The following is a 72,089-nucleotide window of genomic DNA, read 5'->3' on the forward strand; positions in this document are numbered from 1 at the left end:
TGAGCACTACCAAATGCCAGGGTGCTGAGCCACCAGTGCTTTTTGATGTGCATGCACTTTTTGTAAACTGAGTTTTCCTTGGTGCAGAGATTGGTCTCCTGAAATGGAAATGTTTCATTTCATCTGATATCCCACCAGTTAGGCAGCCCAGATCTCTCAATACCAAATCCTCAGTGATGATTTAAATTCTCATTTTTCCCTTTCATAAGAGGCAGCAACCAAGACTGATTTGTCTGGTATTCCTTTCCCACTGATATGGATCTTGCATTTTACCTACCACAATTAAATACATTTACTTCACAAGTTTTCTATTTTCTTCTGCAATCCAAAGAAAAAGACCAAACCCATGTAAAAGATGAGGCGCAAAGTCATGTTTTATTGTTTCAGTAATACATTAACAGTTAGGATGGAAAGCAATTTAAACTCTTGCCTCAGATTATCAGAGATCACTGTTGGAATTTAAGTTAAGTGTCTTAGATACTAGAATGTGACACTGAAAAACATGTTGAATTTAACATGCATTCTGGAATAGTGCAGTGTTTGCAGAGTTTACAGCAAATACCAAAGTATTGTGTTTGATCCTGAACTGAGATACCTAAGAATTTTCCTTCCCATTACACAGAAATTTGCACTTGGATTCTATTATGACTCATTAAGGTATCTTGAAATAACAGTTTTCAGAGAACTAACCTAACCTTTTATATGAAAGATCAGAAGCTCTCCCAGTTCTGAAGTGGTAGGACTTGTATCAACCAGGGACTTCCAGGAGCTTGTATTTTCTTTCATGGAGTCCCTAGGAGATTATTGAAAGTAAAATGAGTTTACAGGAATGCATGCTGAAAAAAGCATCTCATAAGATGAAATCAAGAAACCATCCTTGAAAGGCTGTATAAATTGGATACGAAATACACTTTTCAGGTACTTAGTGCTTCTTATATTCTGAGATGTAAAATAAGAGGTGTAACTTTTATTCATGGTTACTTATTTTGTGTTGACTTTTGTAGCTCTGAGCATTGTTAGATTTGATATATAATATGCTGTATTTTGGTATTATGTTCAAAGTTGCAAATCTGCTGAGAAAAATCACATAAACCTAGCAATAATGCTCCCACCTACTGAAGTAAATAGTAGAAGAGAATAAGGCACATTCAGAAATCAATTTAGAGTGTAGTTTATGTACTATCAGAAAGAGGATATTCTCTTCCCTAGTGGAGATATGATAATTTGGCTCATTTGTCACTCACATTCCATAAAGAATTCCTTGAGCTTTAGAGTTTAAAGGAAGAGCTGACCTACATTGTCGTGGGGTTTGGGGTTTTTTTTGGTGCTTTTTGTTTAGATTAGATTTTTGTTTGTTTGTTTGTTTTCCTCATTCTGAATTCTCAAAGACTTTTTTGGCAGGGAAGAAGTGCAGTAACGGTTAAGTCAACTGCTGTTGTAAAACCTCATTAATGTACTTCAATTGCTTTGTCTGTTGGCTGAAGTCAGGAACGTTGCTGTCTATAAAAGAGAATAAATTACTCTTCTGTATGATAGCCAAACCATACAGGGATTCTCAAGTGTTCCTTTCACTGCAATACTGGTACCAGAAATACTGTGTTACGGAACAACACTCAAACAATCTTTTGGTTATACAATGCCTCTGGTATATACTCTTTTAATAACTTGCCCTACAGATTTTCTTAAAATTACCACAGGAATGGATTAGTTCTAGAAATACTGACTAATGAGCCGCCTTTATTAACTACTTCCTAAATCAAAGTAGGACATTAACTAAATTAATTAAATTAATTATTTTTTCCTTAAACTATGGGGAAAATTCTCTTGCTAGCAAGAACGATCATGCTTGTAATTGTGGGATCTGTCTGTAGCTCCCCATTTTTTCATAGAAGAAGTGAATTTTGGGACTCTGGTGTTTTAGTTGTGCTGTGTTCACTTCATACCATACCCTACAAAGTGTCATTCCTCTGGAACCAAGGCTCCATGATCATTAGTACCAGCTCTGGCCTCTGGGATGCAGAAGGATACATTTGACTCAATTGTGGGCACATGAATGCATTTCTTTTGACTCAGGTAGGATACGTGATAGTGTTGACTTTGGGGACTTTACATCTGCCTCATACTGGCTTCTGGGGACACTCTCAGCCATAAAACATCCTATAAAAATCTTAACCTATGACATCCTTTGAATGCATTTGAACTTGGAGGACATGTCCTTAGTGTATTTGTGCTTTGCCTCCTGTAGTGGATGCCATTCTCATCTTGCTTGAGCAACCTTAAAACCCAATTTACTGTTTGCTGAACCATGACATATCCTTGCAAGTAGACCTGTTAGTTAGCTGGGGAATGTCCACTCTCAGGTAGTCTTTAGCCTCTCTCAGTCACTGAAATATATACTGGTTTTTGAAGTTTACCTGGCCCACAGATCACTCATATAAAAGTTACCCTGTGAAAATGTTTATTATTAGCATTGTTCATTTTACTAGGAAAGTACTAGAAATTCTTCTCTTCTTGTTACCTACTGCAAAACCTCTGTATTTTTAGAATGAAGGATGGGCTGCGAGGGATTGAGATAAATCCCAGCAGCTTTATGATACATTGTCAGCCTTTGAGTGAGCTGGCTGTTCACTTCAGGGCAGCATCTTTGTAATTTGAAGCAACTACGTAGTATTAAAATACTTGGAGGTGACTGGATATTTTCTAGCTTTATCAGAAGCAAAAGTTTTGTTAACTTTTCTCTTGTTTTAAGAGCTGCCTCTTTATTTGTGTATAATTCTGCAAGTCAGATGCACATTTGGTTTATCTGTCAAAACTATTCACAGATGTCATGCAGAAGAGATGGTCTTAGACTGGAACCTCATTGTGCTCTACTGAAAAGAGCAAGATGTTGCTTTCCTTACACCAGAAACTCACACGGCAACTGCTGGAAGCCATAAGTCCCATTTAGGGAAGATGTATGAAGAGATGAGAGATTCTGGAACAACTTGTAATCTCTTTTTTTCTTGTGAAATTTTTGAAAATATGCAGCACTAATAATAACATCTCACACATGCCTGAGATGGGTAGAGTCCAAAGGTCAAAAGTCAGATCAAAACATAATATTTAATCATGAGCTTATAAATACAGAATCTGGGGTGGAGGGCTAGCCACAACTTAAAACCAGCCTCAAAATATATAAAATCCAAATACAGGATAAGAGACAACAGATATCCGCAAAAAATAAGTGTAGAGCTCTAAGAGATATCTTTTGACTGTTTAATACACAGTGATCACAGCCATAGGCAATCATTCTCCAAAATCCAGGCAGGAGGATTATCTTTAACATGGCTGAACAGGTGTGTGTTCTAGAGGACTATGCAAAATTTTTCATTCTCACTTTAAATGCAGATTTAGGAAAAAAAATAAGTGTTTGAATGTTTTTTGTTGGGTTTCAGTTTTTGAACAAATACTAATAACTGTTCACAGTAAGTATTTAATATTCAATATTTGAAATTAAAACTATGTAAAGTATAGGGTATAAACTTCTGCAGTATTGTATCTGAACAATAACTGAACATTTACATAAATAGTGTTTTTATCTCCCACTTAGGTGAGAATACATCTTTTTTATTTCAAGGATGCAAAGACAGAAACTTCACCATTTTTCTATGTGTTACCAGGGTAGCAGATCCAACTAATTCATATTACTAATTCAACTGAGGAAAAAATTTGAATAATACTTGAAAATAAGCCTTAACTGTTCTATATATAGGCTTACAATCTATTTAGCTTAATATGTGAGAGGTAAAAAAAATGGATAGCATGATCAAAACCAAGTCAATGATATATTCCCAGCAGCTGCATTTATTTGGCCTATTATTAGGATACTTGTTATTTAACAAATTCAGTAACATGCTGAATATTAACCTGCTCTTAGTTTTGTTCCTCTATATCAATTAACATAGGGAAGGAATTCCAGAAACACTCTTGTGGACATGATGGTCATCACCTTCAGTTTTAAGTATTCCTTTAGAGAAGACAACTTGTTTATAACTGCTCTTTAACAGGTCTGCAACATACTTGTTCTTGAGATGATTCCCTCTCTGATTTCCCATGATTTGATGTCTCCTGTGGTTGTGCTGCTGGGGTTGCTGTATGCAGTTATTTGGCTCTGCTACAGTTGTTTTCTTAATGTAGCAAATAGAGAATCAGAGATCATTCAGTGTCATAGCCCACAAAACAAGGTTTTTTTTCTTGGAGTGTCCTAAAATATCTGTATAGGTTTACAGTAGTGACTAATCTGCAAAGCCCCTCTCACTGCTTTCTTGTGCCAAAATGTTCACGGCTTACTAATATAACAACATATAAGCTATGTTCTAATTCACTTTAACTTTTATTTGTAAGATATTTGACACATTTCTGCCACAAGTTTTTCTGTTGTTTATCAGCTAATATTATATTTTATATTTATAGCAATTTTTATTATATTTTAGATATTAGTAGAATATAAAAAAATTACTTGGAACTGTGAAATAACCATGATATCAACCTGTAAAGTTCTTTCAGCTACCCTCACTCTCATAGACTCTCTGATAGAGTTCCTACAGTAAAGGATTATGTTTGTATTCATGGATACTGGATAGCAAATTGTTTTGTGAACTAACATACATTCTGATAGTATTTTTGTGATATTTTGTATGTAATTCCACAATTTATTTCCAGTCAGATGTACTCTTTATTGTTCACACAAAAAAGGAAGGCCTCTCTAATAACATGTCTTTTGCAATGAATCTAGTTTTATAAAGTAAAGCAGTTTTTCTAACACTTTATTCAAAGAAAAGCACCAGAAAACTAAATGGCAAATAATATCTTCAGAAATATACCTTCTAAATAGAAATAGACCAGGCTAAATAGGTAAGTGTTAAAACTTAGCTGCCTAATTTAACAAGTAATTGCTAAAACTCTTCATGATCGTCAGTAAATAATATAAATCTCTCGGTCCTTTAGGCAATCTGCATTTTATTACCAAGAATGAACTGGAAACTTCTTTCTGGCATGTAGGTTTTAATGAAGTTGCTCCGTTACTTGAATGCTGCAATTTAAAAAATACACAAAAGAATCCATATGTTTTATAACACAACTAAAATATTTGATTTTTTTTTTCTGTGAACGCCTTGCAAAAGCATAATCTAGTTTCTCATACCCTCATTGGAAAAAAACTCTACAACATAAATGCCATAAAAGCGCTGCCCTTAACATCAACCAGTCCTTCTGAAATGAATGTATCATGTAACACAAATGCATTTTGGCTTAATTTCCCCTAGAACTGATTTGTGTCAGGTAGCTGCTGAATGACTGAGTATGTTATGAAGTGTGTGACTGTTTGAGCTGTACTGAGACTCAGAATCAAAGGAGTGCTCTGTAGATCAAAACCAGAAAAGTCTGGATGGAGGCCACAGTTACATCCTTACTCTGGGATAACTGCCTGCTTCACTTACTGACTGTCCTCAGCAGTCAGAGAAGTACAGGAGAGAAGGGGTAAAGGCTCTCTCCTACTCTCTGTTTGGACCCAGTGTGGCTGTGTGGACATCACCTGCTGTACTCTGGGTATTGCACTCAGAGTTTTCCAGCCATGGCAACTGACTCCCTCTCACTAGAAATGGGAAAGTCTTTTTTGTCTTTGATTGTTTCTTCTGCGTGCAATTTCAGGAATCTTTCTACATTTTACTTCTCTTGTTCGTTTTTTTTTCAGGTGACCCCCATGTCCAGAGGAAGGTCACTCCATCCCTGAACGCAGCCTACTGCCAGGTACTAGTTCCTGCTCCGTGAGCTATCTCTTCCTACAACACCACTGGATCCCTGCTCTGCAGACACCCAGCAAGCTGCCCTCTGCACAGAAATGTGGCATTAAGAGAAGCAAAGCCAACTCTGCAGGTCATGGCATAATCTCCTTCAGGTACTACCAAATTGCATTCCTGTCTCCCACAGTTGTTGGGCTGGAGAAAAGACTGTATGTCCAGTTGGTCCTAGGTATCTGGAGTGCCTTTCTCTATTAGCAGTATCTAATAGCAGAGACTTGGCAGCACCAGAAAACTCATTTTCTGTGTCTGGGTGTCCCCTCAGTGTGGGCATGTCTTACAGCAGTGCAGCACTCTGATAATGCAATTGGGAGACTGCATTGCCTGGTGTTCCCAAAGGGCTGCTGAAGAGACAATGATAGACAGGAGATCACAGAAGACACAGAAGTGCTTTTAAACAGATGTGTCAGGTGTGGTCAGTAGCTGGAGTGAATGTGTGAAGCCTAGAAATGTTGGGCAGAGAGAGATGTAATTCCCCTGAAAGCTGCAGTGGCGCTTCTACCTGGTGAATCTCACCCACTTTCCTTCAGTTCAGCCGCTGCTCCTCACCAGGATGGAAAAGGGCTTTTTTAACTCCAAGGAGACTTGCACACCATCAAAGCAAACTGGGGTTCTGCTAGTAACCCAAACGGCTTCAGGCAAGTGGAGTTTCTTCTCAGTGCTTCCCACTCCTGTGTCTCTTCTCTCCATCTCATCTATTTATTGTAAAGCTTTTGAGGTGGGATATGACCTCTCGTGTTTGGAATCACTTGGCACAGCAGGCCTCAGATTGTGATTAGGTTTTCTAGGGCAGTGGTTTTTAATCTGTGGTCCACTGACCCTTGATAGTTCCAAAATTGCTTCTAAGGGAGTGATGGAAAAGTACAGAAGGAAAATGAACCAATTTCAGAAAGGCTAAACTCAATTTTCTAGTGGCAGCAGCTCTACTGCAAGTTTTGCAGGATCCCACACAAACAAGGTTGAAGCTCCATTTTATTGAGTTTGGCCAATGTAAATTGTTGACAAAAATAAAGAATTTGGCTCACTTTCCAATATGTTCTTCCTTCTTTCCTGCCTGCCTCCCTCTCTCCCTCCCTTCCTTGTCTTTCTTCCTTCTTCCCCACATTTTTGTCAAACATTGAAGAGCAGCTCCAGAGATTGTGCGTTTACCAAGCAGGTAATCCAGATCTGCCATTATCAGGCATCCACCACAGCTACAGCAGCACTGGGGACTGGCTTTGCTGCTTTGTTGAGCTCACTGCTGCTTCCCCTCCATGTTCCCAGCTGGGAATCCTTTCGGTAGACCTGGCTTTGATTGCTTGCTGTAGACAGTTTTGAAAGCTGTTTTTTTAAAACTTATTTATTTCTCTGAACTCCCTCTCCTGGCTGACAGTGGAAGATATGTGTATGCTGAGTCAGTTTTTCTGTGCCCTCGGGGATTAGGTGGCTGATGTGGAGGATGCTTTACAGCTGGCTCACAATAACTTTTGCGCAGCAGAGTGGTGATGCTTGCAGGGGGAACGCAGCTGTCTTCGAACAAGGTTTACAGTCTTTTTTCTCATCCAATGCACCAGTGAAAATAGAAAATATTCCTTACTTCATTGGACTGAACTCCCTCCCACCCTGCGTAACAGCTGTTTCCCTCATTCAAGAGGTGAAGTCAAGCACAGGGGGAGGTTTAGGCTGAATATTAGAAAAAGATTTTTCATCCCGAGGGTGTTTGGGCACTGGAACAGGCTCACCAGGGAAGTGGTCACAGCACTAAGCCTGAGAGTTCAAGAAGCATTTGGACAACACTCTCAGGCACATGGTGTGACTCTTGAAGCTGTCCTATTCAGGGCCAGGAGTTTGGCTAATGCACCCCCTTCCAACCCAGGATATTCCATTATTGATTCAGTGATTCTACAGTTCTATGATCCAGCAGAAAAAGCACTGTATGCAGGTCAACCTGATGTTTTTATGCCTCTCTCAGTGTACATGATATCACTCAAACTCCTCTTAACAGCAGATACTAAGTATGCAATGGCAACTTGGAGCATTGTAACCAGAGGCAGCTGATGGCTACCTTGCCTGTCTAATCAGTCAGCAGATTACTGCTTTGCACAGTGGTGATCAGCTGCACTGCAGACTGCTTCCTCTAGCTATCACCACAGATAGATAGTCCATTTTCTTCAGAAACCCCTTCCTTCTGCAAAAACTAAGTTTTCTATATAGCTTAAGTGATCCCAGTTTAAAATGTGCTCGAGTATTAACATATCCATTCCCAGAAATACCTTCAAGGGATACTTTATCTAAATCTCCTGTACAGTAGTAAATGTGTTTGTATCTCTCTGAAGCACATTAAGTGAATTTATTCTTCCACTCCATGGAGCTGGCTATTCAACTTGAGTCTCTCTCAGGAGACAGGAGCGGAGAGAGGTGGATCAGGATTCTGATCCACCAAAAGGATTAAGAGATCTGACCTGGTGTTTGGTCACATGTAGATATCTAAATCCCTGTCTCAGAAAAACCCAATTCACTTGTCAGTGGCACTCCATGGGATTTTGTCCCTGTAGTACTTATCACGATTGCTGTACCTCAAAGTGTTCCTACAGTTGCATCCAGGTTCCTTTCCCTGTTCTGAAAAATCACAGTTTGATGTTCAGCCCTGTGTAATAACACCCAGCCAGTTTGCCAGAAGGGCTTTTCCTGGAAATGTTTCTTGGAGGACATGACCTAGCAGAGCACTGCTTGAGGAAAATGTTTCCTCCCATAAGACCCTTGGCTGCTCACGCATTTCTCATTGCAGGCCAGAAAAAAATAAATTCACTGCTCTGATCAAAATCAGTTCATTTACGCAGTCTCTTAGAAGACTTTCTTTGCTCCAACCTGGACTCTGTTCTTCATGGATTACATTTACCATTTCTCCCCACCCAGTCTATTTCAGAAAATACCTGTTGTACTGTTCATTGCTGCCAGGCAAGCGTTACTAATTGCTACAAGTCACAATGTTTACCAAAAATCAATACAAAAAGAAACAGTAACTGAAATAAAAATGGAGGAGTGTTGACAATGCAGTCCCTTGGCTAAAATCAACTGAAAAAATAATTACTTCTTGCACAGGAATGCCTTTTTTTTTTTGTTCAGGCTTTTTGTTAATTTATTCTTTACTCACAGTAGTAAAAAAGGTATAGTGTTACTAAGGCAGGATGAGAAGTTTGCATTTCTGCCCTGCCTGCCTCTGGAGTCCTTTAAGTGTGGCTGGAATGGAGATAATGCAGGGACATGATGATCCAAGTTGCAGAGTTCCCATCCCAAGAGAAGTGTGAGAGTTGGTCTCACTACTCATGACTGGGGAATAGTGTGTGTTTGACTTAGAAAAATAAGAGAAAGAAGAGGAGGAAAAAAAGGTGTTATATTTTGCTAATATATAACTTCTCTTCTGTCATGGTGGGATGGTTAGTGAATGATTACATTTGTTTCCCACTCAATGTGCATATATTTCTCCTTACGCGAGACACAGTGAGGGAATTTTGATTTACAAAACCATAGCTTGAAGTTTATCCACCATAAGATCAGAGAATATAAGCATTTTGGAAAATTTTTTTGTTTGTTTTTTTTTGGACAAGAACTACTATTTACACCAGATGGTATTTGGAGCACACAACTGAACCAGAACATATACAGTCTTACATACAATTAATTATCTACAGGTCAAATAGAGAATTAGAGAAAAATAGCCTTCTGTACCACAAAGCATGATAAAACCCCCACCCCTACAAACCATCTCAATCTTAGCACTTTGATTAGCATCAATAACAAAAGCCCAGGGAAAAAAAAAAATGTTTCCATGTAGTGTGATTTATGGTCCATTATCTAAACGTTGGCATCTGAAATGTTTGGCTGTGTGTGCTCTTAGCACCAACACAATAGATGTAACTATACCTTAGACATGGGCCAGGTCTCAGTATAACCATGTGGCGCTGTAGGAGAGCAGCTCTTCCCAGCTGTCATTATCTCATGCCTTCCCAGTGAAGGAGATGGATGCAATAAAGCACTTTTTTTATTTCTTCTCCCTGAGCCCTGTCCTGCTCATGGTACCGAGAGACAAGCAAAGCAGGACAAACTTTGATTGCTCTGCCAAGTCCCAGTAGCTACTTTTGGCCGCAGCAGCAGCCCCAGGAGGAGACTAATGGAAGGACGGGGGCAAAACAGATCATAAATGTGATGTGCATAAAGCCAATGCACACTTCTTCAAGGAATGGGGAGGCTTCTCTCCGCTTGCAGCACTGATGTTTGTCCACAGGAAACCTTTGCCTTATTGTTTCCCACTGGGTTCTTCATTTCAAGAAAGATGAAAACCTCTCAAAATAGCAAGTGCCAGAAACATCACTGCTGTGTTTGTGTCATATTGTTAAGGAAACTGCTGAAGGTCTTTCATTCTCCCATGATTTATTTTCCAGTTATATCAATCTTGTGAGACCTATTTATATCCAATAAGAACTTTACAGAGAAGAAAATCCAGTAATTTATTTTAGATAAAACCAAGCTGAACAAATATATATCTGGTGAACCCAAACTATTTCTGTTTATGAGTTGTCTGCAAATAGATTACAAACCTTACACCTTCTCTGACCCAAATTAATTTCCAAGTAATTTATATGAGTAATATTAGATTTATACTGTATGTATGTGTATAATATATGAGGCCAGTTCATTATGAATATACCATACTCAAGAGCTCATATATTGTGTCTGGTTTCGTACATCAGACAGCATACTTCAGTTTCCTGGTTGGATGAGAATAAGGCCTTTTGGGAGGATTTATGTGAATGATAAGTAATAGACCCTTTAGAAGAAGCCAGTGAACATTCCTGTCAGTATCTTAGCTTACTAGTGTATTTATGGAACATTTGATTACATAAGTATTATGGGTTTATTTTAAGTGAACATTAAATAAACCAAGTCACTAGTCAATATGAATATTTTCCCAGTTTCTATAATAGAGACCTTACATACTTTCCACTGGCATAGAGAACAAAGTGAAAATCACTTTGAAGTTTTGCATTACTGCAAGGCTTAAGCATCATGGGTTGTGTCCTCCTCAGTCAAAGAAGTGGCTTAAATTAATACTTCATAAAACAAAGAATTTTGGAATACATTTTTGACCCACGTTGACACCTGGATGGTATTTTTATGTTTCTCTCTGGGTTCTGTTTCTCTCTGAGGGCCAGAGTTCTTTGATAAGCGCTGACATAAGTATGTAATAGACTTATTCCAGAGCACTGATTAAAATCACCACATAATCTCAGGCTGAAAATAAAATCACCAGAATTGACAACAGCAGCCTGGTTCAGATGCTCAGCTCCCTGGTCACTGGCCATGGCATAAACATGCAGCAAGGGCCTGATTTTCAGACCTGCTGAACACTTGTTACTCCTGCTGGTTTGTAGATGGGCTGTGGGTATTTGCTAAAAATCAGTGCCTAATGTTTCTCCTAAGCTAAAGGAGATGGAAGGAATGGAGCCTTAGGGAAAGCGAAAAAAACCCAACTGCACATACCTCTACATTAAATGTTGTTTGACTGAGAAGGAAGAAGAAGAGCAAGAAGCAGCATCAGCTGAAATGGTAATGATCAAGGGGAAATAGAAGTAGTACAAATCATGCTGCTAAAGCCTTGGAAAAACTGGTTTTTCAAGCGCAGAAAGAAAGGCTGGAATATGACACAACATCCTGGACATTTTTAGGGAATCGTGGACATTCTGTGACTGTCTTCTGATATTGCATGGAGCTGAGGAAAATCCAGATTTCCCTTGTACCCACTGCAGTGACCAAAGCAGAGGAAATGGCCAAGCAAAACAAAAAAACTACAACCTGAACCCCCTTCCTCAAAGCACTCGATGAAAAGAAAATCAAGCACAGAGGAAGAACGAAGGAACATGAAATTTAAAGTTCCCAAAATAGCAAAATGAGACCAAATATCCTTCTCGGCTTGTGCAAAGCCTATACAAGGTGGATACCTAAAAATACAGTCAAATATTCCTTTGACAAATTGGCCATGGGTGATTTGTGCATCCCAGCTGAAAAGCTTTGTAAATAAAGAAGTTTTCAATGTGCTTTTAAAAGTCTCCAAGGATGCTGCAGAACTATCAGCTGTCAAAATAACATCCCCCAGCTTGTGCACAGCATAAACAAATGTTCTTGCACCTGCCAAATTCAATTGCACAGGAAGAACAACCAGATGACCAGTGTGAAAGGAGAGGAGGAAACAGATCTGAGAATAGGGGTAAGCATGTCTACTAGATACAGATACATATTGTGAAGAGATGAGAAAGGTAGCTTAGAAAAAGCCAAAACCAAAGGAAAAATCCATTTAACTTCAGTGAATTTGTGTTCTCTGTTGCTATCTCCTGCCTTTGGAGGAATGCAGAAGTTCAAATATTGAATTTTTTCTTAAGCTTATATTATTGGAGTGGAATAAACAAAAATTGTCAATATTGTTGATAGACTAGTACAGTTAAATTCAACACCAGATTTAAAACCAACCAAATACCAAGAGCTGCTCAAAGTTGTGATTTTTGTTGTGGTTCTCATAGGCACCATTCTGTCAGAGAGTATGGCAGGATTTTCAAAGCCAGGAGCAAATGCATTTCCATTTACTGTAGAAATAAGCTGTGTGAGGGAAGTATAGGTTGGATATTAGGAAAAGGTGGCTGGACACTGGACTAGGCTCCACAGGGAAGTGTTCACAGCACCAAAGCTCCCACAGTTCAAGAAGCATTTGGACAATGCTGTTAGGCACATGGTGTGATTCTTGGAGAAGGTCCTGTGCAGGGCCAGGAGGGGGACTTCAGGGATCCTTGTACATTCCTTCCAACTCAGGATATTCTATTCTATTCTATTCTATTCTATTCTATTCTATTCTATTCTATTCTATTCTATTCTATTCTATTCTATTCTATTCTACTCTACTCTACTCTACTCTACTCTACTCTACTCTACTCTATTCTATTCTACTCTATTCTACTCTATTCTATTCTACTCTATTCTATTCTCTGAGTGAAAGGGGAGGGGCTGAACAGGTAGATGAGGGTGCACAGTGTAAACAAACTAAAAACAAACCTGATTTTTTGCAATGATCTTCAGAACTATGGAACACCTGGGCTCCTTTTAGACCAAAGTGTTCTCTGGGTTACCTGGTATCTCAAAACAAGCCATAAATTGATAGACAGATCCTGAAGCAGTGCTATTATCCAAACCTGTCTTCATCTGCAGTCTGAATGTTGCCAGGGAGATGAGGTAAAAGGATAACATAGATTAGCTAGTCTAGCAAGGATCTTGGCTAAGGATCAACACAAGAATGACTAAAGCCAAGGACAGATTTCCTAGAGTTGCCACCGGCTTCAGTGCAATACACAGAAGTTACGCATTCGTGTTGGTCAACTGCAGTTCAAAGCTCCTAGATCCTCACATAATTAATTTACCAGCTTGGGTGATTGATTTCAAAATAAGAGTGCTATGATTCATCCTAGAGAAACCAGGTATAAATGCTCTATTGGGGCAGGTGCAAGGCAAGAACTCTTAGCTTATGAGAGACTGTGCAAACTGTTACACTGTGCAAAATAAAACTTGGTGTAGCTGGTAAGGGCATGTTAAAAGAGAGTATAAAAAAAGATTAAATAAGAATGGAATACCATATACTGCACTTACACCTTGACAGAGCACAATGGTTCACCCTTGATATAGCAGTGACCTAAAAAGCCCCATTTTATTCTTGAAAGCTTAGTCTTGAACTGGCAGCTCTCTGGAAACACAATCTTGCACTCAGGTGCTAGTAATTCAGGGAAAAGAACAAGTTTTTACTACATAGGTTGACATTACTGCAGAGCCTAGTGAGAGGAGGGCACACAAAATGTTTTGACCTTCTGACCACGGAAACTAGGAAAATAGGAAAGATAAATGAAAATAAACCTAGTCGGTGGCAAAATCAGTGGTAAACCCCATGGTTTCTGACATCCAGCCTGGAGTACTTTGAGTATTTTCATTTGGACCACTTTCTGTGTCTAGAAGATAATTCAGACCAATTCAGACCAACCCACTCAAATACTATTCATCCAAATAAATCTACTGCACAGAGACTGATTAGTGGATATGTGGTGGAAACACTACAGTAAGAAAACAAGTAAAAAATTATCTTACTGAGAAAATGCACCACTGAATATACAATAGCCTTTGGTGTGGTTTTTTTTGGTGTTTTTTGTTTGTTTGTTTGTTTGTTTGTTTGTTTGTTTTGTTTTTGTTAAATTTCTGTTACTAATGCTGATTAGTGGCATAACAGAATATTTAAAAATATATGATAAAGATATTTCAAATTTTATTGAAGAAGATTCTTTTCAGGCTAATCTAATTGGATGTTGAGCTAAAAGTTTAGATATTTCTCTTAAGCTATGTATTCATTAGGCATGGATATTTGCCATGTGATTTATCAAGTTTGTTTTAACAGTACTTCATTCACATGACAGGTGATCCTTCCATAGTCCAGAACTGTTGAAATGTAGCTTAGTTGGTGGATATCTGCCATCCTACAGAGTTTGCATCACCTTTTTTGCTGTCTGGCTTTCCTGATACTAGGTAGTAGCAACCTTGAATTAAAACCTTTAGGTATCCAAGCTACAAGTGTGAATGATAAAATAAAGGAGGGAGGGTGAAAGTTTTGTGTTATTTTCAGATGAACATTGTTTGCATATAAGGGAGTTACTCTGGATTGTGTTTGCTGGATTTGAACACTTTGTATTTCATCCCACCTCTACATATGTATCAATATAAATATGAATGAGGAGCTGCAGGCACCTAGTAGGTTATTAGATTTGGGGCTGTTTAAATAATTGAACTTCTTAAGTAGAATGAAACCCATGTGTAGCTTATGTTTGATCAATTCAAGTGAGCTGCCTTATGCAACAAGAGAACATTCTGATCCATTCTTTTTGGGGTGCCAATGTTGATTACAGTGTGTTACTACAGCGTAGGATGAAATACAGGGCCCTGAAGAATAACCTTCATTTTTTCATATGTAAAACAATACTGTAATTCTTAAAAGCCAATTACAAGGTCTTTTGTTCAATGTTACTTCCAGAAGTTTTTGGAGCATAAAATTGTGGAGTAGGTTATTGTCTGATAATAGGACATATGAAGGACAGACACATTTCTGGACCTTCTCAAAGAATGGAGGAGATCTTTAAGCAAATACTTGCAGATCCTAATAATTTTTTTTAAGTCTGTCTCATCTGCTGAATTTCACTGGCAGCTCATCATGTGGAAAGTATGCTATAAACACTAAAAGGTGTCTAAATAGACATGAAAAATTTTATATAATAAAAGATTTTTGAGGTGGAGAAGGTGGTATGGACTGTTTGAAATCACTCACTGAAGAGCACAGACTTCAACTTCTCCTGAAGGATGAGCATCTAATAGCAACTCTGCCCTCCCTTTCTCATCTGCTGGGCTTGATTTCAGGGCATCCTTAAGCAGCTTTGTCAGTAGGTTAGCACTGGCATCCCTGCAATGATATGTGTAGGCTTAAAATAGCTGTTCCTAAGGTGCTTCTGAAATGAAATTTTTGAAAGGAAAATGAAAAGCTAAATATACCCTGCAAGGCTCAAGAGAACAAGGTTTAAATAAGCTGCATGAATGTGAAGATTTCCCTCTATTTATCACATCAAAATTCTTAAAAGTATTTATTTTAAGAGGCCAGCCCTGTGATACTTATAATCTTTGTCTGAGTCAGAGAACTGAACAGTGCTTTTTCTAATATTTTTTTTTAAATCATACAAGTTGCTGATCAAATGGCTAATACAACAGCATGATTTTTCATGTCCTAAATGCCATCAACAAAAAAGTGAGCTACTAATCATTTAGATAAAGTGGATTCATAAACTTGGGTTATACGTTATATATCTTCATTCAGAAACCAAGTCTGCTACTAATCTTAATTATTTCTTCTGCAGTTTTGTGTCACAGATGGCTCTTATTAAATTTATTTTCCTTTAGAACTTACATAGTAAAGATGCTGATACAAAATGAGATTTAACATGAATAAATTTTGTACTTCTGTGATACATCCTGAGATACTTAGTCTCTGACACCGTCTTGTTGAGTGGTGAAATGGAAAAGTACCACAGTCAGCTGGTGGAAGCTTTCAAAGAGAACGTGTGCTAGAATATAAACGCTTTCTAGTGGTTTCCAGCTCCTTCTGAAGTATACCTAATGAAGCATTAAATAACGAAATAACACAGAATGTAATGCAATATACGTATGTGAATTTTTCAGGTGGGACTGTACTTTATTTGCATTTTTAGAAGTCTAAAATTATTAGATGAAAATCATTCTCTACTGTAGCTGCAGTAACCTGCAATGCCGAGGGCTGCCAACAGAAAAGATGATACTGAGGGTCTGATCCTGTCTTGGTATCATGGCACACACACAGTAGGCCAAGTCGAAAGGGGAGAAGTCCTTATTCCAACAAAGTTAATGCAGGTTTTTCCTTTAACTCTACTAAGGTAAGGGTAGATCTCAGGAAAGGAAAAAAAATATGACTGCTGCTACACTGATAGCTTCTGTTTATTAGTCTTTGAAGTTTTCTGTTGTTTTTCTCCATAGTGCAGCAGAGGTTTCAGGATTATCTTTAATACCCTTTTGATCAAGCTCCTACGTTCTAGCTGGTTTCAGGTCAAAATTTCAGAAAAAAATTAAGAATCCTACTTCTGTTGATGCATGAAAATTGCTTGTAATTTCATGGGCTGTCTTGAATCTTTAAATCCTGGATTAACTATGTACTTATTAACTATGTAGAAATGTCTAAGAATAGGGGAATCATATCAAAGTAGAAATAGAAAAGACTTGAATTCCACCACTGCTCCTTAAAAGACTTTTTTTTTTTAAGTGTACGTTCTCACTGGACATGCAAAGAAGCATTTTACTGAGCTACATCAACAGCCTACACTCAAAGGACAAAGAACAGAAACTACACATCAAACTGGATACTACAAAAAGAACAATAAGAAAAAGAAGTGCATACAGATGGCAGTAGCTGGCAGCAAAATAGGTATCCCAACATCCTCTGTCTGAGAAATGTCTGCTCTGGGGAGGTGTGACAGGTGCAGGTACCACAACAGGGCTCTGTAACCTTAAAAGAGTGTGGGAAGAAGGACAAACATTCACATGGCTATAAGTCAGGGTATTCAAGGTCTGTTTTCTCAGTTCTGGTTCTGTGATGCAGTGGTGATACAGACCCTCTAGAAGGCCAACACAGGTTGCTGTTGGCCTTCGAAAGGTGTTGTTACCATTGCCTGCTTGTGATCAGTCAGTGATAGCAAATCAAAAGATGAAAGATTAACATAGAAAATGAGAATACAGAGATGAAGAACAACCAGATGAAGGATGAGCACACTTACTGGGGTGACACATGATCCTGTTTTGGAGCAGGCTAATGTGCTGCTCAGTTATCCTTGTGGGGATATTGTCCTCTGTGGGGAGGGGGAAAGAGAAGAGAGAAATACAACCACTGCACTTTTCCACACCACCCAATGTGTGCTAGGACTCTGAAGAGTCTCTTTGAACTCCAGCACTCCAAACCTTGTATTTCTTTCTTCTTTACTTGCTTTTCATGTGCAATTGCTCACAGCTCTAGGCAGAGATAAAGTCTAGCAACTTCATGTTGGTCTCTTTCTAAGAGACCTTCTCTTTTTAAGCCAACTGGCTGTTGGTTTGCATGGTTGGGATCTAGAACTGTCATTGTGCTGAATCTGGGATTAACAAGGTTTTTGTTTTATGTCAGCTTTTAATGTGAATGTTAAATATATAAATTATATCTAGATTTTATAATAAAAGTCAGCTATTTTTAATTTAGATTATGTTTTCTTATGCTAATAATGATAGAAGATTGATAATTTTTTATATATTAGTACTTATCATAACAGATCATTATGATTTTTATTATTGAAATTTATGATTATGAGTTCAGGTGTTTATGAGATGCATTCTGCATATATATCATATGAGGCACACTAGTGTATTTATAAACTACATAAAATTTTGCAGTAAAGTGGCAATTTTTGCTTGCAGTTGTGAGCAAGGGAAGCGAGACAATTGCTATGCTATAAAACCTACTCTTGGAGAGATTATAAAAAGCTTTTGTTTAACTATTAAAAATGAATAATTTCGGTTTAAAACTGAATTTATTGGATAACTGCTCTCTCCTGCTTACAGACTATTCTAAACCACCAGGGATGACACAGAAATGCTTGCCTGGGATGATGCAGCTGCTCTGCTACATCTAGGCAGTCATTCATAGTTCTTAACTTGGAGAGTAGCTGACTTACAGTATCGCTGACTAGCAGCAAAAATTTATCAGAAAATGTCCAATATAAAAATCATTTGTTTGCAATCCAGGTAACTGTCTTATGCATTATTGCCCATCTAATGAAAGTATACCAGTGTTCAGATCTCTGCTTATTATGACTCGCTCCTTTTTGAGTCCCTGGCTAAATATATATAAATAGAACATGAATCAGGTTCTCATAACTTGGCACTGTTTAGTTTTGAGGAAATGTATGTTAAGCTGATTTGGTTTCAGCAAAACTGTATTTTGTGTTTGCTGTTGGTAAAATGCAATATGAAGGGTACTGAAAATAGTTTTATATATAGTTTTATATGGTTTTGTACACTTGGGATTTTCATAAAACGTTTCTGTGCTTAGATTCTCCATCTCTCAGCTTGCCCTTATAAATACTTTTCAGAGCACAGTTGATACGAATTTCTCTCTCCTGTAAATATCTGAGAGACGTGTCAGAATCAGTTCAAGTTTTGGTGACTTTATAAATTATTCTGTGGTTCCTGATAGGAGGCTGCTTTTATTTAATTACTTATTTTCTTTTAAAAATATTTGAGTTGGTAAAAGCAATCACGATCAAAGGTGCAGACACCTTACAGTATTAGGGATATAAAACAAATTCTCCGCATAGAAACAAACTTTCTTAGGGTTGTGGTCTTTGAATCAACAGCGATCCCCAGGGACTTTCTCAGCTGAATCTGTGCTGACAGCTCTCTGTCATATGTTAGGTGGAAACAATCCATCCAGAAAGTTAACGCCACTTCAGCCCTACATGAGAAAAGGACAGTGTTAATAAGACAGCAGGAGATGTGACAGCGAGTGACTTGATGATATGACATGGAAGGAGGCTGTCAACAAGCGTGGCTGGAGGTAGGCACAAAAATTTCTGGGAGATGTTGGCTAAGATCTGTTCCTTTACTGAAACAAGCCTTTCAAAGACACTTTTTGATCTGGATAAAGTTTCAAGGGAGATAAAGTTGGATGGTGGCAAGACCTGACTACCTTTATGCCAGTTTGACTGTGTCTGGTTTTGCTTTTGGCTACCTTCGGCTTCCCTGATCCAGGACTCTGGAAGAGGTCCTGTGGAATGGCCTCAGAATTAGAAGGGTGTGAACCCCCCCAGGATTTAGGACCCTGGTGTACCCAGACAGCTGGCCTGCTTTGAGTCTGGGATGTCTTTGTAATTTTGAAATGCTTTCTTGCTGTGCAGCTGAGACTGCAATTTGGAGCTAAATCAAAGACCAAAATATTTTCTGAAACTACTTCCTTTTTCTATGCAGCCCTATTTCTAAACCTGTCATGATACACAGACAACAGAAGCAAATATTCACTTGCAGTTGCCATTAATGTGAGATGCCTAAAAGCTGTAGATGCCCCATCACTGTTGGAAGTGTATAAGGTCAGGTTGGCTGACCTAGGGAAAGATGTCCTTGCCTATGGCAAAAGGACTGTGACTAGATGATCCTTAAAGGCCCCTTTTAACCCAAACAAGTCTATAACTCTATGTTGTGGGATAGGAATAAAATTCAACCTCTGTGAGTGAGGCTGTGAGCCTGGACTCTCATTCCTGGTTGTGGAGGAAAACTCCTCAGCACTGCTACCTTGTTTTGTACAGGTGTCTCCACATTCACAAAAAAGTGCAACAGGACAAGGTACAGGGGAAGCAGTGCAGCTATGTAGTTCTCTGTGCCATTTTATATTCAGTGCCATGAGACATGGCAGCTGTAAGTGTACAGCTCCTCCAGGACCAGGACTATGCATGTGTTGTGTCTGGATACCTGCTCTTGTCAAGGCCCCAAAGCAGTAGCTGCACAGAAGAGCTTGTGCTCATTCCCATCTTGCAGATTTTTGCTGAGAAGAGACCATATGGGAAGTCACAGGGGGAAGATAAAGACAAAAACCAGTTATCTCATTGTCACTCAGAAATGAGTCCTTTTAGTTGCTGGAAAACACCTATAAAATGCAGGAAAACCTAGAGGTTTATATCTCCCTAGTTGAGATAGCGTCTCAGAAAAAATGTTCTGCATGTGTAGGATAAGTTGCTTGCCTTCCTCTAGTGAAGGTCAAAAAAAAAAAGATCTATTGTATAACTGGTGTCTTTTAAAGGGAGTGACCCCTGAAAAATCTATGTTTTTCCATTTATCTTGTGTTTTTTATATGAGCAGGCTATATTACTCCCTGGTGCATTTCTATCAGCTTCAGCCAGGTTACAGTAGGTTTGACAGTTACCTGGACCCCTGGAGGGTGTTCTTAGCTTGCATGCTTTTTTGTCTCTGAGTCCCATGTAATTTAGCAACATTGTTCCCAAAGTTCTTATTGGTCTTTCTCTACAAAACCACTTCATCAATTTACTTATTTGTCTACAGCCCTCTTCCAGGTGATGCCATCTTATAGAAAAACACCTTGTAATGCCCATCCAAAGCAGCGGGGATTCCTTCCCACAACCAAGACAGGGCAAAGATTTTCAGGGAAGATGCTGTGTCTCCTGCCTGCCTTCCTATTGGATGAATAGTTAGCAGTCTGCCCTCTTCTTAAAGAAGTGCATGCACTAAATCCCACAAAACACTGTCTGTTTTCTCAGTACAGTTTCTGAGGCTCTTTTCTTTCCTCACCCAGAACGTGGTTGTGAATAGATGATTCTTGTTTTGGAAGCTATGAACTAGATCTTCTGTCTTCAAAACTGAAATGCTTTCAGTACCTGTATCAACAGTGCACACATCCTATCATAATCAAAATTAACCAGGATGAATTAGTAAATTAGTTTTCCTGTAAGTCATGTCCACATGTGGTCTGGAGGCTTTTTTTCCATTATCTTGGTGCTTATAGATGTAAGTAGTGTTGTGTATGCCTGCTGCCAATTCTACCTACTGCTCTGTCAGGATTAGTTCTGAATTTTTCATTGTAGCTTTTATGGTAACATACAGCTGATAATTTGGGAATGTGCTCAAAATGTTCATTTAAAGTTACCCAGAGGTTACTTCGTTACTGTGGAACTAAAAATGGAGCCCCAGGCTACTAAATCTGATGGGATTTTTATGATGGACTGTTGCATCTGAGTGCTTGGTTTTTGGAGTCATGAGTTTGAGGGGATTTTGTTACATACAATTATTTTTTTCCCTTCCTCTGAATGTTGACCTGGTCCCATTTAATTTTTTTTAAAATGCCAAGTCTAAAAATCAGTTCTTGGTGTTTTAAAACTCAACCTGAATGTTGAAGTAAAATAATGAACAGCTTCTTTGTGACTTTCTTAAAATTACTGCCACTAGATCTAGTTCTTGGAGGTAACGAGTGAGGTAACATTCCAGTGATGTGGAGTTCAGTTTCCACCAACAGCTGGACCAAAGTCAGGGTGAAAGCTCTGATCACATCACACTCAGTGCCCAGGACATATCTGCCTCTGGTGCAGAAAGGATTTTGTTCTGAGCAATGTCACACCTGGTTCTCAGAAGCATTAAACTCAAGCTTGCATAACTTTCTGGATCAGTGTAATTATGTGTATGCCACAGTTACCACTTATCTCCATAGCCCGCAGTGAGCCTTATTTCTGGAAGGGCAATGTAATGATGGCATTACATGACAATCCCAGCTGTCTCAGTCAGGGTCTTGTGTTCTTTTCTCCATGTTGAAACAATGAGATAATACCTTCTTTCACAAATCTGTTTTGCTGTCATGTGAGACCAGACTCCTTTGTCTTTTTGTCCTGCCCAGATACTGGTCAGTGCTCCCTCGGGAGGGATTACAGAAATTTACAGTGGTTTTGGGCAGCAGTTCTTTTGGTTTGGACTGATGACTTCACCAGCATGAGCTGCTCGAATCAGAAGGAAAAAAATTCAAAATCCCTCCAAACTAATGTTTTGTGCTGGAGGGGAGCCACAGGGACAGCCACCGAAAGGCAAACATTGTCTGTGAAATAGCAACTTGGTTTCAGAGCTAAAATGAGAGGCTGTAAAGGATAGGTGGCTGCAGCAAATCTATTCCTTCCCGAGGAGAGGATGCTGCTGAATCCACTCTTATTGTGAGGAGAAAGGAGAACCACAAGCCTCTGCCAGAGGAACGGGTGAGAAAAATCAGAGAGGAAAAAAAATTACAAGCAAAAAGTCAACAAAATGAGCAGGATCTTGGCCAGGCTCTCCAAGGCAGATGGCACTGCTGGTTATAACAGCTGCAACTGAAAATCCAGGAGACAACAGCAGTAGCTGACAAATATTTAAAGATTACTACCAGCTGTTTAGTCCAAGCCATATCTCCTTCTCTCTCTCTGTTGGGTAGAGAAAGATTTGTACTGGAACTGGTTTACCTTGTCTTCATCACTGGATGTCAAAGATTATATTTAAACATCATTAGCTGGATCAAGCTCCTGAATGCCAGTAATGTCTTATCCTGCAGTAAGGTCCTTAAGCCTGACAGACTCACAGCCTCCTGTGTTTGTAATAAAGTAGGTGGGACATTATGCCTTCCTCTTTCATGTGGTTCTGCAGCCTGCTGGTCTCACTATGGCTGCTCAGGCAGGTAGTGGATTCACCATCCCTGGAGGTTTTTAAGATGGGACTGGATGTGGCACTGAGTGCCATGGTCTAGTAACCACAGCAGTGTTGGGTCAAGGGTTGGACTCGATGACCTTGGAGTCCTTTTCCAACCCAGTTGATTCTATGATTCTGTGAGGTCTGCTCTCTGCTGCCTTGCTTGCTCTGTTTGCTTACCAAATGCAAGTAAGATTGTAGTTCTGTCCTTTGGAAACTGTGCAGCCCTCACCTTTCATCTTTGCTGCATCTTCTCCCTCATGCTGCTTGCCCTAATAAACATGGCCAGAGCCATCTGGCAGGTCCTCTGCTCCTCTGTAGGTGTTCAGCTTGCTAGGGGTGCTGGGCTCTTCTCAGAAGTACAGTTCTGTACCTGCTCTCACGAGGCACTCTTCTGTGCTGATGAATTTGGCTTCAGCCTCTGGTACTTCTCCTCCCCTAGGAACACTTCATTTTTATTGTCAATTGGAAATGCAAGCGTAACCGCCAGTGCTTGAGGCACCCATTCTAAATGTGAAAGACTCTTCACCCGAAGGAGTGCTCAGAAATGTATTGTTTTCCACCTACAGACTGCTGGCAAGAATGAGACTTTGTCAAATATCTTCTGGGTCCCCACTTGGTTCTTAAACATCAGAAAAATGGATCAATATTGGGAGTCTATCTTCCCTTTTAGTCTTGCTGTGCTGCTATTTCATCCAAGACTTAGCAAAAATACTTGGACTGAATTAGAGAGGCAAACAATTGAATTTTTATGAATCTGCAAGTGACTGATGGGAAGGAATGGGGAACATTGAAAAAATTTCTTTTTTTAAAAAAAAAAAAAAAAAAAGATTACAATCAGAAGTGCTTACAGCGAAAGGTAGTGACTGAGTACATTGGGATCATTGAATTCATCCATCTGAATCCTAATAATAACATAAAAGCACAAAGGGATGTTGGAGGACATGGCTGGTCACTGGCAAGGGAAAAGAAGATACTGCGGTCTGCCAAGGAGAGCAATGTTAGGACAAGATTATCTTTCCTGTCATGTACTTGTCAAGCTGCAGCTCTTACTTGGGCTGGTGCTCTGAGTTTGGTGTCATTTTTTCTCTTCCCATATGCAGTGAAGTGAAACTTTAGGATGCAGAAAATGTATAAGGAAATGATGTAAATAAACTAGATGATTGGTTGTGCCTCTGAAATATTCAGGAGTGTGAGCTTGCCAAATTTCTCCTTGAGCAACAGAAAAACAATTTTCCTGCCTGACCATCTTACTGTGCCAGTGCAGGAGCAGTGGGAAGCTGAACTGGGCGCTCTGCTGCTGGTCCAAGCGGTGGGTGGGAAGGCAGCTGCTCCAGGGCTGTTTCTCTGGGCTTAGGCGCGGCATTACTGATGCTGTGGCCTAGCAGGGCTGCAGGAAGCTGTGCATAGAAAGGGAAGGAAACACCCATAGCTGAGAGTGTGGGGGAAGTCCAGCCCTGGATGAACACCAATGCCACTGCAGCTTGCAACTGCAGTCCATACACCTGTTCCCAGGAGACTCCATCAAAAAGGCAGATCAAAATATATATTTTGCTTGGCAATTGTATTGATCTGTGAACTCCATTCCTTTCAGTATGGATAATTATACCTGAGTCTCTTTAGTCTCTTTCTCTGTTAAAGAATTATTGGTAACAGGATTTCCCTTAAGCAAGGCCATACCTAAATTTGCTGCAATTATCTGATTAAGGCTGTCATGGCTTTTGTACTTAATTATACTGCAGAGAAGCATGAATACAGCAGGGTGCCTAAACTGATCTTTTCCCACATGTGGACATTTAGTGCTCTGTGGCAGATACCAGCTCATGTATTTGGTGGTTTTCTCATGCCTGTAGTTCCTGTACAGGTTCCGCCCTATAATTACTTGAAATTTTATTTACTATGTTCTTTCAGCTTCTCCTAGAAAGAAAATAGTTGGAAAATTTCAGCTGGAGCATTTTTTGTTGGGTTTTAAGAAAGAAAAATTATTCAAAAAATATGGGTTCAATGGCATGTAGAAAGGCAACTGAGATTTTTTTTTTTATTGAAGAGATTGACCTAGGCTGCATGAAACATTTCAGGGAATGTGATGACTAAAATAAAACCAATAGTTCAGAGAAGAATAGCAAAATGATGAGTGAGGCTTGGAAGGATTATTTTTGGGGAAAATGGAACTTTGTTGGTTAAGTGATGACTGCTAAAGGTAAAAGGAGAGCATGCAGCCAACCTACAAACTTTGAGGGAGCACAAGGATGTAGAAATACTTCTTTACATGGTAAAATAAGAATTCTTGCAAGCAGTAGGAAATTCAAGCAATGGGAAGGGATATGAAATCCAGAAGTAGAAAACCTCAGCTGAGCACATCCTTCCCCTGAAAAAAAAATCATTGGAGAACAGCACACAATTAGTGGTTTGTCACTCACTGTTCTGAAGAAAATGCTGCTCATTCTCCTATTTACTGCAGTTACAATGAGAGCAGGTAAAGCACTCAGCAATATGCCAAGCTGTGAGCCTGCATCTCTGTGTGGCTGAAAGGCTCTCAGTGTCCATCCACAGCACCACAAACTGCTCAAGTCTTGACAAGGCATTGACAGGAATGCTCTTATTCCCATCTTTTCTTTGAGTTTTGGTGCTGGTTGTGTCTTTAATCACGTTCCCAGGTACCATAAGTTGTTACCTGTAAGCCGCAGGCGGGGTAATCCTGGCAAGCATTGTGTCTCAGTCTCACTGGTGGCTAAGCTGATGTGATGCAATGCATGTTAGCAGTTCCCCACTGCACTCTGGAAATATAGGCAGAGATCAGAATTAAATTCCTTATTGTACTGGGTTGGCTATTGACTGGGAGGAGAAAAGCCAGGATTACCTCCATTCCTTGTCCCTTTTATCTTGGATTGCTTTCAAGTAGATCCAGCAGTTTTTATGAGGATCTGAGAAGAAATTTTCTTTTAAAAATAAGTTTCTTGAGTACGCCAAAATATTTAGCATTCTTTACATGTACAAAGGAAATAAAAGCGAAGTACCAGGATTCCTTTTGAATTTCTCTGGCATTGTTTGTCTTTTCCTTGGCAATGTCATCTTTCTGTATCACAGTCTTGGATTTATTTAGGTGATCATGTCAATGATATGTATATTTATTGCTTATTTTTGCTTTTCATCTTCTCCCTTTCTGGTCTTTGCATGAACTTGCAGTGGCATTGCCTGGAAAGCACGGTGACAGGGCCAACTCTGTTTTAAATGGAAGGCAAAATAATGCTGGGTAGTGGAATTACGCCCGGAGGGAGCTTGGCCTGCTGTCCTGATATTGCTAAAAACCACCTCCTGCTGACATCACTCTGTAACTTCTGCTTCTCACATCTGGGAGGAGAGAATGATCTCAATGCAGAAACCTTCCTGAACTTTAGGGGAGAAGTGTGGTAACTGTCCTTCTTCTGGGGAAACATGGGGGTGTATATTTATCATCAGTGCAGGAGACCTGACCTGCCTGATGTGGTATGGCTCCAGCTGTGATTTTCCACAGCATTTAGAACACTCTCCCATGGCTTTCTAAAAAAGGTCATGTTATTTGTGAAGTGTGATAATTGAGGGACCCAAACACGACAACTATGCAAGAAATTTCACAGCTTTGCTGTGCTCTGTCACTTCCATGGCTATCATCCTGAAATTCCAGTTAAGGCACAAGGGTATCACTACAAAAAGGCTTTAGTTTGGAATGAAAGTTTTAATTATGATTTTATGTTAAATTAACTTCTTGAATATAGTAATGAAATGGGAATAGTTTTTATTTTGCTAAATCATTAGCCTGGCATAAAGTTTAAAATAGGGTGTACCTACATAAAGATTGAAAATATTTGATTATGCACTGATTAACTTTAAAGCTGTAGTCTAAGGAACTCCATCCTATCCATTGGTTCAGCACTCTTTTCATACATTTGGAATATGAAAGAAATATAATCAAATCTGTTTTACAGAAACTCTACACTGGCAAGTTTAAGAGGAAGAATTTTGGTTACAGTTAAACTAAAACTGTACTTACATATTTCACAACTTCAAGACTGATTTAATTTTATTAAACTCAAATTTGAGAATTTATTTCTAAAAAATTTGGTTAAAAATTGTATTACAAATTAAATTTCAGTTGAAAGTATAACTAAACTTTTACCATTATGATAGCAATTATAATTTTAAAAGTATTCAGATTTTGCTAAAAGCCTAATGATATTTGTAACTATGAAGTGTATACCAAATGTGAAATATGATTGTTTTTAAAAATAAATTTTAAAAATAAATTTTAGAAAAAGATTTATTTTTTAAGCAAGACTTCTTCATTTAAAACAAAATGACCTGAATATTTACCAACAGTATTTTTTATTAAAACGAAATGTTTTAGTTTAATATATAATCTCATATTTTAAATACAATTTAAAATGCTTTTAATACTTTTTTCAACTTGAAATGACCCTTCACTTATGTTCAAATGCAATGCAGAGTGAAAAAAACCAAACCAAAACATTTTAGCCTTTCACAATGAAGGTAAAATAATCACAATTGATTATAATTGAAAAGTTTTCTTTAACTGAACTAATTTTTCTTTTTTTTTGTCCAGCTCTTCAATTGCTACTTTCTGATCTAGGAGGGATGCTTATTCTCAAAGGAGCAGCTATCCCTAATAAGATCAAGCTGTGCTTCTGAGGTTTTAAAATCTTCTAAAACTGCAGTTCACAGTTCCAAATAAACACAAACTCCATCTTTTCTCCCCTATGACCCCTAAACAGAGAAGTAACGCTTCTAAATTTCTCAGTGTAACATGATGCAATTATTTTTAAGAATCACATTTTTTAACTTTTAGAAGGCTCTTTTTTTGGTCACGTGCTTCCAAACCTGCAAAGTAAGAGTTTCCATTTGCAGTATGGTGAATTATCAGGTAAAGGCCATTTTCTCTTAGGGGTTCCATCCTCCAGAGCCATGCCAATGCCTGTGACTATGAAGAACAGATTTATCTTTTTTTGAACTCTGTTATCATTATTCACTGCCATAGGTTCACCTGGAACATCCAGTCTTGGATATATAGGGTAATGTCACAGCTTAATTTGAAATCCTGTAAACTTGACTCTGATAATGTTCAAATTCTTTATAAAACATGTATGTATGTATCAACAAATATAGGCTACATTTAAATTTCTACCATTTCATAAACTTCTCTCTTTCTGGATGAAGTGAATTCTCTCCATGGCGTTAGTGAACATCTTTTAACCTACCTTGCATTTGGCTGTGCTGAAGTCCCAAATCTTTCATGCAGAATTTAATTGTTTTGTGGCCACTGCTTGTTGTGTCAAAAGGGCTAATGCTAAGCAGAAAAAGTCATTACAGCAAAATTTATTTTGTAGTAAAATAATACAGAGTCATTACATTCCTTTTTTTTTTTTTTTAATTATTATTTCCCCTTTTTTCCCCTTTAAGAATCAGTAATTTCAAGCTATTTATCAAGCCCTGCCATCTCTCGTCACAGGAACCATAGTCACAGGCAATGTTTGCACTCATACCAATCACCTTATTATGGAAGCAAAACTTTCCTTTCTTCTCTTTACACATTTTCTTTGTATTAATTCCCTACTCTTACTGGCAGAAAGTCTCCAGACACCCAGGAAAGTGGTTTCCTATGTCAGTCCTTGAAAATGCAGTCCTTGGGGGTAGGGTAGGTGTTAAGTAAAGCTTTAGGTTTGGGGTTTATGTTTTGGTTTGGTTTTGGGTTTTTTATTTTTGTTATTGGTGTGTGTGTGTGTCCATGTCCACACACACACACACACACACACACACCCGGCATGTAATAACTGTAAAATAGCATGGCTTTATTTGATCAGTGTCAGAAGATGCTTTTTCTCTGGTTCTCAAAGGTAACTGTGGTACAGACAGAATGAAAGCAAAAAAACCAGCCAGTATATTTTTATTAGTTAGAGTGTCAAGGAATAAGCCAGTTATTAATGGTATTTTTTTTCTGGTCATTGAATTAAATCCTATTTTAATCTAAGGGTGGAAAAGGAAAATTAATACTGTTTGTTCTGAAATATGGCATTGTTCTCTACATAGCTGAGAACAGGCTGGAAATTTTGTCTTTCTGAAAAATAGTTTGCTTACTACATATTATCAATATGAATTCAATTTGCAGAGTAACTGTAGTCCCAGAACAGTACAATCTCAAAAATAATAGCTTTCTGCTTTCCCCTTGCCAATCTCCACCCTGGCTCGTGCTGGTGCATCACAATGTGTGGTGCAAAGCTGCCTCCTCACTGTACCCTCACGGAACACTTCACCTATAAATCATGAAGGAACAGTCTGTACTGTCTTATCTCCTCTCTTACCCAGGTACTGCTCTGACCACAAGAGACTATAATTTACTGTCACACAAGTGCAAAAGAGGTCGTGTGATACACCCAGGCTTAACAAACCCAAATGTGTTCAGGTGGGTCCATCTCATAGATTGACCTTCCATGTTACTTGCCATTTCCTATGGATGAGGGTGATTATGGGAGAGGGTCAGACAAAAAACTGAGCTTCTGCAGCATCAGATCCCATGCCTCAAGTCAGAGAATGACAGAGCTTCTGCCTCGTTGCTTTAATAACTTGCATGAGAGTAGAATGAAATATGTGACCAGCGTCCTGGAAACCTCCTGAACTTGCAGGGTATGGTACAGAACTTTGTATTCCTGCACTGGATTAGAGAAGGGGCATCTCTTGACACGTGGTTCTTCACCCACAGAGAAACCTGAATGCCATAAACGTGGGGCAGGCTGTCATCTCACTCTGCTCATGGACCATTCATCCTTTCTTCTTCTTCTTCTGCAATTTCCATCAAAGACCTGTTGTGATGAGCTCAGGCCAACTAAACCTTTCCTAAACTAGCTGCTTTTTCTTCTAGTTCCCAGTCCTCCTCTGTGATTTCTGGGCCTTATTTACCCTTCTTTTTTCCTTTGCATTGCACCCTGCACTTATCCACTTATCTGTCATTTGTACTGTTTGTGTTGTTTTTTTTTTTTTTAATTCTTTCCTTCAGAACCTACAGCTTTTATACCATCTTCACAAATGATTATTTTACACTCTTTTCCATCTGAGTTTTTTCTCTTCCAGACATATTTCATTCAGAAAGTCTTCTGTGGAGTACCTCAAATACATCTTGGTCCTTGTCTGTTTATTACTTTTGACATGTTTAATGTGCTTACTTTATGTCCACATTCTGCTGTCATTTACACTGATGAAAACCTGGAAGGACTCCCTTGTTTCTTATGCATACGTATGCAGCTGAAAGATGGGTAGCTTTAAGCAGAAAAGCTCCTTGCCATTCTGTAGTAAAACTAAAAATGTATGTGCATCTGCATCTACCATGGGTTTTGTCAGGAGATTTGAGAGGTCGATTACAAGGTGAGCAATTTTCCTCTGCTATGTGGCTTTACTATTAGGTGACACATGATGACTAAGCATCTGTTTCCCTGTCTTGATGGTCTGCTCAAGCTTGACAAGAACCCATAGGTTTAGAGCATAATTCAGTCATGTTCGGTGCTATAGGTTAATCCAATGACCATTGGACAGTTAAAAGAATGGGCAAATCCAGCCCTGGTGTTGCACCTGGTTTATGCCGAGACTGAATTGAGTACTGTACCAATAAGAATGCACCTTCACAGATGTCCTTTTAATGAGATACTGTACTCGATTTATTCCTTGTTTTATTTCCTCAACAGTATAAAAAAAGTAATTGTGTTTCAAAGTTAAATCACTTGGATAGTACATACATTGTCAGGCTGAATGCTAATTATTCAGCTTAATTAAGTCCAAAATAATTAAAAAAAAGAGTTGTAAACTATAAATTGAACCCCAATATAGACACACTTAGTAAAACTTTCACCTTGACTCCTTTGTGCTCCTGACTTTAACAACTGAGATTACTTCAGCACTGGACTATCAATGTTTTGGCCAGCAGGGCTTGGCACAGATAGCTGTCCCCTGTGGTGAGCAGTTAGATTCCTGCAAGGAGCAGTCAGTAGTGAGCATTTCCACATGCCCTATGTGCCACAGGTGATTTCTCAGTCCCAGTGTGCTGTCCCAGCATACACTTTTCCTTTTAAAAGCCCTTCCAGAACTACACTGCTGAGTGAGATCAAAATCTTTTCTTAATTTACAGCCCTAGTCAGTCAGGCTTGTTTTATATCCTTTTGTTCTTGGGCCAGTAGAGCCTTGTAGGTCCATTAGATGCATAATTGTTGAGGTTTATTCTCTTGTATCCCTGCCCAGCCTTCCTTTTGCTGGTATGTATGCCAAATTCTTCTAGCATCTTCTTCTAATGGTCCTACAAGCTTTTCACTGCACCTCTTCCAGTTCAAGTTTACCTTTGCTGGGGAGTCTTTTACTGTTACAAGAGAGACAAAGTGAAAAGTAATACTACTGCCAATAGCTTCATGTGTGTGTAGCTTTATGCAAGCAGGTGGTGTCCAGTTCTACAGTCACTGTCCTTGTCTCCTTTGGAAAACTAAGAACGGCTTGTCAATGGGCTTTAGCCACCTGAGCTCTATTTCTGTTGGTTATTTCTAGGTGGTAGCTCTACAGTTGCTTAGATTCAGAACAAAGGAGCTGCGCAGAGGATCAGGATATCTGCAGATGGGCTAAGCACTCATTCTTGCTCAGCTCATCCAGAACATACGGTCGTGCTAGGTTTCTAGGTGTTACCGGGATTCTCCCTCAAATGTGGGCTAGAGCTTAACTCATAAGGATGTTTAAAGGGAAAAATACCTGCTAGATGAATCTGGATTTGAGCAGCACAAGTGCCATAGTCAGGCACCCTCTGTTCAACTGTTCTCCAAGGTGTCTCCTACAATTTCTGTCCCTGTATAGCTGTCCTGGGGGGCATTTCCCTGCTCCTCTGCAGGTCCTAACAAGGGTGATGCTGCAGCCTTGTGCCTGGGACAGGAGAAGGTCAGTCCTCCCAGTGCTGGTGCTGGGATCTAAGGATGGGTAATGAATGGGGTGGCAATGATAGGGTAGATTTTTAGAAGACTGCAATTGGAGAGTTTCAGCAAGCACCAAGGTCATAGATGAGAACCATGAAATGTTCAGCCTCCTGAGTCACAGAAGTCTAATAGTCCATCTCTAATGGCTTTTAAAGTGTTAGGGTTGAAAAACAACCTGACATAGTGATGAGTTCTTATAGATGCATCATATCTCTGAGGACTGCAGTCATAGTAAGGTAGAAGGAAACAAGCGAAAATATAATGGTGACTATTGGGAAGAATGTATTGGACTCTCTTTTCAGAAGTGCTGTAAACTCTACTACAGATAGCATAAGCATTAATTCACAGCATTTGTTCACACTGAACTACTGCTACCTGATCTGCTTTCCTATGCTGATATATGTGCTCCAGCTACAGATTTATTTGTATAGATACACATTTTTGTATTTTGGAATAGATCAACTCCTCTGGACTGAGATCTCACTATCTGATTGATTTAAATGCCTGTATGAGACTGTGTTCACTGTCTGGCAAAACACACGACATAAATTTGACTCTGGAGCCAAATAAATTGGGAAATTGTACTAAATTTTACTAAAGAAGGAAGATGGAACATGAAAGAAGGCACTGCAACAAATAATGCATACTTAGAATGTAAAAATGTAAAAAATGTAAAATAAATGAAATCCTTAATGAAAACAGGAAACTTGTTACCAACAGCAGAGCCTAAGTGAGGTCTGAAAATTGCTACACATAAGGTCTCATGGAGATACATACTTCTGCTCGCTTAGCAGAAATATTTTATGTACTTAATCATATGTGGTGATATTAATTTTAAAAATGGTGATATGGAGAGAGCAAGAACATTTATTTATTTTCTTGCAATAAGTGGCAGAGTTCCCTGAACTTCAATGAGACAAGAACTGTACAAAGTATCATAACAACAGCTAATCCATAAAAGACTAAAAGCTCCAGGTGATAATTTGATTTAGTTTTGTGTCACTCCAGGCTTATTCCAGCAAAATAACTTTATTTTTTCCTGCTTTAAGATGAAGTAGTGCATTGTTGAAGAAAAAACAAACCAGAAGGGATCTGCATAGCTCATTATTACAGGGGAAATCCAAAAAACAACATAGGCAGATATTTTTCAACACCTTTTATTCTTTAAAAAAATAGAGGGAGAATAATGCAAAAGAGCTTTTCTTTTTTTAATTTCAAATAATTTTCTTCAGCATTCTTGGGCTCCTTAACAGGATGGATGTGCAAAGATTTAGATCCCTTTCTGGGGCTGTTGTTCAGACAAATTTCACTGACACTAAATATGACCTAACATCTTCTTTGAATTAAGTGGCTTAGTCAGATGTGAGATGGAAGGAAGGGTACAAGCTGAAAATAAAGAAACACTGTGAGCTTGCCCAAATGCAGCTTTTCCTTCTCTTGGCACGTTGATTGTAAAAGAAAGTTAAGATATTGAATCTAGTAAATCTGGTTTAAAAAGCCCGTCATTCAGTCTGCTTTTTACTTCCTTGGTTTCCTCAGTGTTAATACAGCACCAGAAATATTTTACAGCTTCTCTCTTTGGTGCATTCTTATTGCATGTATAGATTATTGCCTTGCATCTGCTATAAGTAAACAAGTGACCATAATGTTTAGTGCCTGGGCTAAAAGGCACTAAGGAAAACATAAAACCAGGCTTTTATTTCATGGGCGTGAGAAACAGAGAGTAGGATCTCAATTGTTCCAGTGAGAGTGTTTCCATCACAGGAGGGGAGATAGTCCCTTTAGTCTGTGGACGTGCTGGGACAGACTTGCATTTTACAACCACAAATGACTGCTGCTTCTCTGCAGGTGCAGCGATGTTTCCCTGTAGCTACTTGCAGCACTTGGCTCTCTGGGAACAGAAATCTAGAGGGGACCCAAAAAGAATGGTGAGTTGCTTGGAAAAGAGTGAGGAAGCTTAGTAATGTGCTCTCTCATTGTCCCTCCGTTCTACTACAGAGCAGGATTGCAGTAACATCATGGTATAGCTTGGTTACCAGTTTAGTGTCTCCTACCAAGTGTGGCTCTGATGTGAGATGCCTGAACTCTTCAAGAATGGAGACCTGTGCACTGGCTGGCCTGTCAGGCCAGCAAAAAGTGGGTTGTGTCAGAGGATGAAGATTGTAAAGAGAGACAATACTTAGAGAGGAGCAGGAGTGTGAAGCCATGGAGCGGGATAAATACAGGGAGAAACTCTGCTGCTTTGTCATTCTGGCCTGTCTCTGTGTTCTGGGGCATCTCACCTCTGTCTTATCAGCTAAGATTTGATCTGTAGGGAGTTTCATCTGTAGTGAAACTGTAGATACATTTTGAGGATGGTATTTGGATTTTTACATTCAGTGCTGAGACAGATTGGCTGGGAAAGGAAAGAAGCTGCTGAGCTTGTTAGAGACCCACAGGTCAGAAAGTGCTCTATGAGATAGTTTCAGAGTTGTAAGTTGTTTTGGCAACCATTATTAGACATGGCCCATAATTACTTCTGTAGTTATAGAAGAGTGTAATTTGCTTTTAATTACTGTATTAACAAATATATCAGTGAGGAAACCAGCAGGAAAAAAAACAAGGCTGATTTTTTTTTTTCAGTCCTGTTCTTTGTGACTGTAGGAAGGCAAAAATATTTGGAAAAAAAACCTCTAATGAGCCCCAAACAGGCATATTCTGACACTGAGGGGGGAAATAACTATTCTAGATAGCAGAGAGCTGGCTTCTGACATAGCCCTACAAAGTGGAAATAATAGCCTCTTTCCATTGTAATTTTAAAATTGTAACTTGGTGCTGTTATTCTGATGCTTTGTGATAGATGCCAGGGTTGGAGGCTGCTCTGCTCCAAGTGTGAGTCAGATAATAAAGCAATTTCTGAGCTGTAGCAGCAAAGCACCTTTCCTTTTGTTTCCTCTGAAAGATACTGTAAGGCTGCATTATCAAGATTCACCTTCACAGACCAATATTTTATTTTTAACTCATCCTTTAAAAGGAATTTGTGAGTACTGAAGGGGACATCTTATCTCCCATTGTGGGCGCATTTCCCATAGAATTTGAACAGGAAAATGCTGCATGCATTTTCTTACCTTGAATCTCAAACAAAGGAAAGAAATTCAGTGGATTTCCTGGCCTCTTAATCTTCTCACTGAGAAACTGCTCTAAACACTAATGAACATTAAATTGCTATTGCTCTGTTGGTGTGTAGCGCTTCAGTCAGCAATCCTTCCAGAGTCAATAACAGCAGGCAATCTGCTGCAGTTCCTCTGGTGTTTATTTTTAAAGATAATACTTTAAATGCTTTAAAAATGAAACATTTCATTTTGCAGGTGTCAGAGCTGAAAAAGTTCAGGAAGCTTTTACAGCACGTCAAAGGGACAAACCACCTGGATTTCATTTTCACCTCCCTCCTGCCTAGTCAGGTGCTGAGCTATGGAGGGACCATGACACTTGTCAGTCCAGGGGTGGCTTCCCTGCTGGCTTCCCCCATTAGCAAAGCACAGACACCTGTGCAAGTACAGCTTCCCATAGGAATCACCAAATGAGGAAATGAGGCAGCCAAAAAGAGGGCAGGTGGTAAATGATGATAAAATCCCCAATACTTTTTTTTTTTTTAGGTGAAGACCTTCACTCAGACTGCTGTATTGCAGTAGGGAAAATGGTGTGGTTTAGCATGCATCTCCAGCTGTAATATCCAGCTAAATAAAAGCATTATGTCAGGTAAGGAGGCTTATAGAGCAGATTTGCTGTGGGTTTGACTTAAGTTTGTACACAGTTCCTGCACTCTGGTATTTCCTAAAATATTTGGTTTTACAGCCACAGGAGTGGTTCCTCAACATGATTTTATGAGAGGTATTTATAGACCACCTTGTCTATCATTTGTAACTTTGCCCAACACTCAGTTACAGCTGAAGTCTCATCTATGTCCATCAAGGATTTAGGATTTTTTCTCCCTGTCTGACAGCCAAAATGGTTTGTCTGATTTTAAGAAGAAGTTTGAGCAAAGATGTGTCATTTTGTAATGTTAAACCAAAAAATTATGATAAGAAACTCCAATGCTGCACTGAGTTTTAATTGGAAACTCCTGAGAGCAGTGTGGGAAGAGGGAACTGGGAGGCAGTTGCTGGGGTGCAATGCCCCAGCCAGGGTGGGAGATGTGAAGAGTTGGGTGGGGAGGAAATCAAGGCAGGTACTAGTCTGTCTCAAGAAACTGTGCCTCTACCTGTTTTTTTTTTTTTTTTTTTCAAAGCAGACATATCTGTCTTTCTATGTTGGTTACATACTTACTCAAATTATGCAGGTAAAAAGAAGCAGTGTCAGAGGAAAAATAAAGCTATAGAGGCCAAGGACCTGTGTGCATTGGGGAGGTTAAAAAAGCGGCAGCCTCAGCCTCAATGCTTTAATTCCCCTCCTATAAGACGAAGGCTATCAGTTTTACACATACAGATACCATAAAGATGTGTGTATTTAAATTTTGTGGAGCAAAATTACATCATTTTGTATTCAGTACAGGGTAGTTTAAATAAGGCCTGTAGGCCACTCAGTGAATGCTGTGGATAAAAATAAGTCTTCACTGAACAAGGTAGATACCCTCATGAAGAAATAGTACATGAGCTCGTAATTAAAAACCACGTTTATACATAGAATGCCCTGAACTAAGAATTCCTGTGCATCAATAATCCTGGCATGTCCTAACTTTAAAAACTTTAGTGTTTGATTTTGCACATAAATGTTTCTTTTGTAGCTACTTTTTTGTATATTGAATTATGAGGAAGACATATGGAAGCATATGAAGAGAGCAGAAAAAGAAAAATATATTCTCTCTCATGCCTCAGGTATGAGGTTAGCACAGGTTTTCACTTTTTTTTTTTAAGTCTTTGAGCAACATATGAATCAGGACAGAAAAGCCTTTGGGCAGGACAACCAGTTCTTTACTGCCTCTTAAAAATGTTCACAGATTTTCCCTCAATTTCTTTTCCATCACTTTGATATTTCATTTACTTTTACTTCTTCTCCTTAAGACTTTGATTTAATTCTTTCAATAGCCAGACACTAGTGAGCACCTTCTCCCTCACCTTGCAGAGATAAGGATGTTGCAATCTCTGTGCCCCTGCTAACAGAGAGTTGGAAAGGCAGCATCAGGGAATGAATCCATTAGAAATACCCCCAATGATTAAAACTGAGAAAGTAAGCACAACAATGTGGGCAGAAACATCCTAATTAGGGTTTGTATTTCAGTTCTGCTCTGTGTCCCAGATGACAGAGAAAAAATTTCTGTCATGTTGCCTGTTTTTTCCAGATAACCTTGAAGGAAATTAGACATTACAGCAGGGCCAAGCCAATATCATACAAACTGTGAACAGACAGTTGTCCTAAACATGGAAAAGGTTTTGCCCTCAGGGCTGGAATGGGTAACAGGTCTCCCGTGCTAGTGCCTGCAGGTGAGATTGCAGGTTGTATTTGTGTATATTTAGGTGACTCAGACTATTTGCGGAAGTATCTCCAGTCCTTCCAAGGAAAACCTGAAGGAGGCTGCAAGAATCTCAACAAGCCTTTGAAAGGCTGTGCTTAGGGCTTTTTAGCAATGTAGGAAAATTGGGACAGGATAGTAAAACCGAATTTGATACCAGTTGCGATTTATTTTGAAGAGAAAGGGAACTCTGAAGTGTGTCTGTGTGTGCTCTTTTATTTCACACATTGAAGTTTTGCTAAAAGCTATTAGCAAATTATCTATCAAGCTTGAAGTTTGGCTTTTAAATCCATTTTTTGGCCCCTCTTTAAACACTGTGATATTACAGAAAAACAAACAAACAAACAAACAAACAAAATGGTGCTCCCATTAAAGGCCAGTATCTGTGAAAATTATGTTTTTCCTGACTATGTCTATCCAGCCCTTTTCACAGTGGGACCTGGATTCTTGATCAAAACTAAGGGCTCTTGCTGTAAATACAGATGGTAATGAAGTATTAAAAGACAGCAGACAAGGGCTGGAGATGAAACCCTAGTCTCATTTATTGCTGGCAAAACAGAAATCACATTGTGCCTCCGTAACAGAAAATTTTAAGTATCTTTTGGGGCTTCATTTTTGCAGCTGGGTACACCTGTGGAAAACTAAACAACACACTGGCACAAAAGGGCTCAGAATCATATTCATAAAAAATCTGTCATCACAGACAGATATTGATGTCCAAAGATATGCATCTGGCAGAGAAATGAAAACTGATATCCCCAAGACAGTGCTGTGAGGAGAGGACATTGGAAGTAATGCTAGGTCATGGGAATGTAGGCCTGGACATACCCATCACCAACAAATTGCTGTTTTGGTGATGTTATTTTGTGCGCATGGCAGCATCTTTCCTCTGTGGTCCCAAGCTCAAGCCAAGTAATTGCTGTCTTGTGGATAGTTACACCACTTAGCAAAATGTTACATAAAGAATAAGAGGAAAAATGGCAACCCAGTAAATACTGAGAAACGTACCTTAGTATTCTAAGGTGTTCAACAGCTGCAAGAGAAAATGTTTGACATGTTTGTCTCTGCAGCCAGTTTCAAGGCAGGAGAGGGTTATGAAGCATGAGCAATGTCAGCAAAAACCTCCCACCTCTCTCTCAAACCTCCTGGTATATCTGACCCTCAGATAATTTCTCATCTTCTCAGGTGCACAAATGTATAAAGACTTCAGGGTATGGCACAATATGGTCTTTCCTGCTCGGTAGTAGGATATTTGAATCCAAATAATGCTGGCTTTCTGCTATGCTTTCCTGGTAACACTTTATCAAATAGCAGGATTTTATACTGTCCCTGAGGGCAAATTTTTGGAGTGAATCATTCCTTATGGGGCTTTGCTATAATCAACACGTGGTTTTCCAAACTTATTTTCAGTTGTGAATGTACATAAACTGAATTCAGGTTTGTGAATGCCTTCTCACCTAGAATAGGTATACTACAGTACAAAATAAACAGCTCTTTGTCCTTTAAAAATGAGATTAATACTTGGTTTCAACACATCACAAGTAACATATACCCAGATGGACGTACTTGCTCTGTTGGATGATTTAGTCGTTAATTTTATAAATCCATTCTATTTGTCCCTTTTATTGGCATGGTGAACAGAACTCCTTTATGATGTGATACTTATTCCTCTTGTGATTTTGACTGAATTGTTAAAAGTTAAGTCTCAGTACAATAGTGTTCCAACATTGCTTTGTATACAGGTCTTTCACTCTTTGGATTGTACTAGCCATGACAGTTGTTGCATTCTTAATTGTCACGGTGACTTTCCCTGCTTGAGAATATGAGAAGATCAAGGTTTGTTATCATATATTTCTGAGCAGTTTGAATATCTCAGGCCCTGACCTGAGACATCACTTAGAAGGCATAAAGCTATTCTTTATCTTTAGTTGCAATGCTAACATGAAAAAACCACAATCTTTCTGTCTGACTTCCATGATTTAATTTGATCAAGAAAACCCTATGCTGTCCAGACCTATAATGACCATGTAATTACACACGGTAGAATAAAAGACAGCTTCAAAAAATTGCTGGTTACTGTAGCTTCTTCACTAATCACTTGGAAAAGTGATAACACATGTTTAAGTATTGTCCTCATTGCCAATTTATAGCATCATTAGGTCTTACTATGAAATTCTTAGCTAATTTTGCTCTGTGAGTTTAGATATGGCTGCTTTTTTTCAAATTCTTCTCTACTTCTGTGCACCTTAATTCCTATCGTTTGATTTCAAATACTTTTGAGTATGAAAGAATCAGAGCATCTAAAATGCAGACAGTAGTCAGTGTCTCTGTAAATTAGCTTTTTAAAACAGGGCATGACAATTATTTTGTTTTGTTTGTGAGTATAATTTTGCCACCAAAAATACAACTGTAATTGACTTAAACAATTGACATCCTTGGCTTCAATTAACCAGCTGGTTTTGGCAGAGCAAACTGTGGTTCATGCATTTGCCTGGGCCAAGGGGGACCCGTCTTCCATCTAAGAAAATGTGAACCTCAAACTCCAGGACCAGTGGTTTGGCCAGCCAGATAATGATAACAGAGGGAGGAGAAGAAGGGGTTGGAGCAGAGATGGTCAGGGTGGGCTGTTGAGCACCAGCATTACACAGTGCAGCACCATCCTACCTATGGTGCTCCTTGGTCTGGAAAACCCTGAAAATGCAGACAGCACCTCCCAAAACACTGGACAGAAAAACATTCTTTTATCTTGGATTTCTTGCATTAGCTTCTAATACCACTTCCATTATATATCTCGTGCATTGTGGCAATTGTGTATATAAAACCCATTAAGTGGCTGATGTGTATTTTTAGGATAATTAAAAATGTTTCCTTCACAAAGGACAAAATCTTGTTTGATTTTTTTAGGTTTTATTTTGCACACTAAATGCAAAATTGAAGATAAATAGGAAATGAGAATCATTTTGCATACAAGAAAATTGCAGACAATTCCATTTGCCTTCTTTCTGCACACTATTCACATCCAATTTGCATTATGTGCTGTATCAGTTCACTAATAGTTTATAGTGATAGACTACCATTTTAACAATAAGTACAAAAGGGTAGAAGAAAAAAGGCTACACTTTTAAACTAACTTCTTTTTCTTGATTTTTGTATTTAATTCTCATTCTTAGTCTCACACAAATGCTTTTTGTTGGTTTTTTTTTTCTCCATGAAATGCCTTTTAAAATTCATAAGCTCATTGAAAAATTTAATAGGTAGTGATAGTTGTCTTTCATTCTGTCTTCTGTAAACCATTGTAAAGTGAATGTACTATTTGAATTGCAAACTCAGCTCTTGCCTGCATCCATGACACAATCACAGGGGTAAACACAAAATGATTATAATTTTTCATCGAAGTACTTTAACCTCAGACCTCAACTGGTCTGCCAGATAACAAGGTAGGATAATTTCTATGATTAATTACTCAAAGTTTATCAAACCAAATGAGGATGAAAGTCTTTGGAGAACTGCACAGGGTTAAACGTTATTAAAACAAAGCAAAATACTCTCTCACAAACTTTATGTATGCATTCAATAGTGTCTGAAATATTTGGCTCCTTAACAACACAGTCAGAAACATCTGGACCAAAGTTTCAAGTTCCCCTCACTCATACAAAGATTCAAAATAATGGATATTGGTTACTACCTGCAAACAGATATTAAAACAATCTTTGTCCTAAATACGTGTGTGAGAGGAGGTGTTCATGAACATGACAAGAATACAGGAAAACTCAGGGATCCGTCCTGGTCATTCCTTAACATCTGTAGGAATTACAATAGAATTTTGTGCATTTGAGGTGGGGAACATCTTGCTCTGTTTTTTCCTAAGAGTTAAGATCAAAAATAAGATAACATAATTTTTTTAAATGATGGGTTTAAAATTACAAGAAGTTGTTAAGAGCCTCAAAATGTTTCTTTTAGAGCCTCACAATCAGGAGTTGTTATTTAATTCAATTTGAATCCTTTACATGGCCTCTGTGATGGGAAATGTGTCTATGCAGTTCTTATGCTCTTGACATAAGGGTGGGAGTGAAAATGAAGGAGGATGGGAGTGAAATGAGCAAGGAAACTAAGTAGGGAGGGAATCACTGGGAACAAATTCTCTTTTCTACTCCACACAAACCTTTTTAGCAGGGCCTGTTGTTATAGGACAAGGGGAAATGGTTTTTAACTAAAAGAGGGTCCATTTACATTGGATATAAGGAAGAATTTTTTTACAATGAGGGTAGTGAAGCACTGGAATAGGGTGCCCAGAGAGGTTGCAGATGCCTCATCCCTGGAAACCTTCATGGTCAGGTTGGATGGGGCTCTGACCAATCTGATCTAATTGAAGATGTCGCTGCTTGTTGCAGGGAGGTTAGATGAGACGTTCTTTAAAGGTTTCTTCCAATCCCAACTGTTCTGTGATACGTAATCAGTACTGTTTATCATTACTCTTTTACTCATAATGAATGTCTTTTAATAATGAGTTAGTATTTTTTATTAAAAAAATGAATGCTTTGATTTCAAAATGGCTAAGTAAAAGTGATTGGCTGAGAAGTTATCCTAATTCCCAAAATAGAGCATTTTTTGGTGGAAATTTCTACCTAACAAAAACTTGTCTTTTTACATTCAGTCATTTTTATTTCCTTCTACCACAGTTATTATGAAAATGCATAACTCAAGGCAGAACTTATATCTTTAAAGAGCTGATTGCTATCACAAAACATCCCTGTCTATCCCACAGGAAAATGAATATGTTTAGGTAGGTAATTCTGTTGTGAGCATACTGTGATGTTCAAACCGGCTGACTGGTGGCTTTGGAAAAGGGTTTCAGAAAACTAGGATTGTTCACAGAAAGCATGGTTTGACATTGGAATGGTCTGCCCTGGGAGGTGGTGAGTTACTGTCCCTGGAGGTGCTTAGGGGAAGACTGGATGTAGCACTTAGTGCCATGGTCTAGTTGACGTGGTTTTTGGTCATGTATTGGACTCAATGATCTCAGTGATCTCTTCCAACCCAACTGATTTTGTAATTCTGTGATTTGCCACTGAGAGACATTTGTCTTCATGTCTTCACAGACTCTTTGCGCTGAAGGCAGATGTCTTCAACGAGCAACATCATACATAGTTAGCCTGACAGCAGGAAAATATCTGCAACTCACTGATGCCAAAGCAAGCTGGTTAGCCAGTATGATGCCAATGGGGAAATTAAAGGGTAGAAGGCTTACATGTCTCATTCATAATTGCTCTACAGTATCTTCAAAATGTAAACTAAAGGACAAGTTCTGAAGGTTATTGAGCATGCACAGTGCCCACTGAAGTCAATGGGAATCACAGCTGCTCTAGACCCTCTAAGAGCTGACCCAAATAAAGTACAAATGTCAAGAAAATCAGTCAAAAGCCTTGGGGCCCTAACTGCATTACACACAAGTCTAATTGTGTTTATCAGCAGAGTGGTGCTACATCTCTTTTGCTGTTGATTTAGGAAATCCAACTTTTCATTGACTCAACGGCAGCTTTGAATGCCCCAAGCTCCTAAATAAATCTAATCACAGAAAATCCTTCCCCTCCATCATTTCATTTGCACGAATCCTCCTAAAAGTGCCATCTTATCAGTAGAGACTGAGGCAAGTGTATCTTGCCTCTCACCAGCAGGAGGGAGGAAATCACATGCTGGGGAAAGAGATGTCCTTTCCATAGAGCCTCTTTCATGTGTACTTTATCTTCTTCACTGCAAGACTCTAACACTGATGAGCCCTGCGGGTCTTAAAGATTCAAACACAATAGCACAACAGGAAGATTAGGCCTAGAAAAAAAAATTGGATTTCACTTCCTCCTGATGCCCAGAAAAGAGCAGATAAAAAAAACTGTTTAGACAAAGTTTTATGTCTAAAGCAGTCAAGGTATTTATTGATTAACGGCCGGGCAGCCTGCCAGCTCGTGCTGGGAAAACAGGCTCCGCTTTGGTTAGGTTACAGTGAGTTTTTTATACAGGTTTGGCAATGATTACAACATAAATTACAATANTCTCAGCACAGGACAGAATCTTCTTGTGCGAAATACAGTTTACAAAATATGGTTTAAGGCAGATTAAAAGTGTACAGGGGGGTGTACAGGGGGGTAGGGGCCCTCATGGGCCCACAGTAAAAGTGTCCCAATTAACCCTTCCTGCTTCACTCCACCACTGAAAAGACCTGATTTTTCCATTACAGACATTTTTTCCATTAGAGTGTTTTCCATTAAAAATTGCTTCCTGTGGAAAACCGAGTTTCTACTCAAAAGAGCATTTTCACAGCAGGGATTTATTCTTTCAAGAAAGGAACATGCTTTTCAAATACACTCCCAAGTTTAAGATGCTGGCTAAATACTCAGTGTTTCAATTCCTCTGTCATTTAGTGCAAAATTAACAGTTATGTAGGAAATTCCTCTCTTTTTTTTTTTTTTTTTTTTTTTTTTTTTTTTTTTTTTTTTTGTTTGTTTGTTGGTTTGGTTTGATTTGGTTTTGGGGTTTTTGTTAGTTTGGTTTGGTTTGGGGTTTTTGTTTGGTTTTTTTTGATGCAAAGTGTATGTCTGGGCCTGTAAGACACCTGTAGGCTGCGATTACCTGAGTAGTCTCAACTGGGACCCCACCTGTGCAACTCCAGCCAATATCCCAGGTCTCCATCTAAGCTCATACCCAGAAAGCACAGAAAGACTTGGCTTGAGGAAAAGAAATATTTTTGTGTTTATTCCTGGCTGCTGTAGTTATGGCTCATGAATTGTTTTTTATTGTATTATTTCCAAAGCCACGCTGTCTCCAAGCTTTTGTCCACATCTCCAGAGTGGATTCTGGATCTATATTAGAGTCCTGTCTTTTCCTGCTCCTGACTGGGCTTTGGGTGTCATTCATTGTCATGCCTTGTTTGGGGGTATCAGTGGGACTGATTGGCATCCCACCACTGTTCATATCCTGTAGGAGGACATACTGTTGGAGAGGTCCTCACTGTGCTGGAATCCTCCTTGGATCCTATCTTATTCTTGCTTGTGGGGAGCCCTGATCCTGCTGGTCCCTGCTGTTGCAGTGGTGGAAAGGTATAGCTTGTTGCTTGGATGTCAGTGAATGGCAACCATACTCTTTCGCTGGTTTGTGAACAAAATACTTCTGCATATAAGTTGTATGTTTAGGGTCACTGCTCTTGACAATGGCAGCTTTTAGCTGGGCCTGTGAACAATGCAGAATGAAGGAGAAAAGTTAAAATGTTGGCCTTCGAGGGCTATATTAAAGACCTCCTGGTCAGCATTCTTAGACACCATATTAATTGTGTTATTATGCTTCCTGTGGTCTTTCCAGTGCTTTGAAACTCTTTGATCAATATATCCTTGAATCTTCCACACATTTGTTTCCTCTCTGTGGGTTCATACGTAAAAGTTCTTGATGGTGATTAAATTTAACATACGTTCTGATGATACCATGAAGTAGTTGCAGGAACTGACAAAACTATTGGAATATAAGAATTCTGCATGCTGCATTCCCCACAGGATCTGACTACCAGGGGTAAAAGTATGGTGCAATGAAGGTAAAAATAATAATGCTGTTAGGCTTTTGGAATAGACAGCAAAAAGTCAAGATAAAAAGGAGATGAACAAATGAATTAAACCTAACACACAAGCTGCAGACTCCTGGTCTCAATTTATAATTGAAATTAAAGGTTAAGGAGTAATATTATGGGATCACCCTACTAAATAGTCATTTACTTTATATTACTTATTTCTACTGGACCAACAGGTCAATGACCTTTTCTGACAGCATCTGGGCAAACAGCAACATTACACAGTCTGTTCTTTGAATTAAAAGAAATACCTGCTTTAACAATTTCCTCTGACAGGAAAGCAAGCATATGTTCTTGCTCCATTCTTTTTAGTGAGGGAGCCCTATCAAGCTTGGAATCCCCATTTATATTTTTTGCCTGGTTTCCTAAGGAAATGAAGGTTATACAATAACACTGACTTTCCCTTTGTCTGTCAAGTCCTCAGTAACTTTTAAACTGTTTGACTCAGTGCAACTAAACTCAAAAGTGGATGGAAAAATGTCAGCTAGACCTACGTTCTTGTCTGAGTGGAAGAGAAAGGTGCAATTAGTGCTCACAACTGAGGAAAAGTGCCAAATTTGGCTGCTGTGCAGTTGTTTGGCATTTATGCACTGGCCAGCCAGCCTGGGAGTATCAGTGGGCTTATGAGTGCAGATGCAGGCTTTCTCTTGTCTTCTGTGGTGTGTCTGCTCCAGCACTGTGGATTAAACTGGAGTAATTCAGAAAGGGACCTGAGGACAACAACCAAGGTGAGAAATCTATACAGAACAGCTCTTGAGTAGTTCTGTTGCTCATGAAAACACATGTTGGTTTGGGGTACAAAATCAAGTTAAGGGGGTTGTAAACTTTTTAGTGTGCATTTGGTTTCTCTTATCTAATCTATCTAATTTTTGCAAAAAATACTTCTGTATATAAATTTAGGGTCACTGTTCTTGACAATGGCAGCTTTTAGCTGGGCCTGTGAACAATGCAGAATGGAGACAAGTTTAAATGTTGGCCTTCGAGGACTGTATTAAAGAGCTCCTGGTCAGCATTCTTAGATGCCATATTAATTGTGTTATTGTGTTATGTTCTGTTTACTGATCACTTGAAAATCAAAGTGCAAATAAATAGGACAAAATGTCCTAGTGCACAAATTACAGGCATAGTTTTTGGTACCAAAAATGTTGAAAAACTACATTTATACCAGGGGACTTGAGGATGTGCTGCAAGTTCTATGAGTCAGTGCACTTGGGAACTGGCTTTTCCAAACTAATGAAGATCATTGTTGTGTAAATTTCAGTTATGAATGTTAATAAATTCATACTTTGATTATAGGACCACGGTCAATCTTTCTGGTCTTCTATCCTGACATTTCATATAACCTAGAAAACTTGAGTAATTCTTTCTTGGAAATTTTTTTAGAGGGGAAAAATAGCCACTGTTAGTTTAAACATCACAATGATATGCCTGGAGGAGACTGAGGGGGGACCTCATTGCAGTTACAACTTCCTCTTGAGAGGAAGAGGAGGGGCAGACACTTATCTCTTTTCTGTGGTGACCAGTGACAGGACCCGAGGGAATGGACTTAAGCTGTGTCAGGGGAGGTTTAGGTTGGATATTAGAAAAAGGTTCTTAATCCAAAGGATATTTGGTCACTGGAGCAGGCTCCTTAGAGAAGTGGTCCCAGCACCAAGCCTGACAGAGTTCAAGAAGCATTTGGACAATGCTCTAGGGCACGTGGTGTAACTCTTGGGGATGTCCTGTGCAGGACCAGAAGTTGGAGTCGATGATACTTGTGGATTCTTGGGGTTCCAACTCAGCATATTCTGTGATTCTGTGATAGTATTTAGAATGAGTTTCCTTAGCTGTGTTTTCCCCTTAGTAATTGAGTCCCACAGGAACTTCTGTGACACTTCTCACATGGTGTGCAAAAAAGTAAAAGTTTGGGCTGTGATATAAGAATTTATACTTTTACTTGGATTTCTGTTATAAAAATATGTATTACACATTTTTTCTTTAAAAAAATGTCACTATGGAAGAACTAAAATTTCTACTGAAAATTGTCAGAGACAAAAAACACTCTAGTGGTGTTTTATTTCATTACACCACAATACCTAATGTCTCTTCTTTTCGCTTTACTCAGATGTCTGTTTTAAAAGACCCAGTATTCTGGACTTATAACTTCAACTTATTTGCAGTATTCTTTGGGCCTGTGACTTAAACCTTTTGTATGGAACACTTCCTTTATACCAACTCCCTTATTTCTCTTCAGACCCGTGACCTAATTTTATTTGCCTACCAAAACAACTATCAGTAGCTATGACCTTATGCTTACTGAGGTGAAGCTATTCCCAGCTCTCCAACCTCTTTGATCTGTATTACTTAATTTTTTTTTCAAGCATATGCATTGAAAGCTTCTGGATTTTCAAACCAATGCTACTCAGCGTTGTGCACAGGCACAACCATGATTTTGCCATGCTATCTCTAACAGGTATCCCAGCTATGCCCTTGTAATCAAATAACAATAAGAAGATTAAATAAGGCACCAAAACAAAGAGTTTGCTATCTAGCATTCTCCATACTTTCCTTTATTCTCAGTTGAAATTGAGCTAAAACTGGTCAAATATATCAGTGTGCAATGGGTTCCTAACAGTATTTCCTTTAGACTTTCTCTGGTGTACATATGATACCTGTGGTAAGCAAGAAATGGAGCAAAATATTTTGATGCATTCCCAACCCACTCAACTTGATGGAGTCTCTTAAATCTTTAGCGGTGAAGAGCTAGTGGGCAGCAACCTGTGGTAGGGGTGTATCATGTTTGTATTCAGCCAGGTGGTTAAATCTTTACTTCTGAAAGAGAACAGAAAAGCTTTCCACTTTGTTCCTACATTCACTTGTTTGCAAAAGCACCTACATAACAGAAAAACAATTTAATCTAATGCTGCCACCAAGGCACTACTTATTAATTAAAGTCCTTTAAAGAGGGATTTAGATATAGATCAGAGACCACAGAGTTGGAATAGGCTTATTTTGTATTTGGCTGGCTAAGGAACAAATACAAATGATGGTGAATTTTTTGGTGCAAATCACTGAATTAATTTCAACAATATACTTGGACTGGGAAAAGAAAAACCATGAATTCTAGTGTGACAGTTATTCTGTCCCTTTAGGAACTAAAGCATGAACAGTGTTTTTGCTCTGAGGCAGAGTTTCACAAACAAAGTGATATTTAACTACTTCTCTTGCCCTGCATAACCTTTCAGTATTCCTTCCCCTACACATGATTTACATTGTCCCAATTAAATTCAAACACCATAAATTTTAAACCAATTTCAGGAAAAAAAGAAAGTTGTCTGAAAGATTTGGTACTCACTGCAGCAGAGGATGTAGGCACACACATTGATATTTAGTTAAAGGGTATCAAAGCACTGGGTATTTCAGTGCTTCTTGACAAGCACTGAAAGAGCAAAGCTGAGGTTAAAAATTAAATACAACAGCATACTTCTAATAGTCAGCAAAGGGTTGCAGATGTTAATAGGCAGCCTTTAAAAGACTGTGGGTTATTATTGCTGTTATTATGCATATTTTCTTACTTTGACAGTTTCATTGTTTTCAGTGCATTTGTCTATGATTTCAAATACCACTAAGATTTTTAACGGTAAATTAACTTCTGATCATATTTAATCCATTCTGAACAATAGATGCTAGCAGACAAAGCGTGCATGCTAAGAGTATTGTTTTTTTGTGTTTGTAAAATTAATAGCCAAAGTCCTGTTAGCTATAAAGATCTGCAGAGTGTTTTAATTCTCAATAACAAGGAGCAAGAGATATAGTCCTCTTAATTTTAGTGCTGTGACAGTGTTTTGTCAGGTGTAGTTAGGGCGATTTTTTCATAACCTGCTAGCATGCTGAATACACTAAATTTCTTCTAAGATAAATAATGATTAATCTCCCAACAAAGCAGAATTTGAGAATTATCTGTAATTCTGTCAAGGGAACAGCTCGAATTTTTTGATACATGATGGAAAAAACAAGGTACTGCTGGTATGTCACTCTCCTACTTCTCCTTAAATCATCTAACTCATCCAAACATTTTCCTTCACCAAAACCAATAAGAGTGTTGTTTCCCGGACTTATGAGATCCGCAAATGCTTACCTGAGAGAAATCCTGGGAATTAGCCACACCTTTAAAACATAAAAAAACTAGAATGTGCTCCAGTATATGCTGATGAAGATTGCACCATATGGAGGGGTGGCTGCAACTATTCTCCACATTCCCATTCCACATCAATAACTCTTGAGCAGTAAATAGGGTGTCAATAGGAAGAAAAATGCTTCCCTGAAGTTTGCTGCATCTGTCTTCTGAAATGCTTAGATATTTAAGTTGTCTTTTATTTCTGAAAGGAATCCAAGTGCTCTTTATTCCAGAAGGTTTCAGCAGGGTTGATTTAAAACCAAGAGAAATTAGTTGTGACAGCTGAGTCCTTCTACTGAGATACGCACTTCCTGTCCTGTCTCTTATTCCATGGTGATTAAGAATCTTTCCAGAGGAATTTGCTGTACTGAACAAAGTATACATGCAGAGAAGGGTCCAAACTAATATTTAGGTAATTGATTTAAATGTGTGGGCTGAGTTTTCAAAGGCTATTCAGTTTTCTTGTAAATTTAGTCTTGTTTTGCCTGTTCAGTGCTTGAAATCCAAACATCTTTCTCCAGTCTGCATTACACACATATATATGTTCATAAATTTGCACATGTGCTTTTAGTGCACACGTACTCAACAAGAAAATTCATATGTTTACATAGATAATTGTATATTGACTTGACATACAGCTGAAGATGGTATTTGTTAGACTGTAAGCTGGTTTTGATGAAGTCTCCTTAAACATTTACAAAAGTGAATTCTTCATGTGAATTTTAGCATGCTTAAATTAAAAGAGGAATGAAACTGACTTTAAAGATAATTTAGGAATTTTGTGTTGAAAGGCTTCATAGGTTATAGAAACCTGAACAGAATTCAGTAATCCTTGTATTCATTTTACACTTAGTATGATAAACATAGCCACATTTGCTGGCCCTTTACTTTGTAAATTAGACTTGTAGACTTTATTGGGACTTGTCAATTTTCCCTGAGTAACTGTTTTAAGTAGAAAGCTAGTCCCTTCACTATGTGGAAAATTAAGGGAGTGTAAAACTCAGTACTGTAGTCAGAAGGAAGGAATGAGTTATTTTCAGCAAGGTGAGAAGACTTGCATGTGTCCTCCTTTTTCACCTCTACAAACAAGATTTATTGTGGTTAAAAGTGGTGACATCTACACTTTATGTCAGTTAGTTACCTCCTCAAGGTAATAGATGTGATTGGAATTTTCTTGTTATTTCATATTGTGTGGGCTCATTATCATTCATGGTCTCATGAGGACTGGGCTGGCACTTAAAACATTTTGGGAGCGTTGAACATCTGCTGAGCTCAGCTTCTTATTGTCAGGATACTTTTGAAAGCCAGTGTCAGAAGACAGCAAATAGGAGAGTGAGTACTTTTACTCATTTGGTTCTTTGTTTTCCTATTTCTGTAAAGTTATATTTCTTTGTTGAAATTTGTTCTTTATATTTTAGTATATGGTGACTCAGGAGCTCTCCCAGAGCAATTGCATAAATATTATCTTGTAAAGGAGAGGAGGAGGTTGGCCTAAAGAAATCTACACATAAGGAAGTCAGGGAAGGAATAAGTGCTATTTGTAGTAACTTACTGTTGCAGGTTTCTTGAGGACAATGCTGCCCATGGATAAAATGAGATGAAGCATAGAACTCTGTCTAGAGTAGCTGTCATAAGCAGATTTTAGTGTTTCTCCAATACTTCTACATTTAGGCCACTGACTTTTTTATTTTTTTTTTTTATAATATATAAGAATGTTTTAGAGCTTGGTAGTATCCAACTTTTTGAAAGCAAATCATGTTGATGGCTTTATTTTCCTTGTAATGCGGCAATTTTGCACCATGAAACAGAGACTCATTTGACCCGAACAAAACTATAACATTTGTATTTATGTCCACTTTTAGGCTTCAGATTATTCCTGAGGAATTTGTGTGTGAAATAATTATCAGGATTATTTTAAAAATGCCAAATGGAAATAATTTTGGAGATTCAGTGCTCTTGAATCACTGGTGTCATCAATATGCTTGTTAAAGATGTTCAAGATGATGAGTCCAGTAAGTTTCTATCACCTTGTCAGGCAACATCCCTTTCACTTCTTTTGAAAACATTTGGTGTCTGAGGAATTATACATCAGCTGAATACTCAAGGTTTGTCTCTGTGCCCATAGATGTTATTGATGCATGTAGCAGAGTATTTTATGATGGTGACATAGTTTTCCTTGGTTTTGAGTTTACTGGGAAGTACTGTCTCTGTCAGATGCAGGAATTAGGTTCACAAGTGTATATTTAAGGCTAGTCCTGCCACTAATTCCCTGTGTGAAGTGAGTTTCATTCAGAATAAGTAGGAAAATATCAACTAACCAAAAATGCACTCTTTTAGGAAGCAGAAAATTTCTGCTCCTGCCCCAGTGCCATAAGAAGAGGGATATCAGGTTATAGCTTCTAAAAAGACCTTGATTGCTCTCTTACTCTCAGACCAGCTACCACAGAATAACCTGTATCTCTACTCTTAAATGCTCTTAGTTTCCCAGACAGTGGCTGCACTTTCTCCTGTTGGGATGTTCTTTAACCTGTGTTGATTCCTGATCCATGCCCTACTTCTAATTGCTTGGAAGAGTGCTTTGACTGGGGCCAAAATCATATCCCAAATCCTTCTACAAGTATGAACCACTTGGTTCTAGACCATGGAATAATTCCTCTTACTAAGATGGATGTAAAGTTGGATCTTTGCCACTTTGAATTCCAGGCCAGTTCTATGCTGTGAAGTATGTAAGCTTTGAAATATGTGCTTTTTGTGCAAGAAAGACCCAACAAACACTTTGTCTGTTTCTCCTTTCCTGTTGTCTTAGGTTGCTTAAGTGGCTGCACAAAGGGGAGTCTGTCTGGCTCGTCACTGAACATGACTCATAACTCAAGACAGGCAGTTTCTACCAAACTGAACATAAGTCACAGAGACTTAAATGGTTTGTCAGATGGTGGGAAAGTGCAGAGGGCAGAATGTTACTTTAACAACAAATTCAGAAACTCCAAATCCTGAACAGTCAGTAATGCTTTTGTATCACTATTGTGAACAGTTTCTCTGGAATACAATCTTGTCCTTGATCAAAAACTTCACAGCAAATTACAGCTTACATGGAGTGTTTTGATCAAAAATACTCACAGCAATGGAAACTGACATTGACCATATTGTTCTTTTCTTTCAATCACCCTCAGAGATGAAAAGTTTTCAGATTTTGATGATCTACAATACGTATTATTAAAACAATTTAAAACAGTTGGAGCCTTGTGGACACATAAATTGTCATAATTTTTAAATTGAACTGTGCATCCCTCTATAACGATCTGTTCTGGTTTGTGACTTGCTCCTCACAGTGCAACATTAGTAGGCACAGAACACCCTTTGCGCTCCTGTAAAGATAATGAGCTGTCCCTTTAGGGGGGAAGAGCCAGTCGAGACAGGTACACAAACTTCAGTTTTATTGTAATCAACCCTTCCACGACAAATAGTATAAATGCAGTATAACTTACAAAGATAGATGTATTTCAGTAAACAGACTGGGAATGAAACAAGTCAGAAGTCAGATCCAGAAACAGAAGAATTAGAAAACTGGGCCAGCCTCAGATGGGAACAAAGAGGATAAGTATGATAATGAGCCTATAGGGTTGTATACATCTGCTCTATGATAGTTACTAATACTTCAGTGCCTTTACTATGTACAGCTTCCCCAAGACTACTTGATGTTCTTGATCAGACATTTGGGAAAAGGTAGTTACACACAGTGTTTTGACCAAAAAAAGAGTGAGGCACAAAGAAAAATTGACATCTGCATATGATCTCTTCCTTTACTGTATTACAAACAGGAATTAACTTCTTATGTAAGAAATGATCATTAAAAGGCTGGGGGGGACCAATCCTACTAACAGTTTGCTGGTCTGCTCATTTGTATGCACTGTGAAACTAGCTTGAATCCCTAAGATGTACACTTCTGAACTTTAACTTAAGAGATGAGGGGCCTTGAGCATGAGCTCATCAAGTTAAGCAGAGCCAGCAACAAGTTTAAGTGAGACCACATGATCAGCTGTTGGCACCTCTGCTCCATAGACCAGTGTGATAAGCATCCCTTGCCACCCAGAGTGGATGCATTTCATCTCATGTTGCTGACCTCTCTGGGAGGTGCCTAGCATGATATAAACGTTGATGCTCTTTGTATAGTCAAATCTATCTATCTATCTATACACACATGTAAGTTTATACATGGGTAATATGTGCTTTCAGAGTATAATAGTTTTTACTGTCTTAGACTCCTACTTATAATGAGATGAAATATCCTTTAGAGTTGTCTGACACATGATGTTGAGACAAAGGCTAAGCAGTTTGTTAAGCATAGATATCTAATTTTAGTTGGCTAAATTTAAATGAGATGACTTCATTTCTGGTGTTTTCCTGCAATTTTTTTGTTTCTTAGCCTTAAAGAAAGGGTAGATAAAATCTCCCGAGAAAGTCACTGTATTGTGAATATTTCACATCAGTTATGTTCTCGATGGGTGGTTGGGTGAAATATTTGGGTGAAATCCCTGTTCCTGAGGTTGTATATCATTGTCACGTTTCATTCATGTGACTTGACACTTCTGAATTAATCTACTCCTCCATGTGGGAATTCTCACAAGTGTGACTGAAGTTTCGTATTTTATGCTTATTATAATCTGATTTTATATAATTCACATCACTACTTCCAATATTGAGACTGTAGTGCTATGCAGTGTGTGTTCCCTGGGGTTCAAGTATAGGAGAAGATCTGCGTAGAAGTAAAGTAAGAGAAGGATATAAATAAACAAGATCAGAAAAAAGTGCAAGATCGTGTCTTTAAAGAAAGCTCAGAGAATGTAAAAGTGCTCAAGGAATAGTAGGAATGATTAAACCATTAGTGCCACTAAGAAAGTGAGCTGCATCCTATGTTGTAACTATGACTGAAGCTTAGCCTTCAGTGAGCCTTGAATGCATAATGATGATCCAAACTTTCAACATCATTCAAATATCATGCAAATAAAAAAGTTAATTTTTCTTTTGTTATGTATGCAATTCCTAAGCAACACAATACTATGACTAAAAAAAATTAAAAAAAAAAAAAGGGAAAAAAAGCTGAAAAACCCAAATTTAAATTCCCACGCCAACAATCCCGACATTACTTCTGTTGATTCTACTTACTGTCTCTCTTATTTGAATTTATTTGTCTGTTCTTCGTAAGAGTTACTTATTCCTATGAGACCAATTACCCACCATAATTTGTACAGGCTGATCAAAAGAAAAAATGTAATAGCATTCTTAGCCATGCTACCTCTGCCTTTTCCAGGCTTTTCTCTCTAAGAATTTTTTATGAATTCGAGCAAAGGAGGCTGGCAATTGATAAAGACTCAAAGAAAGATAAATGAAACATTTCAAAGTAATTTTGTGGTTTAGGAAATACAGCCAAGACTTTGAGAATTCTATAAAATTCTCAACTCTTCAGTGTATAGATTAGTCTCTTCATCAAAAGAAGCTTTCCCTGATGTATTTGTGATTGCTATCTATCAGAATTCGTTTCATGGAGTCAGAAGTTGCTGACCGGTGTCAGAAGTTCAATACCATGAGAGTTGCTTTCTGCTCATGATGATTTCTACATATACAAACCAGCAGGATTGACAGGAGAAGTTGGGTCTTGCATAGAGGTCATCCACAAACCCTGTGCTATGAGATTCTTTCTGTGTAGTAGAAGAGAATCAGCAATAAAAGGTTCTTTAGATACTTAAGTACAGATTTTTCTTTCTCCTTTTTTTTCCTTTTAAATTTTTTGAAAGGTATTATATGTGCTGTACAGGCTAGATCCTGCAAAGTAGAAAAGGGAAGCTCTGCCAGTAAATAATTAACGTGTGAAATCATATAATTTCCTATATATCAGACATGGAAACACAAATAAGACTATTGTTACACGTTTATGTCATAGACATATTATAGCTGTCTTTGAGGAGGATCACTCCTACATGGAGTATTGTGATATTTATTATATTTTATGTGTGTAAGTGTAGTTATTAGGACACAAAGTCAACATAAAAGAGAACAAGAGAAAATTTAAGACAGGTACAGAAAGAAAATTTCTTGGTCTTATTGTTGATTTTCCTGCTTACAAGCCATTGTTTCCACTTCTGAATGTCTGACAGGAATAAGATCTTGCAGCTGGGTTTTTTTGGGTTGTACTTAATGGAGAAAGGAATCTGCAGAATACACCTGGTGTGACCCCTTTATTTCCCACTACAATGGTGGCTACAGGCAGGTTGCCCTTTGTGGCCCAGTCAATGTTGCAACAGAAAAGGCCAAAATGAAGGCACGGATGAACTCCCTCTGCAGCCACCCTAAGCCCTGAAAGTGAGTGAAAGAGTGTAGAGAGTGAGACATATAGTATTTGCTCCAGCAATCCCTGTTGCTCTGTACATTTATAAGTACTATCAGCTGGCCTGGGGCTTTGATGTGCCAGACAGCAAAATAGCCACGCTCCTCCAGACAGATAGAAAAGTAATTCTTCTTCAGTGCCAAACAGGAGTGACAGAATATCTGCCACTGAAGACTAAAGTTGAGATGATTTCAAATAGGAAATTTCTTTTTACCTGACTACACTCTTATTGCTGTCTTGTGTCATTCTATGAGCATTGGACAGAAATAGTTACACAACTGGCCCATCAACAAGAGGAAAATATTTTCCTTTGTTTGCTATTATGTAAAGCAATTAGTAGCAGAGTTAATAGAATCAAACTCATTTAAAGACTTTGGCTCATGTGTGATAGGTATTACTGCTCTTTTGACACAAAAAAAAAATTGTGTAAGAGGTGCAGTATTTATTATCCTGCAGGTAGGAACACTCTCTGGGCATTATGATTTTTGCTTTTATATGGTGATGTCTTTACGAACTCTTATCTCAACCCTTTTGTGTTTCTGTCATCCAGCCATGAGGACTTGGCCACCAACGCCACCTTTTGCTGCAACACTTTTCTCCTGAGGCTCAGCTTTCACTTCTGTGTGGACCCTAGTCCTAAGAGTTGCTAATAAAAATTAGTGATGCTCAAAGCAGCACTGTCATCTGTGCAAGCCTCCTAATGCTTCCAAGGAAGTTTAATTAAACAGGTGATTTACCCACTTAAATCTAGAACCAAATTAAACAAGGGTGTAATTTTTTCAAGTAATGCAGCCTAAGCCCACAGCACTGGGCAAGGGATGAATTTCTCCATTCGTCAGCAGGGGAGAATTGGTTCCGAAATTTAATAATAATAATTTTTGTGCCTAATATTCCCAGTGTTGATGGTTTAAGAGCTGATGTAATGTGAACAATTCCATATATCTAAATGGCTTCTTATACCCATCCTCAGTCTCATTTTAAAAATTACCTTTCTTTCTGTCTCTGATAAATTCCATAATTTGATGTAAAATTTCATGCTACTCCAGAAATACTAAAAATGTAGTAGCAGTATAAAATAATTGACATAAATATAAAATTAAATAACACAGAGGATGTTGTAGTGATTGCATTATCCACTTTGATTTTATTCAATAACCCTCTCTCTTCAAAATTAACTGAAGGTGCCTTTGAATTTTCACCATTGAAAAGTCCAAACTGAGACTTTAAGTCAAACTTGCCAGTAAGAAACATAAAGCCTCAGCCATGATGGACTTATCAAGTAGCTTTTTCTAGAAGATTTTGATTGTCATTGTTGACATTTTCTGTGCCAATATTTCTGAATCAAACAAGTATCAAACCTAGTAGGAGAAGCATAGGGGTGAGCATCAGGAACTACCTTATTCTGAAACCTATGAGGGTATTAGTGTGATGAAACAAATCCTGAATATTTATAATTATATAATCACTTGAATATCCCACTCGATGTAGGAAATTTAGGAAACACTCCTGTCCTGTGACTACAGCAAGTAGATCATTTTTTTTTCCTAAATACTGGCTCAAAGGACATAAGCTTTGAAGAGAGTGCTTAGACAGTGTTGTGTCCAATGTAGTGTCAAAACATTTGGTGTTGTGAGTTGTCAGCAGGTGCCATTGTGTGTGGTGTGCTTCCATGGTGGACAAGCCCCCACTCCCTGAGTTCTCCTATCTGGCCAAGCCCAGGAGGAAGCTCTGCTTCATGAGTATAGAGGTGTGCTCACCATATCTTGCTTCAGGCTGCTGCCTGCTACCTCCTGGATGAACCACCCTTCTGCCCAGTGATTTTGAGGTACAAAGAATTTGGAAAAAATTCCCTTGAGAAAGGGAGGTTGGTTGTTTCCATCTTCAAGGGTGTGGGGGAAGACGATCATGGAGATGGTTGTTCAAAGTCTGGTGGACAGTGGCTCCATAAGAGAGGAAAATATATTCCTCTCTACATGTGAGAAGAGAGAAGAATTGCTACAGTGAGCTTTTTCCTGTATATACTGAGAACTCCTGAATTTGCCTCTTGGGGATTGTTATGTCTATGTGTTTTGCCAGAGTAGAACTGAGAGACAGAAGGAGGAAAATGGCCTTTTCTTTGTAGTTAGGTTTTGGCTTTTGGTTCAATTACTTTCCTGCTATGGGTTTTAGTTCTTTGGGAGAATTCTTGTGTGAACTGATGAGTTTTGCTGAAGCTGCTGGGGATAGGAGAAGCTGGGCATACTTACTGTGGGAGTACACCTTGAAAAGTTACGGTATACCCGTGCAACACTTGGCATGTTTTTACAGTCCTGTCTTGTTCACTGACATAAAACTGTTTCACAAATGAGTAAGTGGGAACTGATATGACAGAGAGGCATTTGTGTAATGTATATTGGCATTCCCATATTGGCATATGGGAAACTAAATCCAGGGAGTGCTGCCAAAATTATTCTGAAGTGTTTTACTCACCTTGTAGAGTGGGAGTGCTATAGTGTTTGTTTTTCCTTCTTGTTTCATGTGAATTTTAAGATGGATAATTTTAAGAGATCATCTTAAAATTTAAGGTAGCTGTCTTAAAATTACACTTTCTGGTAAAAACAATATGTAAAAATGAGGGGGGTTAAAAGGTTTTGATGGTGAAAAGATATATGGGGATGAAGAGACTGATTTGTCTTTCTTTTCCAAGTTTTCCTGTCTTTATCCTTTTGTGCAGTTTTATCAAACTCTGCCTCAAAAAAAAAAAAAATCAAAGTCTTATGAGTTTTTACATAAAGACACGGTAAAAAGATAATCTTAACTTTTTGAATGACTTATCAGGGACTGAAGGTCATGTATTCTCTTCTTTATATTTGAAATTAAAAGATCATTAGATAACTGAAGATAGGATTGGGTTTGTGAGGGTTTTTTCCCCCTTGTATCTGTTCAGAAAGAGGTAATATCAGTCAGGGATGGTATTTGCTGACAGTGTAGCAGATAATTTTATACATTTACTAGTAAAAGAGAGAGAAACTACATTATTAATCTGTCCAATCCAAACATTCGGCCATCTGGAAAGTGGGAACTTTTCCATTTGTTAGAATCAGAATCCACTTGAGAAATTTTGATATAATGTTGCAATTTAGACTATAAAAGCCAAGGATTAGGATTAACCAACAAGATAGCAGAGGTTATTTGTCTCCTATTAACATATTTTTTTTACATGTTATTGAAAATTGTCAATGTTGTGACTATGTCTTTCACCTCAGAGCCCTATCTGACAGGAAAAAGGATTTTGTATCAAGTGAGCTGATAGAAGGTTGGTGAAAGGATAAGATACAGGGAAACTTAGTAATAATATAAATTAGTTGCATATATAAACAACATCCCTCTCACTTTAATGCAATCGGCCTCCATTTCAAGATGAATTCAGGACAAGCATGAATGTCTCATTAGGACTCTCAGTTGCTGTAATTCAGGACATACCCTTATTGTGTAAAAATCGGTGGAGGTGGAGAAACCTCCCTGAGAGATAACGTTGAGATCGACCTGTGTCACGGCTTCTGCCCCTGAATTCTTGGGAAATCTGGTCAAGGGTGAGAGTATGTGAAGTAGGAGAAGATGAATGGGTATGATGCTGAACTCAGTGGGCACTTTGCCCTCCTAAAGGTGATGTGCCAGTTCTGCCTATTCCCTGCTGGCTCCTAGCTGTCCTTGTTGCTGGAAATATGGGGCATTTTCTTTGCAGATCCTACTGGCAATCTAGGGGGAAGCCAGGGGGCTTCTGCATCCTCCAGACTGCCACGTATCAGTTGTTTCCGGCCAACAAAATAATCCTTCTGAGTTTAGGAAGAAGGTCTTAACTGGCTGATCTTTTGGTGTAATGCTTCAATATGGTTATGATCACATTCAGTACTTCAATGTGGTGTATTTACTGCAAGAATAACATTATTGAGGACAATTTTTCCACCAAATCACATATATCCAAGAATGAGAGGAGGGAATGAGTCAGGAGTCTGGTTTTAAAAATAATCTGGCAGTTTTCTAAAGCTACCCGGCTATTGCTTTTCATACATAAAGCTGAAAAATATCTGAGGTATTTGGGTTTGGCATGCTGGTCTCAAACTTTAGTTGCTCAGAATATTTTATTTGCAGAAAAACAGTGGGGAGGAAAGAACTCTCCCCAGACACGTGCCAATTGACAGGATATAAATCAATTTGTAAGTGTGCTGTCGTGGTTCTCCCTTCAAAATAAAACCAGTTCCTTGTGCTTGGGACAATAGTTTAGTGTTAAATTATGTGCTGCAATCTGGAAGGCAAGTGCTTCTATAAACTGTCAATGTATCTCATAAGCCAGCTGTAAGGTCTTACAGAGCACAGTTGCCTGTGCCAAACCTTGTTAAGGCCACAGAAGGTCTTTGCTGTAAGATAAGCACAGAAGGGAGCAACTCGATGGTGCTAAATCCAGGCCTGGCTGAGGCAAGGTCTGGTCGGCACATCCTGGGTAACACATCCAGATGACAATTCCCACAGTGGCAAACTATGTAAAGAAGCAACTGCTCATACACATGTCGCCGGTCAAACAAAGATCACCCCAACTTATGGGACAAACAGCATCTTCGACCACCAATAACCACTGAAGCCCCTGCCCAAATATGCTTCCGTGGATACCTGGAACTCGGACCTGTGGGCTAAGCCACCACAGTGGGAACTTGAAATAAGGTAAAGGTGGTTGTTATCTCAGACATAGAGGTTAACAAAGCTGGGGAGGGAGAAGAATATATCAATTATCCTTGATAATGGACAAAAGGAGTGCAGAATTCATGGGCCACAAGGAAAGCCGACTCAGCAACTGTGCTGAAATCAGCTCTGATTGGGTAAAAGGTAATTCCAGCAGGGGGAGATCACGGCCACTGACTTATGGACCACCAACACAAGAAATCCCCTAGTTAAAAAGAAGAGAAAGACTAAACATGCAGACTAATTAGCATTGGAGGCAAGGAAATCATTTAACCAAGAGCATAAGAGAACTGTGTAGCCAATGAGCATTAATTCCTTTGTTTGCTAAAATATAAAAATGGTAAAAAGTTTTGAACTGCCTCAGGACCCCCACATCTCTTCAACCTTTTCAATCAAAAAAGTGATGGAGAAGTTGAGGTGTAGACTTTATGAATGTTCTTATATCTGAAAGTATTTCAATTATTTAAAATATATTCAGAAGTTGAGGGAAAAAAGTAATTGAATTATATAGGCTATTTCTAGAGAATTATATAGGCTATTTCTAGAGAAAAATCTATCATTTACGATAAAACTGGTGTCTGAACTGAGTATTTCAAAAGCAGAAGGGTATTATGTTATATAAATGTGAAGCCTAAATTAATGTTTAGAAAGCTGCATTTTTTTTTCTGCCTAGCATTAAATCAGAGCTCAATTCTACTAAATGATTGTTTGTGCTTTCTGAAGGAGTTAGATTGGAGCCCAAGACAATAATGAAGAAAGAACTGAAATATCAGGCTTAAAAGGCCAGTAACAACCAAGAAATCTTTCCAGAGGTGCAAAGTTGTGCATGTTCTTTTGCAATGCATTTAATTTAAACACTGTTAAAAAATGATTCAGTTAAGTGAAATACAGCTTAGACACCCAAGTAAATGCTACTACTTACCTTCTGTGGAAGGAACTTTTCGACATGATATGGTCACTAAACCACACTGGAAACAGAGATCTGAAAATGTGATAAATTTTTTTAAATCCAGATTTCAAAATTAAATATTCCTCCTCCTACAGCTGTAGCTAGAAGCCATGAATTAAAAGTTTTAAAAGCTTAAATCATCTCCTGATCGCTAGAACTGACCCTTTTCCATCAGTCTGGATGACTATGAGAAATGTAAAACTTGTTCTGTAGTTGCCCATACTGCTACGTCTTCTATGAGAAAACCAGGAGATTTCAGTCCTTGTGTCTAAACCCTTCATGAACTTCTTCAATTTAAATTTAAACTTTCAGATGCCTTGGGGGAACCTGTCCTGTAGAGGTTTTAAGTACCTGCCTTTCTGAAGATCATGCTATTTTGAGGCATCAGAAGCTGAGGACTGAGAAATGGCTAGTCATTTTGAAAAGGTAGGCCTAATATTTTAAATCAGAAATTATTTGCTGTAGGAAATATATTTATAGTATGTCAGCAGAGAAGAATTATTTTACTAACACCCTGTGGATGATACAAATATCCCTTCCTTTAGTTTTCCAAAGTGTTTTAGAGTGGAGTGGAGTGTTTAAAGTGGAGTTTTATTTGCTAAGAACAGCTTTGAGTTGCACATCTGTTGTCTAAAACTTAGATCTAGTTCTACTATAAAAATTTTGTTGGTTTATGTCACTCATGGTTTGTTATTGGCAATAACAAGAAATTGCTTGTTTTTCTCAGGGAAGTGTCTCGTTTCTTGGCTTAGTTGTATGTAGAGATTTAACTTCAGGTTTGCCACATATATTTCTTGTGTTCTGCAGTTCCCACTAACTTTTATATCAACTGTTGAAACATTAATGCATTTAATATGAATTTCCTTCAAAAAATAATGATTTTTACAATTGTGTGTCTTTTAAAAATCATTTATTCAATTGCTTTTGTGCCTGGTTTATTTTAAGATACAATTTTTTGAAGCATCAGGAAAATGGTAACTGAAAAGCTAAAATGATGTTGCTTCAGTCTCCCATCTTGGTAGATCGTTTAGCAATATCCTAAATGTATATTTTTCAGTGACTCCTTGTAAAACTGTGCCTTGGTTTGTGGACTAGTGGCACAGTGTTGCCTTCCTTATTCACTGATCCTCTGTAGAAGTATTTACATTGTTCAGTGATTTGATGTGGTCTGCCAATGCATAATTATGAGGCAGAGAACTCTTACTGAGCCATTAAATGTTCCTACAACATCCTTTAAGTATCAGAATATCTTAGCCTAATTCTTCTAGGGAAGGACAGAGAAGGGCAATGCACCTATGGGCTTGCCAATATCCCTTTACGTTGGCGCTCCCTTGTCCCAAGGATACAGACAGCTGTAAATTCCACTTTTAACAATTGAGTATAGCATTTGGAGATATTCCCTTAAAAAGTTCTGCTCATGAATTTTGCAACAGCAAATTGAAATTTGCATTTTTATGGTTCTTTTATTCCGGGATATTTTGCCAAACTTGGTCAAAACTTTACATAGAAAAAGTCTCACACACTGACTGTGTGATGACTTTGCAAACAGAATCACACCTTTTCTATCCCAGACAACATCTCTTTGTGTTCTTTCATTTACAGATACACAGGTTACAGTGAGAGTAAATATGTGATGTTTGAAGCATGGCCTTGGAGATCATGGTGGTATGTAGCATGTAGCTGAAGAGAACCCTTTCTGTTTTTTAATTTTACTGAAGACATTTTTGCTTTTTAACAGGTTACATCACTGCCAGAGGAGGAAACGATCTTAGTGATGTTAGTGAGAGATTATCCAATTACATCAGAGGGTCAGGATTCTCAAGGTATGTGAAAGATATTAATTGCATTCTTTGCTGTAATGTAATTCTGCATAGCTGGGAAATATATTTCATATAAAGAAAACTGGAAGCCAGATACTGGATAAAAGAATAAAGGTAATTGTGGTTTCATGCAGATTTGTCTTCTGCACTGCATTAATAATCAGTGTTTAACCAATTGGTAGCCAGCTGGCATAGTCAGAGATACAGGTATTTAATGCCATGCCCCATATACAGCAGCAGAAGCAACAGAGTGGAGAAATTTTGAAGTTGTGTTACCCTAGGAAAACATGGCAGGCTAGCTGCTGGGGAGGTCTCAGAGGAGAGCTGCCTGATTCATTAGGGATTTGCTTTCAGATTCCTTATAGATCCCACTCCTTTTCCAAGTTCCTTGGCCTAACACAATTAACTGCCTTCTTTTTACTTGTGTAGCAGTAGAAAAACCCTCTAATGTTTTGGATCTGGAGATAAGAGGAAATATTTAGGAATAATTTCTAACATACTAAGAGGAATCATTTGTGATAAATTCTGGTCTCTTGTGTCTCTTTGTCTTGAACTGCTTTGAGTGCAATGGCACGCCTTGTAGGAAGTACATCTGGACTAAGACAGTTATTGTTATAGAGAAGTCACCATAATCCTTGCTAATGACCCAAAGTATCTTTAAACAATGATTTATTACTAGTGTGACCTTGCATCCATTCAATCACTGTGTAATTTTCTTGGGTAACCTGAAAAACCTTGTGTTCATCTGGCCACATACCAGTGAGAGAATAACTTGCACTTATCTGAAAGTGTATGATTTTGAAACCACTGCATTTCTTTAGGCAAAAGAGGGCAATGGATCAAACTTGAGTTTTTTTGTGTAAGATCACAAGCTGGGCCAAGGTACCTGAGCCTCTTCACACAGAAAGGCTTCTGATGGCTATGGAGCTACAACTTAGTTTTCAAGTGCATAATTACAATAAAAATGAAAATTCCAAAAAGGGTCTTAAAATTTGAATATATTCTCACAAGGCTTGAGCTTCTTAAATAGAAATAAGTAATTAAGGGGTATTGCAGTTTAACCCCAGCCAGCAACTAAGTACAACGCATCTGCTTACTCAGTTCCCCCGCCCCCTGGTCGGATGTGAAGCAAAACTGGGAAAAAGGTAAACTCTTGTGTTGACATAGGAACAGTTTAATGATTTAAACAAAATAAAATACATTACTACTACTACTATTACTTTTGATGGAAAAGAGAGAGAGAGTGGTGAATAAAATCCCAGAGAAACAAGTGATGCACACTACAGTTGCTCACCACCTGCCAAATGATGCCCAGCCACTCACCAAGCAGCTCAGCAGCTCCTGGCAAGCTCCCTCCAGTTTATATACTGGGCATGATGTTCTGTGGTGTGGAATACCCTTTTGGTCGGTTGGATTAACTGTCCTAGCTATGTTCTCTGCCAGCTGCTTGTGCACTTCTTCACTGGCAGAGCATGGGAAGCTGAAAAGTCCTCTAATTAGGGTAAACACTCTTAGCAAGTAAGTGTTTTATCAACATTATTCTCATAGTGAATCCAAAGCACAACAATGTACCAGCTACTAAGAAAAATTTAACTCTATCCCAACCAAAACCAGGACAAGATGCTTCTGAAAAGTTAAATGTGGTTAAGGCTTTATTATACATATCTTTCGTTCAGGTTGTTGAACTCAAAGGCTCAGATGGGCTTATGTGCAGGGATACGAAGTTGCTATGTATGAGAGAGGGAAATGAGAGCTACTAAGGTAAGACTGATGTCCAGTAGCAAGACTGATACCTGCTGTCTTCATAGGTCACATGTTACAGTTCTTTTGTGCATGTTACAGTACCCAGGCAGCAGCACTGGGGAAACTGGTCGTCTGAGCTCAGTGCAGCGCTGAGTTTTTCTGTGGAAACATTGTCCATCTTTGTAAATAAGCACGGGAAGATAATGTAACAGAGAACAAAAATATACCTGTGATATGATTCTCCAGAATGTAGTATGACATAAGGTAGGATCTGTGCCCCGCTCCACTTCACAACAGCTTCCTAATGTTTAATGTCAAAGCAGACTGTAAATGAGCAACATAGTAAACGTTCACTCAAGAAACACCACTCCTACTTCCCAAGAGATGCAATTCATGCAGCCTCACTGTTGTATTTTCAGGTGGTCAGAAACCAGAGAAGGCAGGTCGAAGTCTACAGGAATAAAGCTACAGAAAAGAAAAATAACATGGGAAAGGGGAATAAGAAGCATTCTGAAAACCTCTGAAGGTCCTGTTTTCTCATTGACAAATGGCAGGGAAGGACAGGCAGTCAAACCAAAATGGAAAAAAATAGAAGGGGAAGTTAAAAATTAAGTTAAAAGAAGGAGTTGTCCATCCCCCTTGCTCCAAGGGTATTGAACTGAACTCACAATCTAGCTGAGATGTTGAAGCACATAAGGAAACTCCATTTTCTTAAAAATCTTTATGATACATTTGTTGTTCTCTCTTTTGAGTATTTCATCATAACAAATCTAGATATTAGTTTACTCTCACATTTTTTTTCCTAGTTGTAGGACTGAGGCTTGGAAATCTAGCACAAGAAAACCTTCCCTCTCTATGGGAGCAGCATTCCTTAAATCAAGATGCTAAAATACATCGGTAGTGACCAGTACTATAATACATTTTCTCACAGAGTCTGAAGAGTGAGCAGAGGGATTTTCTGCTTAATTCTGCAAGCTGGCCGGAGCATTGCTTGTACAGAGAGGGAGATGTATCCTTTGGAAACTGAAGTTAATAGATGTGCTGGTGGTATTAGGGAAACCATATGATCTCTAAGGAAGTTTGTAACACCATTGCCAGGAATATCTGATGTTTCCAAGAGCTGGTACAGCTATAACAATTTACTCTTGGGGCAGTCTGCCGAAAAATTCTTTTGATCTTTTAACAAGTCTATCAACCTCACTTAGTTTTCCTACAAACACATTGTTCCATTGCTAGGTTACAAAGGGAATTTCTCTCCCCTTAGCCCTTGTAGTACAGTACGCTTATTAGCTTGAAAATAAGCTGAGCCCTTGGGAAGATAATCAGTAGGTTTGAAATTAGTCAACACGTAAAAATTAATTTTACTTTTTTTTTCTTGCAGGGGTGGGTATAAATTAAGAGTAGTCTCGGATATTTTTCCATGGTTTTCACATATTGTGAGCCTATTACAGTCAGTGGTTAGACAGAGATCCCTGTTAGTATCCCAAAAAGGCTGTTAGTTGGCACACTTATCTATAGGAAGGAATCCATACATTCTTTGTGATATGTGTGTCTCTGTGCGTGGGTGGGAAAATGTTGGTTACACATTACTCTTGTTGGTGGGATTTTAAATGATATTAATACTTCAATTCCTGGCTGCCTTTTTTTTTTTTTTTTTTTTTTTTTTTTTTTTTCCCTAGAAAATAATTAGGGAAATTAACAAATAAAATACCAGAGCTTTTATGTAGGGATAAATATTTGCCAAATGCTGCTAAGTAAATTTCAAAAGAGCAAAATAAATGTGAATCTCCCCATCCCATCTCCCCCAAAAAACTGAAGTAAGAATGACCTATTTGACATTATTATTTCTGTTATAGAGCACAGTTTTCACAATGGATGACTTACAGTATCCTGTCTTTTTCTTACCTATAGAAATGAGCAACCCTCTGTGTTGCCAAACAGCAACAATTTTTTCTCTATTTGAAATTTTTGTAATTTTTTATTTTCAGATCAACTTTAGCGAAACGGAAAAGTTCTGAATACAACAACAGGAATAAATAAGCTTAAATACTGATGTCTCCAGTGATGTTGTCCCAAATAAAAAGGCTCAAGGTTCACATCTGAAAGGTGATGGTTGGGTTGTGACCATAGAAAGTGACCTCTGAGTCCTAATCTGCAATTTTTGTGGTGAAGCACAGATTACAGCTAAAAGATTTAAGCAAAATCTGATTTCTTGAAATTATGCAAAATCAAGCCATTTCAGAGCAACTGTTGAGGCAATCTTCTTGTCTGCAACCATTTCATGCAGAAATTTGATGAGACAAAGGCTAAATTTAAGCACAGGGTGCTGAATTTTGGAGCAGGGAGAACCTCTCTGAGATAGATGCTCCAGCTCTGGGGAGTTATTTCTGCTGAGAGCAGCCTTCAGGGAGTAGCTCAGCTGCTGAGTAAGCAGGCCAGTAATTAAGCTCCAGATCGCTTATTGTTGTTTATGTTCACAGTCATCAAAATTAAAGACAGGCTAATTCTTTTGAATTTTGGTAAAATAACCTCACCTTTTTAAGCCACAATGGGAGCAGTGATGCCTGCCCTTGTTCTAGAAAGATGTGATGCTGAAAAGTGGCAGAAACAAACTTCTTAATATCCACTTGTAGATGTTAAAAAGGGCATTCTTTATTCAGCATGCTGAACTTTTGGAGGATAGCTCCTCTAATCGAACGTGCCAAACGACAGATGGACAGGGCTTTTTATTACACATGCTTTTTACATATTCATTAGATAGTCTTGCTTACTTAATACATATTTACTAGTTTGGTCTACAGAGTCACACCCCTATTGGAAGTCCTTCTTTGGTCCTTCTGGGTTTTCTTCATGCTCTTGGACCTCAGTTCTTGAGCAGGCACAGCAGTATTGTGTTTCACCACTAAAACCTTACATTTGTTCTGTATTATATCTTGTTTGGCTACACAGAACCTAGTTTACATCCTTTTTGTTTGAGTACATCCCTTGTTTAATTCTCTAAGAATTCTCTAAGATTATATTGTTCCTTATTTGGGCATTCCAGGATACTGAGAGAAGGGTTTCTATTTCTCCTATCAGAATCATTTTGATTGTTTGGCAGAACTAAATCTTGGCAATTAACTTTAGAGTGATGAAACAACGATTTGTCTGATTCTGAACCAGTCTAATGTCCAAAATTAGAGATAGACTTGCACTGTAATTACATGGAAAATTGTGCATTACAAGCTGCAATACAGATGCTTTCAGTAGTTAATTTTTATGCAATTCAGGTAAGCTGATTTTTTTCAAGCTGTGAGTACAGATATCACCAGATATGGTATGTGACATAAGGTAACAGTTTTATATCATTAATATGTGTCCCATCTGCAAGACATTTACATTCCTTGTCAAGTGTAGCTCATGGATGCATTCCAGTTTCTGAAGCTCTGGTTACATTTTAAAAATTGAATATTTTTACATTTGTTTGCACTCCTTTGTGCAAACATTCCTGTTCATGAATATTCAAAGTAATGAATCTACTGTCAGGAATACTGGTAAAATAGCAAATAATAAACTAATAGCAGAAAGTATTGCAGTGCTTCAAGAACATAACCATGGGAGTTACCTCCATGTGAGATGGAGGAGGAATGATTTCTTGCAAGAATATTGAGTAACAGACAAAATTTCTGTTTGGAAATTTTTTCATAAACCTCCTTTAGGAAAAAAAAAAACATATTGAATTGTAAAAAAGGAAAAAAAAAAAAGAAAAAAAAAGAAGAAAAAGCGCATGACTGTCCTTCAGAAAATTCTTATTTTCAACAAATCCCTGCAGCTATGAATCTGACAGCATCTCAGACATATCATCACTGTGACAATTTTTACGCAGGTATAGGAATAATGTGAAAGCAAATGCAATGCAGCAATAATATTACATCTCTAAGGCTGGTTTCCAAGGCTGCTCCTTTGGTGCGTGGTTGAGAAGAGCAATAGAAGTCTCAGTGTGCTTTAGGCAGGGAACAGATGAGAAGCAAATTCCTTTGCTTTGCCATCTTATAACTGCACCTTCAGGAGCAGTTTTGCTCCCACTAGGGCATATTCTGAAATCTCCTGATGATGTATGATGCAAATGTCGGGGGTTTTGGGTTAGGATCCTCTTTCTCCATGCTGTCTTTTCATTTACAGAGCCCGTTTCCATCAGGTGTTTATACCAGCCAGGATTAGTTTTGATTGATTCTTTGACTCTTTTGTCCCTTTTCACTTTTCATTCTTCATGAAGCTGAATGTTATTACTTAGCATCCCATTCTTTTTATCATCCTCATTTCATATCTGTCCATCAGCATTAAGTACTGTCAGGTTTAAGTCTTTGAATGATCAAAGCCTTTCAGCATCTCTCTGCGGCATCTGGTTTCCTTTGTTATCCATTCTTTCAGTGTTCCTATCATTCATGCAATATGCAGCTGCTTTTTCAGTCCTTTCCCTGTGCTTCATGTAACTCTGTTATAAATTTGCTAGGCCATCTTTCCATTCATTTCATGATTCCCACACCTCAGATTTTGATTAACCTTGAGTATGTGATTTTGTGAGAAATGCTTTCTGAAGTGAAAACCGCTTCATCACATCAAAAGGAAGTCTTCTGATACCTGTTAAAACATGTCATCTTTTTAATCTTGAAGGTGATTGTGTTCATCATCTGTAACTATTGGATTGCTGGAGACAAATACAGCAATCAGAGCAAAGGATATAAGCCTCAAAACTGTGAGTATCAAATCCCTCTCCCATCCCAAGGAATGAAGAAGGTTTCTTCTTGCCATTCTGGAACTGAGAGCCATTGTTTTAATGGTCTCACCTCTTAAAGCTCCCTTTTCCACTGCCATGAGGTGCTAGCCCATCTTTTTGTATCTTGACCATCTTCTCTGTGTGAATCTGCAGAAGGTTTACCAGGGCTGGACAAACTCAGCTGTGCAGGGATCAGTAGATCTGGTCCACAGGATGTTTTGAATAGGGATGCAAAACAGTGCTTAAGCCCAGGTATGTCAGGGTGCAAATTGGCTGTTGCCGTGATCTTCATGGAAGTTTTAGGGCAATTCCGAGACGAAAGTTGGGACCCTTAGTACAGTCACTTGTTTTGCAGTGCTACATTGCCCTTGCTGATGCTACAGAGCAGACTGAAGAGAGACAGGCTTATTTTGCCCTCAAGTACCTACTTCAGAGATTGGATAATTTACGTGATTTTGCCTTTAAAGGTGCAAGATGTGATTTAGTTTTGTTATTTGCTTTTAATGCATAACTGTCCTGCTATGCTTTATTTCACAGTGCTGCCTAGTCAGGTATGTATTAACCAGATTTAACTACTAAACAGCCCTGCTCTAAGCCTTGATATGCCTCTTTGCTAAAAGTGGTGCAGTAAAACCCAGTGTTCTCATCAACCTTTCTATGTTGAAACACTGAAGTTCTGCATATGTCTAATATATTTTCACTTGGACCTTAGAACTCTTATAAAGTATTTGCTCATGTTGCCAATTTTACTTGTTCCCCTAATACAAAGAATCCTAGTTATTACTTTGTCTGACACTCAGGGCAATGAATTTCTTCGTAATTATTGCTTTTACCCTTTGCTTTCACATAACATTACCTGACACTTTCCATAATAAACCAGAAAAGCTTAAATATTATCCATGATTCACTGGTTTCTGCCAGAGCTAAACCTTACTCTTCTTTCCATGTCCGACTGGTTAAGATGCTCACTGCCCTTCACGCCAGTGTGGCCAGAATGAGCAGAAAGGAACCTGCCTATTAATTGGTCAGTAATTTTTGACACCCAGTACTAAAGGCACTTGAGTTAACTATCTTAGACTTATGTGAGCGTTTTTAACCACACTCTTATTTCTCAGATTAATTAAGAGAAATAGGTCTATTGTTAAAGGAAAATGACAAGGAACAAGAACCGCTGCTAGATTATGTATTTAGTGAGTAGTGTAAAATCTTGTTTGAAAATCAATCCTTGGACCATTCATGGATGAAACTAAACCAAACTATTGCAGGTTGTCTTAACAGGATTGCGTAATACTGAGGCTTTACCATCTTAAATAAGGTGTGTGGAGAAGGGCACGATTATTTTGCCCTGAAGAAATTTGCATTGTTTCAATTCAGTCATAGTGACTTCTCTGTCATTCCACACAGAGAAGGCAAAATTTGTGTAGTCTTAGCATAGAGCAACAAGAAATCACAGAAAATCAATCTTTAAAGGGTTGCAGCTGTTGACAACAGTTCATGTGAGAAATGTGCTCTGCTTTGTGGGGCTGAGAGTACTTTGTGGATGGCTATGTTTGCATATCTGTGGAGAAAGGGACTTGCTAAAGACTTAGAAAATGTGTAATTTTAGGTGTTATGAACTTTTTCCACAGCAAAAATGAGTAAAGATTGGGAAATTATTATTGTAGGAATTGTTTCCCCATTAAATCTGAGTGCTGGAGCACTCCAAAAGCCTTGATGGAAAATTCCATACTTGCAGAAATTGTGATAAGAAATGTTTCTTCTTACCTTCCCTCTTCAAACCTACGTACTCCAGAAATTACATTGGTCTGAAATATAGGATGGATTACATTTTGGATTTGATTTGTGGCAACTTTAAGATGTACTGTCTCCTGGAAGCTAGAAATATGACCTTTGTTCAAGTAGAAAATAATCTTCATCTGTTTGCGGCAGACACTTTAGGAAGGATAACAGGAAAATCCATAGTGATCACTAAATTAACTATAAACCTTCACAGAAAGACCTTGGTGCTATATTGAATGGTTATCAAAAAACCATCCCAGCTCAATATTTTCCAGCAGTAGAATAAGCAGGCAAATGAAAAAAGAGACATGAGGAAGTTAAAACAGTTGGATGATTAAGAGGAATAAGATGAGAAATAACACTGAAAATATGAGTAAGCCATCATGTAAATTGGACATGTCACTGGCAGCCTCACCTAGAACAACAGGTACTACTCTACTGCTGTGTCTCAGAAAGGATTTCTCTAAAATAAGTCATTCAGAGAAGTAGGCAGCCTTAGAAGCATGAGAAACTTTCATAGATTAAGAGAAAGAAAAGAGGAAAAGATTAAAAGCAAGAAAAAACAATATTTCTGTAACACATCAACAAATAATAAAGGAAATGTTTCCATTTCTGTTCACTCTCCACAGGGTGCAGGAACAAGTAACTGTTGTCCAATAAAATTAAAAAGCTACAAATCCAAAAAGGAATTATTCTTTGACCAATAATTTGGAGACCTATTGCTACAAAGATCCAAAAAGATTTTTTATTACAACTACCTGAATGTAAAGGGCAAAATAAACCAATCAAAGAAGAAAGAAAGGAGAAATCTGTATTTTAGTCAGAGAGGAAAAATAATTTGGGGTTTGTTTTTAAGGACATCTATTTTCAGGACAGAATTTTGACACATGCTTCACTCAACATTATGATCACATACAATTTGAATATATACTCAAACATTTTCCTGAATCTTAGGTAGATTAACCAGATATTACCAGATGCCTCATCCCAGGTTTTTT

The 72,089-nt window shown here is 38.4% G+C and overlaps 2 long non-coding RNA genes across 2 annotated transcripts; one reads left to right on the plus strand and one right to left on the minus strand.

Moving 5' to 3' along the window:
* Positions 1 to 22,882: 22,882 nt before the first annotated feature.
* On the plus strand, positions 22,883 to 36,303 carry LOC114056084. The gene is made up of 3 exons (XR_003570903.1): positions 22,883 to 23,020; positions 33,542 to 33,621; positions 36,219 to 36,303. It is a non-coding gene; the product is annotated as an uncharacterized LOC114056084 (long non-coding RNA).
* Positions 36,304 to 57,254: 20,951 nt separating this feature from the next.
* Positions 57,255 to 65,131, minus strand: LOC114056106. The gene is made up of 3 exons (XR_003570912.1): positions 65,075 to 65,131; positions 60,967 to 61,026; positions 57,255 to 57,297 (listed from the first exon to the last, which is right to left on the minus strand). It is a non-coding gene; the product is annotated as an uncharacterized LOC114056106 (long non-coding RNA).
* Between the last annotated feature and the right edge of the window lie 6,958 nt (positions 65,132 to 72,089).

The sequence above is a fragment of the Empidonax traillii genome, unplaced genomic scaffold, assembly GCF_003031625.1.
Source record: "Empidonax traillii isolate 1590-97213 ecotype Southwest subspecies unplaced genomic scaffold, ASM303162v1 scaffold81:size2596050, whole genome shotgun sequence".
NCBI lineage: Eukaryota > Metazoa > Chordata > Aves > Passeriformes > Tyrannidae > Empidonax > Empidonax traillii.